Here is a 69,429-nt window from a genome sequence, read left to right on the forward strand (position 1 = left end):
AGACTTCGTGCGGCCCTCTGTTTCTCTGATTCACCGCCGGGCATTCGGCAGACGGGCGCGCCTGACCCGAAATCGGCGGACGCCCTTTGTAGCAACCTACCGCACGCGGAGAGGGACTTCCGGTGGCGCGCCGAGTGGGGCATGCTCCCCACCAAAGACAGGCTCCACTCCTGGCGCTTGGTTCCAGACTCGCGCTGCATGAACTGTGCTCAGGCTGAGGCACAAACAAATATCCTTGAAGAGTGTGTTGTGGCTAGCACACTGAGCCGTTTAGATTCACGCGCTTTTTCCATCCCTGTGTCGCGCGAAGGAAAACTAAATAGCTGTTGTTTAGCTCTGGTTAAACCTGGAGTTACGCGATAGCTACAGCTGGCCGAGTGCAACTCGCTCAGTCGAATTGCAAAGTCAGTCTTTCGCCGCTGTGTTTAGCTTGGAGTTCCTTTTCCATCTTCGTCCCTAGACATGGATTCACCCTCTCCCCCTCTCCACTCCTCCCCCACTCGCTTTCGCCGGCGCGCCACGCCGCCGGCAGCTGCCACGGCAGCCATAGCGCCGCTTGCTTGCTTGCTGTTGTTGTCAGGAAAAATGTAGAGGAAAGTGCACAGGCCTGCCCACTAGCTCTAGTTGAGCCACAATCGCTGCCACGTGCTGAAAGTAGGAGAGTTAAAGATAGGAGAGCAAAAAGTGAAAGAAAAGACGCGCGCTTTTATGCCCCAGGCCGATACCGGAGGCAATGCAATACCAGGCCAACCTGTGGCAGAGGTGATGCAAGCTTCAAGCACTCCGCCACATTTCCAAAAATGAGTTTAATATCTTGGGCCCAAATGGGACCCGTAGCAGATATTAAATCAGATATTAAATGCCAGCATAATGCTAGCTAGCAATGCTAGCATAATGTACGCGCGCGGCGCGCACACCAGCTGCGTGCTCTGTCCTCACTCCGCGCATGCGCACAACTGACGAGGCCGCCGGTGTCTGCTCTGCCGTCGGCACAGCGGCGAGCACACCAGCTGCGGGCTATGACGTCACTGCGCATGCGCACAGCTGGCAGACCAGTGGTGCCACGCTGACCTCGCGAAGTGGCTGGCGTATTGTAGCTATCGCTAAAAAACCGCGCGGGAAGTTCGAGCCTCTTGACGCGGCTCATCGGTCTGATCCTTTGGAAAAACAGGAATGCTGCCGTATAATTGCGCCAACCACGTCGGCTCATGTTCCTGATGCTAGCACGTCCATCTCTCGGTGATTTTATGGGGCTACCTAGATAGCCAACTCCTTACCCTTGGAGAGCAAAGCTTCCTCCGCAGGTGGTTGATGCCACACATCAAACTGAGGAAGGGTGCCGTGTCACTAGGGGCAAGATATTAATCTATGCATTTGCTACACTTTAGGCGAACCCTTTCTCTCAATTGCCCTGTAGGTTTTTACAGCTAATCTTGTTTGGCTTGTGAAGTCACAGGCCTGCGTCTCTCCTTGTTTATGTGAGAGCTCAAAGGACCATTGACTGCGCAGAATTCAATATGCTCTGTGGACGGGGCTCCCGCGGGAGTTTATTTCATTTTCTTTCCTTCAAAATGTATGAATGAAGTCCATAAGATCTGCTTGCACAAAGTTGTGATTTTTGATTTCGAGACTTTTTCCTCCTGTACCGCACTACCTCTGCATGCCCCGTGTCCTCTGTTTGCTCGACTCTTATTTGAATCCTTGTAAGCTACGTATTCGTGTTTTTCAATAAATTTTCTTTATCTCTTATTTTATTCCATTACGTAACCACGTCGGTTACCGCGGCAATCACTAGGTTACGATTTGCCATTATAACGCATTACCCAGGGTTACAAAACGCGAGAAGTAGTCTCACGCTCTAAAATCACGGGCATTGGTCCGGCAGATGGTGCCCAGAAAGCAACCATGGAGGCTGGTGGGCCTGGGAGGTCTCGTGACCTTACAGCGTCCTCACAGCCTGCCAACCAGATTGTTAGCAAACTGCCTACCGTGGCAGGTGGTAGTTAAATTAACTATTGGTTGCTCGGAAAGAGCAACCTATAGCGCACAAGGCTCAAGAACATGGAAGCGCCTGCCATCGTAGGGCAGTGGTGGATCGCTTAACCGCCGCACCACTGCGCCAGGAGGAGTATGAGGACTACCAGGGGTCTGTGAATGTAAAGTAGAGAATGACCGCTTGCATATATGGGAAGTAATCCATTACGCTTTCGCGTTACCTGTCTCTTCAATTTTTTGTTTTGCCGAAACAGATGGGCGCCTGGTTGCAGTTAAAGATTTGTAGCTGGCCATCAGTAACCGTCATAGATTCAGTACATGCTATGATTAACGCGACTAACTGATTGAAGCCCATGTTTATTCCACATTAGAATGCGCCGAAGGCGCTACGGTGGAAGGGGATGTTGTTAAGGAGAAGGGGTAAGGCTGCCTCCTTTTTATTAAAACTTCCTGGAGGCAGCTAAGTGGAGGCTGTGTGCCTCTCGAGAGCGTTGCGGAGCTGTTCGTCAACCAGCTACGCCTCAGAGTCATGGATGAACACGAGGAGTGCCCGCCAGAGCTCGATGGCACAATCTGGAGACGAGGTATCGGGGCAGGCCCAGGTCCAGATGGAAGAAGTCCACGGCTCCTGCTTAAACGTGGCCAGCACTCGAAGGCGAGGTGGTGTGTACAGAGGACATTCCCAGAACAGGTAGTTCATATTCGCACCGCAGTTGCACCTCGACCAGGAACCAGATACAGGTGGCATCCTGCCGTGCCAATGAAAACGGTCCACCAAGATAGGATTAAGAATGGTGCCTGTTTGAATCCGCCGCAGCAGGACCGATTCTCTTCGCGTGAATACCACCAGAGCAAGCGCAGGTATAGAGAGGGGGTTGCCCACAGCAGTGAGGAAGGCGGCGCAAAGTGGTTTCGTCACAGGCCTCTCCGCGATCAGATCTGCTACCTCAGGTGTGGTAGCGACGGAACGAGGAGTATCAGTGCGAGAGAGATCAGCGCGTGCTATACTCTATGAGCCTTCTCGTTTCCATGGATACCGAAGTGCGCGGAAAGTGCGAAGTGCGCATGTTACCGAATGGATGATTACATGCTGACCGCGTTCGCGAAGCAGGCATGCGTTATGCCTTATGTTCTGCATTATAGGGTCCATATAAAGAACGCTGGCGCATGCCCGGTAGGCAGCTTGAGAGTACGTGCACAGACGACGGTGAATGGGTTCAGTTTCCGAAGAAAGTGCGAAAGCCGACTGCAAATAGTCTGAAATGGCCATTAGTTTGGCTCAGCTACTAGACTGCGCTCCTGCCGATGTATGGAGGGGGGGGGGATCGGCCCTTATTCTCTGTTGTCTGGTCGTACCACGCAGTCGCATAGCAAGTGTGGCTGCTGCCGTCTGCAGGAAGTGCAGCGTCCGTGTACAGAACACGTTCAGTTGAGGGGAGTGAGCGCCGCGCCGCATTCGCAGATGCGCATCGATATGTAGTGGAAGTGGCTTCCCTTCAGTGAGTGGCGTGGTTTCCTGCTGTGGCGTCTTGCTCGGCAAAGTGGGAAATGTGTGTACATGGTGCCTGAGGATCCGCCTGCGTTTGTGCCGCGAAGTCGAGTTTGGTGCGTGTGGGTGCGCATGTCGAGGAGCTCTGAAGGGTCATTGAGCTTGCTGAAGCTCTTGAGCGCATCAAGGCGTGTGTACCCCGAAAGTCCTGTGACAATGTAACTGGCCTCATTAAGTAAGCGGTCAAGCGCGACACTCCGTTCAGTTAACAGGATGATATTGCAGCCCGTAGATGATGCGGCGACGAGAAAAAGTATTGTTGTGTTTAATGGCACGTAGGCAGCTATGGCCATCATGCGCCAAGCACAAGGTATAGAAAATTTTTCTGCAGAACTTTATAAAATTTGCAAAAAGTGATTGGTGGTGTAGACGGCCTAAAATGTTTGTTTTTCTACCAAGTGATGCCAAAGAAAAGACAAAGCTTTAACGAAAGTCGAGTAACCTCTGCAACTATCATTGCATGTGCAAGGACGTTGAGGCTCCCAACCAATCGAATAAAGACCACAGCCTTCTTCTCAGAAATGAGAAAACAGCTGAGGTGTGGTTAAAAAAGTCTCTTCTTATAAATTACTCAATATTATCAGATCTACAATTTGTTGAAAACTGCTGTCTTTAAAAACATAAAAATATGTGAAATGTGAGCAAGTGCATCTTCACCTAAGAGTGGAATTTCACCTAAGGGTGAAATTGCCTGTGTTCAGTGTAAAAAACTTCAAAATACATTTTCCTCAGTGTTCCAAGTTTTCTACATGAAAATAAAACATGGTTTATTGTTAGCTCATCTTCGCATAATTCACATTTGGGCTTCTCTTATTTCGTCAGTAGGAAATTATGTGTTAGATGTGTGGGTGTTATACGGACACGGCAGATAATCACTTCCTTGAAACGCTCTCAGCGGGTGCAGGACTTCCATTCTCCTAAAACTGGTTTTACAAAGTGTATATTGTAATTCGCTTCATTGTCCCAAGCGGACTGCCACTTTTTGCTTTTTTTACAATTTACCGAGTTCATGCAATCCTTAAAGAGAATATTTTCTTTTTTATTTGCTTGCCACGAGCCTTTGAAGCGCAGAGTTCGTCTCTCTCGTTGTGTCAATTCCGAGATGACTCGGCACCCAGCAAAGTTTTATATTTTTTCCTTGAGCTATGACTTTTGTTATGTTGTGTATGATGTCACCGTGCATCGGAGTGATTGCATTTGTTAGAGTGGAGAGCGGCAAGTAAACTGAGAGAGTGTGTGTAAATAATACTGTTTCTGAGGTTCTCATTCAGTATTTTTCTTGAACTATGACTTTTGTTATGTTGTGTATGATGCCACCGATCATCCTTCTCTTCATAAGCACATCATTTAATACTGTGACATTCCGTGTGTGCTACGAGGATCCACGTTCGACGGCGCGGCGTAGACGGAGACCCGTGACAGCGGCATCATCAATTACCCAGCCATGCTCTTTGAGTGACGACCAGAAAAACCGGACCCGCCGCCGCCCCGGGGAAACAGGCTTTATCCTCCCCAATTTCTGGTTACATTCCAGGACAAGGGAGCTGTCAGCGGGCCAGAGCGCGCCGTACCACAGCCGACGCTATGCGATACCGCGAAGACGACATTCTTTCCCTCCCCCCCCCCCTTTGTCGTGGGCTATCGCCGGGAAGGCACCCACAGCTTCCCAGAAGGGCCGCGACGGACACCTGTCATGGCGGACAGGCAGTACTCGCCAAGAATGTGGAAAGACAGGCGCTAGTGAATTAGCTCCGAAGAGAGAGCCTGTGTATACTCTCACTTGAGAGAGAGTGGTGGCGTTTTTGTTGTTTATTTAGTTTGTATTGTTAACAGACTCTGGGTTCGAGGCTAAGCCCAACCCAAAGGGGTGGTCCCCATCTCGCATGTTATTTTGGATTGGAGAATTGATGCTTTGGGCGGGCCACTGGAAATGACCGCCCTTAGTCCTTTGTTAATCAAGTGCTTAAAAGCACATGTAAACGGATGCAGTCGAGTCTGAGCTGGGGCTCCATGCTTAGCATGTAATGTGATGCTACTTAGGCACTAACCTGCCCGGTCGATGAGTAAAGTAGTGCAAAGTTTGTTCTTTTGTAAATTCAGTTCTGCTTTTTCCAGTTTAACTCTCTGTATATGTATGTTGTAAAATTATGCTCTGCTGTCATCATCTACAAGCTAGCCTCCTGTTCATCTTCCAAGCCGAACGACACTAGAGGAAGGGTTTGTGAACCATCCTCGAAGAAACGGACGACTATTGAAATTCTACTGCCTACACGCTGAGGACGACATCGTTCGCCAAGAGAGCCTTCAGTGCCGAAGCCCGACGGCGTGCAGCTTCTGCCAGCAACCGCTCGAGCCCAACTCTGGAGCCACTCCATCGCCCCCATGAAGTCGTCGGCACGTAAGCTCGGACGCCCCAGCCTCTGATGTATAACCTTAACCATGTGTAATTATTGAATATACCTGTTTGTTTAAACTGAGCCATACGGTGTCTCTTTGCCTCTCCGTCCCGTGTGGACCTGCGCATTATGGGGGTCATCACACTGGTGTCAGAAGTGGGGTCTCAAAAGCAAATGTCCTCTGAATGCTGTGACATTCATGACTTCAAAATTGTAATCAAAAGGGAATCACGGGACTGATTGTGGGACTTTTACCCCCATTTGAGAGGCTTGAGGCACTGGAGGGCTTGAAAAAAAAATGACTGTATCTGAGGGAGCTCCCACTCCACAGCCGTCGCTTGGAGCAAGCATGCTGGCATTAGGAAGCGTCATTCCGACGTTTACGGGAGATAAGACAGGGGTTCCAATCTGCGATTTCTTTTCCATGCTAGAAGAGATTGGGAAAATGGGGGGATGGTCCGATGCTCAAATGCTGGGAATGGCGAGGTGTAAGATGGCAGGAGCTGCTCATGATTTTGCATGGCGAGACGAAAAAGTAAAATCCACAAAATCATTTGCGGAATTTAAGAAGCTCGCGTTTGAGCATTTTGACACTGAACCACGTCACGTGCGAGTACAGAGGTTCCGTGACGCCGGACAGATGGTAGGGGAGGACGTGCGAACGTTTGCGTCGCGGCTTCAGTGCTTAGCGCGCGATACGTTAAGCAGGGAGGAGGAAGGAGACCAGCTTAAGAAGAAATACGCGGAGGATATACTTAAAGAGGAAATGACCGCTTTGTTCGTGGCTGGTCTGCAAGACCCCGTGCGCCGGTTCGTGCTCTCGCGCAAGCCGAGCAATTTCGACCAAGCCGTGGAGGCCGCATTGGATGAGGAACAAAATGAGGCGTTAACGACAGCCGCAGCGAGAGTACGCGTCATAGAGAGAGCGGTGCTCAACCCTGAGGTTGCTCTCTTGACAGAGCGGTTAGATCGCTTAGAACAGCTGCTATCTCAGCAGGTAGAATGCCAGGTTGAAGCGCGCGCTCAACAGCGCCCATTCGCTGGAAACCGGAGACCGCCACAAAGCTACAGGCGCGGTATGCGAGATTTTGAAGAAATCGTATGCTTCGCTTGCCAGGGTCGCGGACACATCGCCAGGTTCTGCCAAAACGTGCGCCGTGGGGAGCCACAAAGAGAAGCAGGCGAGTCACGCCCTAAGCAAGCCTACAGCGGGGCTCCAGATACCGAGTCAAAAAACTAGTTAGTCCTCCCCAGCCTGAGGAGCGTGGGGAGGGAGCAGTAGATGATGAGGTGGTGGTAGTTTGTGTGGCCGACGAGGCATGCCCTGTTGTGCGTTGCAAGTTAAATGGTTGTTGTATGGAATTGTTGATAGATACGGGGTCAAAGGGGACATTGCTTAAGGAGAGCAGTTTTAACACGCTTCGAAGGAAGGGGGACCGCGAGGTATTGGAAGCGTCTGGTGGTATGGCAACCACATTTGTAGGCATAACGGGGGATCCTCTTGGCATAAGTGGACTCTACCGGTTACACTTCTCTCTCGGCGGAATTGCATTGGAGCACCCCTGCTACGTATGCCCGGACACGGTGTCTCTGCCAAACGGAGTGTCAGGTATATTAGGGCAGGATTTTTTGAGAAAAGGGAAGGTAGTAGTCTCATTCTCTGAGGAAGAGGTTAATGCGGGCGGCTCAAAAGTTCCGTTTTTGAACAGGAGAGGGGCTGAGATTCGCATTACCGATATTGACACCCGTCAAACAGTGGGATCATTGGAGAAGGTATATTCGCGGGTTGCCGTCCGGCTGGTCGAGGAAGCGGTCGTCCTTCCTTGGTCGGAGCACATTTTGTACGCGTTTGTGCCTTCAGATGTAGAGAGCGGCGCCGTGGGAGTGCTTGAGCCGGTCGACTCTCTCAGCAATGGCCTGAAGGCAGCCGCGTGCCTCGTGACAGTTAATGACGCCTACAGAGTGCCCCTACGGGTGGTTAACTGTAGCCAGCAGCCACTGAGCCTTCCCAAGAACAAAACATTGGCTTTCTTCACCTCTGCGATAGAGCAACGTGAGCCCACCGATACGGTACTCGCAACTGTAGAGCATGCTAGTCCTTCGGCTGCTCCAAAGGTGTCGTTCGATCTTTCTCACGTAAAATCCAGGGAGAGGGAGGCTCTGGCTGGTTTGCTGAACGACTACTCGGAGGTATTCGCCGCGTCCAACCTGGATTTGGGCTGCTGTGGCGTTATAAAGCACAGGATAGAAACCGGCACTTCATCGCCCGTTTACCAGCGTGCGTACAGGATTCCTTACTCCCAACGTGAGGAGATGGAGCGGCAGGTGCAGGACCTGATTGATCGCGGCATTGTCGAACACTCAAAGTCACCCTGGGGAGCACCAGCACTATTGGTGGAAAAGCCAGATGGCTCGTATCGATTGGTAGTGGACTACCGCAAACTAAATGCCGTAACTCGCATCGATTCATACCCCATCCCCAATATACAGGAGACGCTTTCTCAGCTGGGCTCTGCCAGGTACTTCACGGTAGTGGACATGGCGGCGGGATTCTGGCAGATAGCAATGGATCCGGCAGATGCCGAGAAAACGGCATTCAACACGCCCTCAGGGCACTATGAATGGAAAAGAATGCCGATGGGTCTGGCCAACAGCCCTGCTGTCTGGCAGAGAACCGCTGATGTTATCCTGGCAGGTCTTCTGGGGAGGCTGTGCTTCGTGTATATGGATGACATTATCATATACAGTGGCAGTTTTGATAACCATTTGCGCGATATTGAGCAGGTTTTGGTGCGACTAAGAGCAGCGGGTCTCAAACTGAAGCCCTCTAAGTGCCAATTCCTCAAAAACGAGGTGAAATACCTCGGGCACGTTGTTTCAGCTGACGGCGTGCGACCGGACCCTGAGAAACTAAGGTGTGTCTCGGATTTTCCATCCCCGACTAGCGTCCGCCAGGTCCGGCAGTTTCTCGACCTGATCGGTTACTACCGAAGGCACATAGAGGAGTTCGCCAAGCTCGCTAAGCCGCTCACCGCCTTAACAGCCAAAAATGTCGCCTTTCGTTGGGACGAAAACGCGGAGAATGCTTTTGGGGCCCTGAAAAGGAAGCTAATGAGTGCACCGCTGTTACGCCACCCGGATTTTAGTTTGCCCTTCGTTATGGCCACAGATGCGTCAAAGTTCGCAGTTGGTGCCGTGCTATCTCAGGTTATCGAGGGCAAAGAACATCCCGTTGCTTTTGCTAGCCGACAGTTGAGCCCCACAGAGCAAAAGTACGGAGCTACGGAAAGGGAGTGCCTCGCCGTTGTCTGGGCAGTAAAGCACTTCAGATGCTACCTTTACGGCCGCAAATTCAAGCTAGTCACAGACTGCCATCCTCTGAAATGGGTGATGAGTGTCAGGGACCCTAGCTCGCGACTCGCTAGATGGAATCTACACCTGCAGGAATACTGCTTTGAAGTTGAGCACAAGTCAGGAAAGACACATCTGAATGCTGATGCACTCAGCCGCACAGCTGCCGTGGCAGCTATAGAAGAGTTTGTCCCCGTAGTCGACCCCGCCGAATTACGCACAGAGCAGTGCAAAGATCCTGACCTGAAGCGAATAATCGAAAGCTTAGAGGGCGCACCGTCTCATCCCGAACAGCTAGGTTATGTCATTGACAAAGACGGCACCCTGTGTCGGCGCACGAGGCCAACCAGGAAAGGGAGACCAGAGAAAACCGCTTGGGAGAGAGTCGTCATACCTCGGTCGTGGACAGAAAGGGTTCTTCGCGCGTTTCACGATGCGCCATGCGCCGGTCATTTTGGCGTAGCGAAGACACGCAGGCGTGTGGAGCGTTTGTACTTTTGGAGTGGCATGCGACAGGATGTTAGAGACTACTGTGCGAAGTGTCATTCCTGTCTCGAAAGAAAAACACCCAAGGGACGAAGACCAGCTCCAATTCAGCCGTTCCCTGAGGTTTCGGCTCCCTTCGAGCGGACAGGTATGGACATAATGGGCCCATTGCCCACGACCACTTCCGGAAACAAGTACATTTTAGTATTTGTAGACCACCTTTCAAAATACGCGGAAGCGGTAGCACTCCCAGATCAGAAGGCAGACACGGTTGCAAGAGCATTTGTCGAACAGATCGTGCTCCGACATGGACCCCCGAGGCAACTCTTGACAGATCGGGGAACGAACTTCGTGTCGCAGCTAATGAGGAGAGTTTGCGAGCTGCTTAAGATCGCTAAGAAGCAGACAACACCGTACCATCCGGCTTGCAACGGCGCGGTGGAGCGACTGAACCAAACCGTGGCCGGGTTCCTGTCGCATTTTGTTTCGCGCGACCAGCGGGACTGGGACTTGTGGCTCCCGTATGCAATGTTTGCCTACAATTCCGCAGCACACGAGAGCACGGGCGAATCGCCATTCTTTCTTCTCGACGGCCGAGACCCGGACCAGCCTAGTGAAGTGCCAGAGGGCCCCCGTCGTGTCCCATACGCTTCACTGGACGACTATAAGGTTGAGCTAGAATCGCGCTTGCAAGTGGCGAGGGACATCGCAAAGGAGTCCTTAAAGAAAGCGGCGAAGCGCAGGAAGGAGGTGCACGATCGCAGTGCTAGAGACGCGCCGTTTGATGTGGGGGACAGCGTGTACATTGAAAACTGCCAAAGGCAGATTGGGCTAGCTCGTAAGTTCCAGACGAAGTGGAGAGGACCGTGCGAGGTTGTCGAGAAGCTTTCTCCGGTAAACTTCAGAGTCCGAGACGTGAACCGGCGTTTGATAAGGATACACGCAAATCGCCTCAAGTCGGCACCGGTTCAGTATTCACGAAATGAGGAAAGGGAAAGCGCAGATTTTGATGGGGACAGAAGTGAAGCGGAGCGCGCAGATAGTTCGCAAGAAACGCCCTCTCCTGCATTTGTTCGGCAGGCGCCCGAGGTGACGGCCGGAATGCCACCGGATTTACTTCATGCATTGCTAGAAAAAGCGCGCGAGGTTGCCGCGCAGATAACGCCAGGAGAGGCTCCTGCCACGAGCCCTCGCGAGTCCCAAAGCAGACAAAGGGGCACAGACTTACTTAGTATGACTCATGAAGGCCGATATCCGCTGCGAAATCGGAAAGCTAAGTCGGACTAATGGCGTAAACAGAGCGGAGTTGTGAACTGGTTAGAATTGTGTAATGCCGCAGCTCATAACATTGCTATGTGCTTATGTGTTAAGTTATCGGAGTTGGTAGTTAAACCTTTCTGTCATTAAGTAACACCTTCACAGGAGAGCATGCGGAGCGCATGCAGAACCTGCCCTACTTCCTTTCGTTATCTATATTTTTGTCTGTGCCGTGATCGTGCTAGAAGTGGGAGCTCCTTTGTAACTGTGGTAAATTTATTTCGTCCAGTTTGGACTAGAAAGGAGAGGCTTGGGTGCTGAGTTTCATGTTTATCTGTAAAAGAAGATCAGTGCTGCCCCTGGAGACGCCAGTATTGACAGCGGAGGCATATGGTGTTGTGCAGTGGTGTTGAGTGCAGCGAAAAGTGTTTTGTCGGACGCACTGTGCGAGGCGATTCAGAAAGACAAGGGGAGCTGCGTGGACTCAAATGTTCGGAGAACATTCTTCTGGAGGGTGAGCGAGTGTGACATTCCGTGTGTGCTACGAGGATCCACGTTCGACGGCGCGGCGTAGACGGAGACCCGTGACTGCGGCATCATCAATTACCCAGCCATGCTCTTTGAGTGACGACCAGAAAAACCGGACCCGCCGCCGCCCCGGGGAAACAGGCTTTATCCTCCCCAATTTCCGGTTACATTCCAGGACAAGGGAGCTGTCAGCGGGCCATAGCGCGCCGTACCACAGCCGACGCTATGCGATACCGCGAAGACGACATTCTTTCCCTCCCCCCCCTTTGTCGTGGGCTATCGCCGGGAAGGCACCCACAGCTTCCCAGAAGGGCCGCGACGGACACCTGTCATGGCGGACAGGCAGTACTCGCCAAGAATGTGGAAAGACAGGCGCTAGTGAATTAGCTCCGAAGAGAGAGCCTGTGTATACTCTCACTTGAGAGAGTGGTGGCGTTTTTGTTGTTTATTTAGTTTGTATTGTTAACAGACTCTGGGTTCGAGGCTAAGCCCAACCCAAAGGGGTGGTCCCCATCTCGCATGTTATTTTGGATTGGAGAATTGATGCTTTGGGCGGGCCACTGGAAATGACCGCCCTTAGTCCTTTGTTAATCAAGTGCTTAAAAGCACATGTAAACGGATGCAGTCGAGTCTGAGCTGGGGCTCCATGCTTAGCATGTAATGTGATGCTACTTAGGCACTAACCTGCCCGGTCGATGAGTAAAGTAGTGCAAAGTTTGTTCTTTTGTAAATTCAGTTCTGCTTTTTCCAGTTTAACTCTCTGTATATGTATGTTGTAAAATTATGCTCTGCTGTCATCATCTACAAGCTCGCCTCCTGTTCATCTTCCAAGCCGAACGACACTAGAGGAAGGGTTTGTGAACCATCCTCGAAGAAACGGACGACTATTGAAATTCTACTGCATACACGCTGAGGACGACATCGTTCGCCAAGAGAGCCTTCAGTGCCGAAGCCCGACGGCGTGCAGCTTCTGCCAGCAACCGCTCGAGCCCAACTCCGGAGCCACTCCATCGCCCCCATGAAGTCGTCGGCACGTAAGCTCGGACGCCCCAGCCTCTGATGTATAACCTTAACCATGTGTAATTATTGAATATACCTGTTTGTTTAAACTGAGCCATACGGTGTCTCTTTGCCTCTCCGTCCCGTGTGGACCTGCGCATTATGGGGGTCATCACAATACTATACTTGCCAAATGTCTCATTGTTTGTACACCATGAAGTTACTTTGAATGGCACTGAGACAAAAGTAAAAAAGAAAGGAAATCAGAGCTAATGCGACAGTGCAAAGCAGACGTTCAGAAGAAAAGCCGTGCGCGTTGTTGCCCTAATTAAGGATTGGTCGGCAGCGTTCCGAAGGTCACACGTTCCCCTATGAAATGGAAACGGCCAAAAACCATATTTATATTTGGCTATGAGGCCTTAGCATGCCTGAAATGTCATCGTAACACGTAGGAATGTAAATTAACTATGCTTTATATAACCTGCTGCAATATACTGGAAATCGAAGCCATGACCCATGGGTTGCAAGTCAGATACGCTACCCCTAGGCCAAAGAGGCACTTTCGTTCTACTTGGTTAAGGAAAGAGTTCGAGTGTCTTCATGTGTTTCACGTGTTCTAGTGTGCCTGCTTAAGCATGCTAATGAGTATGTGTGATTAGAAAGAGGCGTTAATTACGAAAGATTGCAGCAAATAACCATTAACGCTGTGGCGTCATACCCTTAAGGGATAGCTTTAGCGTCACCCTATTTTTAGCACGTTGCCTACAAGGTCCATTCGGCGGTGCCAGTTTCCTAATTACTAATAATTTTGCGACGACTGAGTGTCACTGGGTCGGACGCGCCAAGGCAGAATGATAGCTTCGCCTTACGGCACTTGGACAAGACTTGTCACAGTAGCGGAAATACTGATGTCCGAAAACACAAAATCCGCACCAGCGCTGGTAGCGCCAGTTTTAGACGTGTTCGCTATGCGTGCTTCCCATTCGAAACTTCCAGCATAGAGTTCGATTAACAACACACACATATACCTGCTCAGATGTTTAGGGGAATCCACCAAGGTGGAGTATATTTGTAATAAGGGTGCATTACTCACTGGCATCCACCCATGCACAGCCATACGACTACAAAGAAAAGCTATACAGCGTTCTCAGGAACTTCGCGGTTGAAGAAAAATTCGTCCTGGTCCGGGGTACGAACCCGGGACCACATATTAAGCGGAGAGTCACTCTATTACTCCCGTTTCGAGCATGTCGAATCCCCCCGTCCCCCTCTTTCGCTACCTCTTGCTCCCGCCTCCGCTTCGGTCCTTCCCCAGTGCTTCCTACTGCACCACTACTCCTGGCTGGCAGAAGTGATGACGGAGAAACGTTTCCTCCTGCTTACAACCTTAGCAGACAGGATGCCGAGCCACCGAGTTACAGCCAGCGTCTGCAACTCAAGTCGCCGGATCTTATCGCACTCTTTTGTGGCATAAGAAGTTTTCGGAGCATACAATGCCTGGTCACATAGCATCTCCAAGCCGAGTGCCACAACTAGGCTTCCTGTAGACAAAAGCACACAAAACCAAAAAGCACGCATATAAAGAAGCATAAACGCAGCCAACTGTTCTCCAGTTTCTGTTTTGGCATGCTAGAAACACGATGCTATTCAACTACCCCACAATAACAATGATGCTTGCACTGCACGCCTGATTTTACAAATCTTACAATGATGATACAGCTCTCGACAAATCAGTCGCACGCTAACACAACTAAGGTTCTAGCAGCGATGAGAAACTATATTTAATATGATTTACCTTTTAGAACGAGTACAAACTTTCCTTTCCTTTATTGATCCATCTTTTTCGACGTTCCCATCGTAGCGCTTCTTGACGTCATCCGGGAGTTTGCGCCATGTTTCGTCCGAGAAGTATGCAGGCTTCCAGCGATAGTATTCTCCGGTGGGCACTTCTGATAACAAAATCAATAGAAACGGAAGAGCATTGATAAATGTCGCACACGAGATTAAGTGTTTCCTTACATTGCAAAAAATACGCGCGCAATGCGGCCCTGATGATAAGCCGTGCCACTGCTTCCTGGCAGCTACAGCTTCTCAGTCAACAGTGAACCTATGCTGCTGCAGTGAAGCAGGGTAGAGTCCGAGCGGGAATCTCTATTGAATATCCAACCACATGCAGCCTTTCTCGCATGCAACACTCCTGTGCGCATATATGGCTATGCATGACCCAATCCTTTAAAGGACACGAGCTCACATGACAGTTCCCGCAATGAAGACGACAGCAGCACGGTAAGGGGTTGCCTGAGGAGAAGAGGTTACGAACAGAGGAAAGCCGTTTTAATCGCGGGCACCTGCGTCTACCCTGTGGTAGTTTGACGGAGAAAAGTGTTGAAAATTGGAGCGCCACAATATCTGGGAAACTCAAAAACCATGCACACCTTAGGGCGTATGTGCTGGTAACGCTTTCACCAGTCATCTTTCAAGTGGCTGCTGTCGACACACAAAAATGTGGAGCGTAAATGGCATCAACTGGATCTAACTGCAATGATGTAAATTTCAGACATAAAGTATACCTGCTGTGCACTGTTTACAGCTAAGGAAGCTCTTTTGATGCATGAAGTGTGCATTGTTATAAATCAACAGGCCTCGTGGAGAGAATAGTAATTCTAGACCTCACTCTTCTGAAAAATCGGACTTACACAGACGCTACAAAAGCCCCTGTACGGAGATTAAAAGCAGACCCCATGTGCTCTAAAATTTGGACAAAGGCTGCACCGGTAACGGCGCCACATCGCCACCATTACTTCTCCACCTGCTTGCTCGCTTCCGCGCCGGTTTCTGCTGCAATTCATCGTTTAGATTGAATACATTTCAAACCTAGCGCTCGCCTTATTCGGCTCGAGCGCCGATGCCCTAGCCCCGCCTGTAGGAACCAAGTGTAGTCTCTCACATATCTAATGCGTGGTGCATGTCCGTAGCATTCCTTATAAGCTCATGCCGAACACAACCAAGGGAGGAGACACGGAGAGGTCAAGAGAAACAAGTGTCCCGCCTTTGCCACACGCCGCGAGCTACCGGGAGCAGCTTTTCCGGCAAGCAGACAAAGCGATGATGTCGATGATTACAATGGCTATTAATGTCAATAAATATCATGAAGATAACAGTACTGCTGGATCATGATGGCGTGTATTGATAGATGAGTGCTTGTGCAAAGGGGCTCAGAATGCGATTTCGCAGCGATAGCTCTTAGTGCCAATTCTCTCGTTTCGTGGCATGCAGATGTGTCCTCACAGCAAGACATATGAAATCATTTAAAGAGCGGCAATACTGTTAGAGGCGCGACAGGCGACATCAGGTTCGATATAAAGGCAAGCTTTAACTGCGCATCGTCTAATGTTATCGACATGCTTCCATGCTCCTCTTGTCCGAAACAATATATCGGGTAAACCGGGCAATCAATGAGTGCCAGAATAAATGTCATCGAGCTGACAGCAAGGAGCCTACAGAAGGCAAAGGCTGAACAATTTATTCATCATCATCATCAGCCTGAATACACCCACTGCAGGGCAAAGGCATCTCCCACGTCTCTCCAATTAACCCTGCCCTTTCCCAGCTTCAAGTCAAGTCAAGTCAAGTCAGTTTTATTTACATCATTATGATGTGGGCAGGCTCAGGCAAAAAGCGAACGATTTTCGCTTGAGGGAGCCCGAGCCCCCATACATGGCGTACAGCAAGGGCAAAACTTTTTTTTTTTTAAAGTACAAAATCCACACACGCTACCTAACAGAATATAATACAGGAATTTCAGAACAATCGATATAAACTCTTGGTACATGTTCATTAATACGCAATACATTGGTGTTAACATAGATGCAAAAGTCATTCGTGTCACACTTTTCACACAAAGGGAATACAGTAGCTTACAAAAAATGATTTCTTAGAGTTTGTGTACTAGATGTTTCAAGAGAAAAACGTTCAAAGATGAATTTGTTTAGTAACCTTGGAACTGCATGACGCATCATCTGTCGACCATGTTCTGTACGGCAAAAGGGAATGGTCCAACGTTCGTGTTTTCGAAACGAGTATGGCGTTGAGTTTGTTTCGAGGGATGACAATGCTGTCAAGAAATTGTCACCGTGAGAAATGGATTTTTTATATCTTATGGCTAAGAAAAATTCGTATAGCTTATGAGCGGGTATGATTTTGAATCTCTTAGACAGTTCTTCGGTATGTGCGAGGTAGTCAACATTTGCTATATAACGTACTGCTTTCTTTTGCAGCATGTATATCTTGTGCAGGTTAGTTTGAGTAGTAGAGCCCCAGACAAGGAAACAGTAGTTAACATACGACATGAATAATGTGTTGTATATTATTAATTTAATCGATACGGGTAGATAGGAGCGAAATTTCGCGAGAATTCCGACGCACTTTGATAAATTGGTTAAAGAGAAGCTAATGTGAGGGTCCCAGCTCATGTTCTTGTTAAAGAAAATTCCTAGTGTTTTTACTGTGTCAACCACCTCTATAATAGAGTTGTCTATTTTTAGCCTAAGATCTGATGTAACGGCACTCTGCCGGTAATGGAAAAGTACCGCTTTTGTTTTTTTTACTATTTATTATCAAGGAATTTGCTGCGCTCCACGATTTCAACTTTTCTAACACACTGTTTGTGTTTGAAATGAGCAATGGAATATTATTGCCACTAAATAAGAGACTGGTATCGTCTGCATACAGAACATATTTTGGAAGGTTACTGATATTTGTTATGTCGTTTATGTATACAATAAACAGTAGCGGTCCTAAAATGCTTCCTTGTGGAACTCCAGTGGTTATAGGTTGAAGAGTTGAAACATGCTGATCTATTGTTACACATTGATATCGATGCTGTAGGTAGGACTTTAGTAGACAAGCTGCAGTGCCACGGATTCCATATTTTTCTAGCTTGTTGAGTAGTATTTGATGGTTTAGACGATCAAAAGCCTTCGAGAAATCCACAAAAACACCTATGCACATCTCCCTATTTTCAAGTGCCTCCAGGATTATCTCTTTTTGCATTAGTAAGGCTGTTTCAGTAGACCTGTTTGGGCGGAAACCATGCTGTGACGGATTAATGAGGTTAAGTTTATTGCAAAAGTTCATGAGTCTTTTATGAATTACTCTTTCTAGGCCCTTAGAAAAAATCGGCAGAATAGAAATCGGTCGATAGTTGGACATATCGTTTTTATCGCCACTCTTGAAAAGTACAATCACTCTGGAGATCTGCATTAATTTGGGAAAGCAACCTGTTGATAACGCCAGATTATATATATAAGTCATTAGGGGGGCAATTACGTTCAGCACATATTTAACTGGAATAATTTGTATGCCATCAATATCACGTGATTTGCTATTTTGCAACGAGTTGTATATATTACATACCTCGCATTCATCTGTCGGATCAAAATAAATGCTGCGGCTATTCCTAGGAATTGTGCTGCTCAGAGATTGAGGGTTTTGAGAACTGCTGACAACATCTTTAAAAAATTTGTTAAATTCTTCGGCAAGTTCTCTACCATGTATGCGGCGGCCCTGAAAAATGAGATCTTTGATAACTGGCGACGATGGTGTTCTGTTTAGCAACTTGTTTAGTTTTTTCCATACGTCTGCACTATCTTTACAGGATTCCTGTTGGAACTGATGCTGCAAGAAACGCCTCTTTTCATTTCTCAGGAAGGAATTCAGCTTATTTCTATATTGCTTAAATATTTTAAATCTAAAAGTGACCTCGTTTTGACAAACTTTTTATATAATCTAGCCTTCTTTTTTATTCGTCTTAAACATTCACGGCTGATCCAGGGCTTTCGGTTGTTATGATGTGGCTTTAAAATAATTTCTCTAAAATGTTCACAGTAAATTCGCTTAAAAATGCATATGAATGTTTCATACGCCTCATCTGCAGTGTCACAGTGGAATACAACATCCCAGTTTTCATTCACAAGACTCGAGTAGAAAGATTCCAAGGTTACAGGGGTGATGTTCTGGACAATTACTGTCGTCGAAGTTTGCGCATGCGTTCTTTTATCTTCACATTCAACAAAAAGGTATATGGGAAAGTGGTCGCTCATGTCGTTACATACAACTCCTGATATTACTTTTTTTGCATCAATGTTAGTGATAAAAAGGTCTATCAAAGTTTCTGTGTACATTGTAACACGTGTTGCAGTTTTAGTAAAGATAGCATGACCATTTGCTTCTACTGTCAAAAGAAAGGTCTCCTGCGCAGGGCAAGATTTTAGCACATCAACGTTGAAATCACCCGCAAGTAATAATTCCAAATCATTTACATTCACGTAGTTGAATAGCAATTCAATGTGGGAAATGAAATTATTGAAATGACCGTTTGGTGGTCGGTAGATCACGCAGTAAATGTAGTTTCTCGATTTCAAGCATAGGCATTCAAAATCTTCAGTCAACAGAGACAGTTCAGGAATTATTTCACATTCTAGATTATTTTTGCTAAGGATTTCAATCCCCCCACCTTGTTTATTAGGTCTGTTTAGGAAGAAACTATTATATCCATCACGCCTGTAAATCTCTGTATCCGTTGAATACCACGTTTCTGTCAACATTATTACGTCGAAGTCAAAAACAAATTCATTTAGAAGGATAGTAAGCTCATCTTTATGCCTTGCTGATCTAATGTTCAGATGAAAGGAACTCAAGCCAATTTTTCTCGATGTATTAAACGTGGTGTTTATGTCGAATGGAGACTCTGCCATTTTACAGGCGAGATGCCAAATGTAAACAAGTGAAGACGCTTAAACCATTTTTTCCACGTCCTGAGCATTGCGAAGGTACAGAATCGATGACGACTCTTCCTTCCTAGCAAGAACCCTACCATTGCTTGTCCAGACAAATTTCCACCCGTTTGCTTTCTTTTGTTCAATAGCCATGCCAAGTACTCGCTTTAGCGCTGGACAAAGATGCTCGTTGATGAAAAGGGGCGAGCTCGGTGAAAAACCCAGGTCCTTAGTTGACAAGCGCATTTTACGTGCTTTTTGGAGCACTGCGTCTCGCTTGGGACGGCTTTTGAACTGCACAACGATATTCGGTACAGTGTGGGGGTTTTTTGTAGGAACGCGATGACAAATTTCAATGTCGCCTTTCGCAATAGGCTCCTTTAAAACCTCCCCTATTTTATCAAGAGCATCAGGAAGGTTTTCATCTTCAGAGAAAGGTATCCCTTTAATCTCAAGGTTCCGATTCCTTGAATACTGCTCCGAGAAAGTCACTCGATCCTCGAGCTGTAAAACTTGCGTTTTGAGCGCTTCGCAGACTTTTAATAGCTTTTCATTAGCCGCTTGGAGCTCTTTGTTTACTTTTGTGAGCTCATCACGTTCTTTCTTGCTGTCCTCGAATTCTTTGTTGAAAAATTCGAGACTTGCTTTTACTTCCCTTAGCTCTTTTCTTAGATCCCGTTCAAGTTTTGCTTGAAATTCGCGCATTTCCTTCCTAAGTTCAGTACATTCACCCATCTCAAATGCAACAAAACAGTGCACACAAGCAACGGCGTTGGCAGCAGTTTGGGCAGAAAGGACAGAAATGGAATTTCACTGTATGCAAAACGTTCTAACCTGCAATGATAGCGGACAAGATTTAGATGGTCTTGTCGGGCTGCTCTTGCTGCTACCAAGTGATTCCTCGGTGGAAACGCGACCCTTTTTGTAGCAGGCGCTTCCCTGGTGGACGTGACGTCACCGGCGTATTGTTGTCGTCACGCTGGCTGCCTTCCTTGCCGACGCTTGCTTCCAACACCGATGAAATACTGGCCACGCTCTTGATGCTGCAATGATAGCGGACAAGATTTAGATGGTCTTGTCGGGCTGCCCTTGCTGCTGCCAAGGGCACTTTGCCTGACACAAGGACACTTTGCCTGCAAAATTCTTAAACTCATCCCCCATCTAACCTTCTGCCGCCCCCTGCTACGCTTACTTTCTCTTCGAATCCACACCGTCATCCTTAAGGACCGGCGGTTATCTTGCCTGAACCGCGCCGTAAGAGAAGCGATAAAAGAGGGACTGCCAGAAAAAAAGAAGGGAGAGGTGCCGTAGTGGAGGGCTCCGGAATAATTACGACCACCTGGGATTTTTAACGGGAAAGGAGGGGCTGACAGAGGAAAGGAAGGAAAAGGTTGGTAGTGAAGGGCTCCGGAATATTTTCGACAACCTGGAATCTAACGCGCACTGACATCGCGTTTGCCCCGCCGTGATGGCTCAGGGGTTAGGGCGCTTGACTACTGATCCGGAGTTCCCAGGTCCGATCTCGACCGCGGCGGCCGCGTTTCGATGGAGGCAAGACGCAAGGCGCCCGTGTGCTGTGTGATTTCGGTGCACGAAAAGAAAGAGCACGCGTCGGTCGACTGGTTCCAACTGGGCCACTAGCACTGCTACAATAGTGCGGTCGAGCGGCTGGCAAGAAATCGAAGCAGCCACTGTGCAATACAGTTTAAGCGTCAGAGGCATCTCTGGGAGTCCAATGTGCGCTTACCATACTGCAGAGCCATAATCACCACAGGCGAAAAACAGGATACGTTTCAACTGTTTTTTGTTCGCCTTACATACCTTCCAAGCGACACGAACAGATTAGTCGAGGAACAAATTTTGTTTCAGCTGTGGATGCCTGATTTCCGGTTTCACACGGATTATTAATGCGTTACTGCAAACGGAAAGGGCGAGCGATGTCCGTCTTATAGTAAGTGGCAGGTGGCCCATCCGCCACATCGCTTAGCCCAGAAATTCTGTGCAAGCGCAGGTTTAAAGGATTGCACCTAAGCACTTTCCGCCCTGGTGGTTTAGTGGATAGAGTGCCCGGCTAATGAGCCGGATTTCCCGGGTTCGAACCAGACCGCGGTGGCCACGTTTCGATGGAGGCGGGACGCAAAGGTGCCCGTGTGCTGTGCGATTTCGGTGCACGTCAAAGATACTCAGGTGGTCGTAATTATTCTGGAGACCTCTACTACGGCACCTCTTTCTTCCTTTGTTCTTTCACTCCGACTTTTATTCCTTCCCTTACGGCGCGGTTCCGGGGTCCACCGAGATATGCGAGACAATCACTGTGCCATTTCTTTTACTGAAAGACCAATTTTCAATTTTACCCACGCACTGATCCAACGTAGCATGCATGACGCGCAGGTGGAGGCGAGCGAGGCGTTCCTCGGCGAGCTACGCTCCCGGAAGCGCGTAGCCCTGGAGTTGTCGCTGTTCGGCTACGCCTACAGGCTACGCAACACTGGGAGCTACGAGCTGCGAGCCAGCGTCCGTGGACCCGCGCCCCCGAGACCGTTCATCGACGAGCGCGGGCTTCTCGTCTATTTCGAGGTGCTTATGTCGCGTCTTTTCTACGCAGCCACCGATCCTGGTCGTCGCCTTGGCCACTGATCGCTTCTTCGCACGTTTCACAATACCACCGCAAATGGCACTTATCATCGATAGATATACAACTGAACCTCGTTTTAACGAAGTGGTTCTTCATAGCCCATATTGACCGCGCTCCCAAGGAGAATCGCCAGTGCTTAGTTGTATTCAATTTTTCGCTATAAACCGTTTCGTCATAACAAGGTTCGACTGTCACTTTCTAAAATGGCCGTAGAGGATCTGTGTCCAGGAGGGTTTCGTTTCGTCCGGTCTATAATTCGGCTAAGATGCGTGCGCAACGGTAGTTTTCCTTGCACTGTCAATTCTAGGGCTGATATAGCCTGCCTTATGGCAAAGTCACTTCTCTTCACTAGGTAGAGAGCATAGGAGAGGTGAATATGTTAAAGCGTTGTCGTTGTTAACGCCGCCATGCTTGCTTAGCCATATTATCCGTGCGGTTGGAATTACCGTAGTTAGCGTGCTTACCGTACGGCGCGGTGCTAAACACTGTATTACCAGATGCAACCATAATAAACGTGCTACAGTTACACACACTCACGGCGCTTTTGCACAATGTCTATGCACACAAGATGCCGACTGACCACGTGCATGCGGTGCACGCGTGCGCAGATCTGCCTCGAATTCAGCTCCGATTTGTCGGTGCCACTGTACAACAAGGAAGCCGACTGCAAGATCGCCATCAACCGGGACAAAGGACAGTGGATTGGCTACGACAACAATGCCACCATTCTCAACAACGTCTGTGCGCGTATCCTAGCTCGCAATGTTTCTGATTTGCGAAGCGTCGCACTCAATCTACTGCTTGCCTGTAAAACATATCCGTGAAGCACGCCTTGAAAATCAGGGCGGCGCATGCATCAGCACATTCCGGAGCGGTGGCTTGCACTCACGTCACAGGTAGTGGCCGCCGTGCTTGAGAGCACGTGTACAGCGAAAACCTACACAATTCTTCCCTTATCGTCACCTGCATTCTGTAACCTATACCCCGTGCTCTTTACCCCTGTCTTGTTATTGTAGCATCTGAAGTTCCGCAACGCAGAATTACGGCCATAAAGCTTTCGCGGACGTATGCTGGAGCAGCTGTTCAGGAGTGGAATTACCCTCACGCACTATTGCGGTATGCTTAAGCTGGGTATAGACAAAGTTAGGTTGTCACGTCGTCTCTCACATGACCAATGCATTGCTGACACGTTGATGCCACATCACATAACTGAAAGCGCAAGTCACTGTGCTGCGTTCACGGCCTGAAGGTACGTTTCTGAGTTATACGAGCTTTAAAGTCCCAAACTCTATACTATCAGCCATCAAAAGAAGGAAGCTGAGGTGGAAACACAAATAAAACCAACATATTACCTCCTGGAGAGTAAATACAAGCGAGGTTGATTAAGATTTCAGCAAAAAGTTTTCGCACCTTCGAAATTAATAACAGGAGCCAGCATTGAGCTTCCCCTGGCTAGCAGCTTCTTACAGTGCTGTTTGTGGCTCAGTTGTCTTGTTTGCGTCTCATTTCTTGCTACGAGGGACACTGCAGTGGAAGGCTCCATAAATTCAGGCACCCTGGGGTTCTTTAACGCGGCCCCCAGTCGCACAGCAGACGGTTTACAGCGAGAGCTGTCGGTAAAAAGACCACCAAAAAATGGCGTCGTGCGCCGTCCACACCGTTAACCACTGCGGAAGAAAGAGAGGCACACCACCTCCGCGCTCGAGGCGGCTGGCGAGACGCGCTTTGAAAGTTTGCGGGAGAGGAGAAACGGCGCGTCAAGAACAAGCACTTCAGAAGATAGAAGCGAGAAAGAGAGCGCTGTCGCCACTGCACGGGAGTAAAGCAGACAGGAGACATCTACAATCATTACAGTGACCGCAGTGGTGTGCTGTTCGTAGCGGAAGAACCGGTGTTAATGTGGAATGAGGTAAACGCACGGTACGATCGACAGCGCATTCAAAGCAGCTGTGGGGGTGTAAAAACACTTCATGACAAATGAAGGTCATGCACACGTTAAGTTGTACTAGTTACACACACCATTTAAAGAATTGCCGTTTACGCTGAGCTGCGAAAAATTAGACACCTAATCGTTATAAGCTGTGACAATGCGGGAACATAAGAACCTCACTGTGAGGTGCCATGCATGACTTTGCACCTGCCAGCCGTGGCATATGACAAGGTTCTTCCAACAGCGGTCATCTTGCTGACTTTCTCACCTCTCCCCAGGAAGAGGAGAGGGTGATGCTCATTTCTGCACTGCCGTCTGCCAACAGTGGCATGCCGCAGCTGTCTCTTCTATGTTCTTGGCAGGTGGCTCTAGCATATGCTAAGCTGCCAGTTTTTACCTTGCTGGTCGCAAGGTGTGACACCATTGGCGAGTGCGGGGACATGGGACTCTTATGCTATCCATAAAAACGCTAAACGCAGCGGTAGCTAAACTTTGCACATGGCCAGTAAAACCACGTGGAAGCACCACATGCGCGAAACGGGCTAACAGCTGCCACAGAGTTTAGCGTTTCTCACCTTCATTTAAATGCGGTCGACACAGCTGGATTCAAAATCGCAACCTTGGGCTCAGCAGCCGAGGCCAAAGTGAGTGAGCCGTCGGACGGGTACGCCTTCCGGGTTTGTGTTTACGCCTGCAAGGCAGTTAATGGTCGACAAATACCGCGCAGGTGCTGTTCGCCAAGCGAATGCGTATGGGCAGTATCGCCGTGGTGACCGTTGACATGGACGACTACAACGGCAACTGCGGCCAGCGCAATGTGCTGCTGGGACAGCTGCACAACGCGCTCAACGAACTGGACCGGCCCATCAAGAGGCTATCGGCGAACCTCAGCCCGTCTGAGTCAGCGTCGTCGTCAACGACCGCACCCGCCGCGGTGGCCCAGTGGTTAGGGCGCTCGACTACTGATCCGGAGTTCCCGGGTTCGAACCCGACCGCGGCGGCTGCGTTTTTATGGAGGAAAAACGCTAAGGCGCCCGTGTGCTGTGCGATGTCAGTGCACGTTAAAGATCCCCAGGTGGTCGAAATTATTCCGGAGCCCTCCACTACGGCACCTAATTCTTCCTTTCTTCTTTCACTCCCTCTCTTATCCCTCCCCTTACGGCGCGGTTCAGGTGTCCAACGATATATGAGACAGATACTGCGCCATTTCCTTTCCCCAAAAAACCAATTATTATTATTATTATCAACGACCGCCGCGTCCCAGAGGACTGCTGCTACGCCGAGCACCCAGATGATTCCGGTTAGGCCCACAGGGCACATGACAATCGCTGGGTTCAGCGACCGCGAGAAGCGTTCACACTGCACAGGGATTCATTCAACTGCATAAGGCCTCGCTTACATCGTGGGCCAAGATTGAATAAATACCATGTGGATGTAAAATATAAGTTTTACATTGAAGGCAAGATGCATGTCGGTCTTTGTAGTATGCTGGCGTGTTTGAATGTATCCAGAGACGATTCATACAGCAAAAGCTGTCTGAGCAGATGAACAAAGAGATTTTACACCCGTGCACATTGTAATAACGAGTACTTTTCTTCACTGACGGCAGACGAGAAGGGTCTGCTAGCAGATGGGGGAAGGCTACTGGCCACTGCCTTTTTATGCGCCCAAAATAGACAGTCGGTTGTGAGGCAGATGTATTGGTGTACTCCAGACTGTTTTGACCATATGGGGTTTTGCAGTGTGCACGGAAATATAAGAATACAGGTGCTTTTAACGCGATAGCTTTAGGGAGTTCATGTGGCATTCGACGTAGGCATCGGCCACAGTAAGCGAAAAATCCCCAGAGAAGCAACTTAGAAGGTGGGTGGGTCAGCTAAGTCATGTCGCCTTGTGGCGGCATCACAACATGCCCACAGGACTGTGCACAAACTGCCCACCGTGGCAATTATATTAATTATTGGTCGAGAGAGGCTGCTGAGAAGAGAAACCTGGATCGCACATGTCCCACCAGTGGCAGCATCGGCCTTCACAGGTTAGTGGCGCATTGCGTAACCGCTGCAGTACTGCGCCAGGAGTGGTATGAGTACTCCCAGGGTTCTATGAATGCTAAGTACAGGATGCCCAGTTTTGTATATATGGGGCATTGATCCATTAGCTTGCGCATTATACCTTTATGGTGAGGCTTGAGTGCCCCCCGGTTTTTGAATATATTTTTGCCTCATTTGAAATATGGTTATTGCAGCTGGGATATAACTCTCAAACATTGCCGCAGTGGTCAGATACTACAGCAACCAAAACCTATGATCATACATGAGAACCTTCAACAGTATTTATTATACTTGCAACAGAAGTTGCCATCGATACTCTGATGGCAGTATCATGTGCAGGTTGGTTTGCATCCGCCATGTTACAGCATGTTGCATCGCTTAGCATTTATGTGCACCACGCAGGAATGAACAGGAGCGCTATATGCACTGTTAACATGCGCAATGCCCAAAGTAGACAATGGACCAAGCACCATGTTCATGTTCCGAAATGAGATACCGTAAACAAGTCATTTTTCTCAAGGTTAATATTTCACACATTCAGGCAAACTCACGATACCGGAATATTTCGAGAGTGCTAAATTTTGGAAAGGATAAGTGAGAAGCTCCTTAGTGCTCCTTTTTACCACATTATTCACGGCAGCAATTTTTTGCAATGTGCTGTTTATGTGATTCTGGACAAAACGAGAAAATTAGGCATTCACAGAAATTAAAGGTGCCCAATATAAGAATCTGAACTCGTCTTTTTATCACGGGAACTCTATCTACACATCCCGGGCATTATTAGAAACTTAGATCGGATTAAGCGTCCCGGCTCCCCCCTTTTTTTGAACTGAACGCGCTAGGTAGGCGGAGTTAACCAACGCGTCGAGTGCCTTTGAGTGAGTACAGTGGCAGCTCACTTTCGCTTTTATTTAGTTTTTATGTTTTTGTGAATAAACAGTTTAAGTCACAGACAATATACCCGAAAATTAGGCCCGCGGAAATAAAGATACACGTGGACTCTGATTTACGTATCACTCCACCAATGCCAGAGAGACAAGCCGCCGCGGACTGGACGCGTTAGTTGACTCCTCCTCCCTACCGCGCTGAGTTCAAAAAAGGCGCGAGCCGGTACGTTACTTCTGATTTAATTAGGGTAATTGGAAGCACAGGACAATAAATAGAAGTTTCTAAGAATGCCCAGAACGTGTAGATAGAGTTCCCGTGGTAAAAAGCTGAGTTCAGATTCCTCTTCAGTGCAACTTTAAATCGTTTTACAACATAACAGAGGCGAATGGGGCAACTTGTCCCTAACGGTGCTAAGTAATCTCTGATCTTTATGATGATACTCATGGATAAAGCTTGACTGTGCCCACCCACTCTCTCAGCACAGACAAGAGCCAGAACTTTTGCAAAATATTTTTATTCCCAATGCATGGCGAATGGCTGAACAGGCTTAAGCAATGACAGGGGACAAACCATCCTCCACACCACCGTTATCTTTGGTCAGCGCAGATTCATAAAGGTCTCTTAGAGGAACAGCCAGACACTTAACCGAACAAACCAAAACCACTATATGAAATAAGGGGCAAATACTTTACACAACAAACGTACGTAGAAGACTGTTTCATGACTAACAAAAATATTGGTGTGCTCATAAAGTGCATAAAATATCACAAACACAACACAAAATGTTTGTATGGAGCCCATTTAGCTCATGTTCATTTCAGTGGCATGCAGCATAAGAGCAAAGCTGTCACCACTCGTGTATGTGGCATTCGTAGTTGCATGTACGCCATAAGGTACACCATCAATAAAAGCTTCATCGCTCACTCTTTCAAAACTCCTTGCAAGGCTGGAAACCTTCCTCACAACCAATACTTTCCCTGTCTCCTACTCCCAAGCCTGAGTTACCACAGCTCGGACTCCTTGTCGGCTGAAGGCACTTCGAGCACGCATGGAGAGTCCGTCAGCCTTGCTACCCGCTCCCCTTCAACCACATCCCCAATGATCCACGCTGGGTATCCCTCCTGCTGCTCACTTTCTTAGCATTATGCTTTGGCTTTCTCCTTTGGAAGGCACATCAGCAGACCACACGAGAAAGGGAAAATGCAACTCACTAATGCCATACATTTCAACGGTATAAACTGTCACTGCAACAAACGAAATAAACTTGAAATGAAATTGCCGCTGTTTTGCCGCAATTCCTCTATTGCTGCTAAATTGCTGCAATTCCTGTGTTATGATGATAAATATATTATTGCACTCCACTCCTTCTCTACCGCCACAGGGGCCTTTTAGTTATTGAAATAAATAAATAAATAAATAAACAAATAAATTCTATATCCTAATATATTGGCAAGAGGATTTGAGAAAACACCCAAAATGATGCTTTAACACGTTCATTGCATCTTGGGTGACCGGTGGGTGATCCAAGATACTGAATCGCACAATGAATCCGTCGCTATGCTCTGATTTATCAAAGAGCCTGTGGAAAGGACACACGCCACGTCGCTGTAGCCATTTATTGGCGCTTCCAGGAAGTTGTAATTGCCAAGTAAAAAAAAAGTTTGCAACAATAGCACTAAGGGCAGCGTTATCTGTGTGAAGGCAAGAAATTTTCTCTATGTGAAGCCTCAAGAAGTGCCAAAGACCTCCCTACTCTGCCCTCCACAAGAACCATGCATCCATCACCAACCCGCCTGCCTCCACACACCAGAAGCCCATGCAGCAGCAGAGCAAAAAAGCAACAGTAAAATCAAATCCAAAGACACAGTGGGAAAGTCAGCTGCCCTCCAGAAGCATCACCAACCGGCCACAGCCTCGCCATGCCCCCTAGCTAGGGGGCTGCCAACCTAGACACCTTCAAGAAAAATTCTGTTGCCGGTGCAAAGCATCAAGGCAATCACTCTAGTGTTCCACCGATGGCGTTCTTCTCCCGCTCGAACGCGAGCAAAAGCACCTCGCGGAAAGACGGGTAGACAACGATCTCCTTGAGGCGCTCCAGCGCCCAGCGGCTCCCGGTGACCATTAGCTGGAGAAACCACTCGTCCATACGGTCCGTCTTGAGGTCACACTGGATGTCCTCAACGCCGGACCAGTCCATCATGATCTTCTTGATGATGTCCTCGTAGCGGCGCAGGATTTCGAAGAATTCTTCGTCTTCCCGGTTGATGTAAATCCTGGGGACAGCCAACAGGTTGACAGACTACTATTAACGCATTTCAGGATACTGCGGTGAATACAAATATCGATGCACTGCGAGTAAGGGTGCTTTAAAAAAGCTGTAAATTCGCAGGTTGGATTTGCGAAACATGCAGTGGCTGTTTCTGTTAAATTCCTCAATAAATGGCACTGAGACGGCGTATGCCTATTTTATAGCACTTCTCCAAGCATGCAGGTAACGTACACACGTAACAAACGGCAGTCACACAGCCTGCCAATTGGGGCTCATGGCACGGTTCGTTAGCGTTTCGTTAGAAAACACCTCAAGGAAAGCTTGAAAGCAAGGCATTGAGGAGGGTAATGAATATATGACGATTATCGCCGATTGATGCAATATCTGATGAATGTGCAGTGTATTCCCAAGCAACAAGGCCTCACCAATTGGCCTACATCTTTGCTCTCCTTAGACTCCTTGTGAACTGCGTAAGCATGTAGCGGTGCGCACGGAAAAATGTTCACAGACTCACGGACGTCTTTCCTGTGTCAGTGGTGTTCTACGTTAAGTTTCCGTAGAACATGAGCACAACGTAAGCCCTCAACAAAGGTGACGCGAATGTTTAACGACCAATTCCGGGTTTGAGTCAATAGGAGAGAGGAGCATTACTGGTACAGAAATCCCAGCAGTACCCTTGCTCAAAACAGGAATCGATGCCTCGCTGCTGCCTGGAAATCTTTAGAAGCTGTCTGCTACGTATTTTGATTGTTCTCCCCTTTAAAGGGTAACAGAAAAAATTCTGTCAGTTTCTTTGCCTTGAAAGAGGTCCGCAGGCCTAGTAATCATGACAATGAGCTCGACCCACCGCTGCACAGAGACAATAATTATTTGCAAATAATTTTGTACAGGCAGTTTTAATCTCCATCTGAGGCTTAAGTGCGCCTCGATGTCAGGATTGCCTGGCCAACCCGGACATATGCATTCCTGACAATGTCGGCGACACCGGAAAGCACCAAACACTGGTTGTTCACAGGTTTCACAGGCGACTTCGGTAACGTCACAGCGTTAAGGGCAAATGCACCTTGACGTCACTGGATTCATTCAGTTCTTCAAGCGACGTCACTCCTGTTTAGAAGAAAGGTGTGAAATATACCTGATCAGCTCTGTGGAGGGGCACCCCTCGGGTGCCCTGCGCAGGTAGGCAAGGTTGCCGGACATGGAAAGTCGGTTGAGCGTGATCAGGGCCAGGTGTCCCAGCCGGTAGCGGCGCCGGCACTCCTTGGAGATCACCTCCCCGTCGCTTCCGCCCTGGAAGATCTTGAGGCACCATGCGCACGCAAAGCGCAGGCACAGGATCACCAGCTTGTGCGGTGGCATGTCCCTCGAGATGGAGCGGGACACCTGTGATGGGAGGTGAGTAGTGAGCCTCCACTGATAACTCCCACACGCTGAGGATGGCACACAATATTTAAGTGCATTTATCTACGAATACGTTTTTCTTGGTAGAGCGATGACATTCGCTTACTGTGTTACCACATAGAGTCGCCTTCACTTCATACTGGGAGCGTGCGAAATGTCTTGAAGGAGCTTGTAAATACCCTCTCAGCCTACTTAAGCTCTCGGGATTTTCACAAAATAAACCTCAATCCAGGTTACGTGCCCAATCGTGCACATTTCCCTGTTGTTTGAAAAAAAGCCGAACATAAGGCAGGAGAAATCGTCAGTGTAGAATGACTGCTCGTTATTACTCAGTTATGACAGCGGAGACGTACTATCCCAGTCGTGATCGTACCAGCCGATTGTCTAATGCAGGTGCGTCTACTTTACCGCTGGCCAAGTGCAGCTCATCCGCTACATGCGCAGTACATGGGTGCTATGTTAAAACGTTATATTCATACCACACAACACAAATTGGCGCCTATACCGAGTTACAAGGTCGTCATCATCATCCTGGTAGACCATCGACGCAGCTGTGATATCAGAACACGAAACAAAATGCCAGCACTTCGCAAGCTTCCCGTACAACAGCACATGGCGCCTCCTTTCAAAGCTGCCACATGTAGCTGTATGCTACGTTTATGTTTAAAAAACAGACTGAGTTTTGTTCAAACAGGCGAACCACATTGCTTCCTCTACCCCGCTTCTTACGGCCGTTGGATGGCGAACTCTAGCCAGCAAACGGCGATGCAGAAAAGAGCCTTATGCACGAAGCACATAAAGGAGCCAAGCCCTCTAGCTTGTAGGTCTACTCTTTGGTCTCGTAGCCCAGGAAATCCACCCAACGCAGCTTTTTTGCTGGCATCACGCACCTTAAAACAGGCCTCGCGCATGATACTCTTGTAGACGCCCAACTCCTCTGTGTTCTTGACAAAGAGAAACTCGCGACTGGAGTCGATCCAGTCGTACATGAGCCTGAGCAGGTTGGTCAGCACCTGCGTGTCGCCGTGCTGTGTGCCGTCCTGGTCGCCGCCACCAGGGTGCGGCAGGCCAAGCAGCAGCGCCCCGAGTCGTTGGCAGAAGCTGTTGCGCGATGCCGGCACAGGGAGGCAAGAGGACGTGTTGACCACGATGCGCATGAGCACATCGTACACCACCCAGGGGAAGCTCTGGATGCCACCTTCGGAGGACTGAAGCTCGTACGTCACCTGCTCCCCGACACAGCATAATACATTTACAATGTGTCTTCCACAAGGTGTTAGCCTTAAACTAGTCGCCGTAAGGTGTTCAGTATGCAGTCGCGCCGAACGAAACACGCCGAAGCAAGACCATGGACCTTTGGCAAAACATGCATCGCAGTGAAATATCTTCAAAAAACGCTGAAAATTTTGCGGAGACACTGCACCTCCACCTTTAAAGGCGTGATGTGACATCGGCTCCTTTTGCACACGCAGACACGCACACTCAACCGCAAATGAAAGTTAATTTGTAATACAGATATATCTCCTATCTTGCATTGTGACACCGCCCGCAAGCTTAACATGATTTATCGAGCGTGTCTCTTCGAGTGACATCAGCACCGTTAACGACGATAGAGACGGCAGGCCATCCTATGGCCACCCGTTATCGTCAGCCGCTGCAAACACACTGTGCAACATGGTCTCAGACATAACGGCCAACGCTCCGTGGCACTGGGGTCAGTCCTCCAAGCCACATGCTTCACCATCCGCGTTAAATCTGCGGGTGCTGGTATTCCTACCTGAGATGTTATTTCGGCCATTAAGTTCTACATATGGCTAAATAACAAAGCGAAGGACAAAGAAAGTGAAACGACTACAACACCGTTGTCAAGATTATAAAGCGGCAGCCTTTATCGTTGCGTTCATGAGCCATATCTTTTTTCGGCTCGTTTGTTCGAATGCCCAGCTTCCCTCAATATGCACTGACGATAGCACAGCTGAATACCAGATTGAAAGCGCAGTACGCCTCACCTGGTACCAGGCGGAGGCCTTAAGCTTCTCGTGAGCCTCGTCGAGCTGCTCAGAGAAAAACTCCTCGCGCGTTCGGCGCACCACATGCTCGACCTGGCTCTCGAGCACCATGGCCATGTCCGTAGGGTCGTTCTCCTTCATATATTTGCTGAGCTTGGACACAGCCCCGGAGAAAGCCTCGCTTTCGGTTTCGATCCGGTACGACTTCAGCAGTGCCCGAATCTTCTTTGCATACCTGGAGCAATGAAAAAGGATGAAGCACTGTCACTGAACTGTGATTTGTGACTGGAAACGGGGAGGAAGAAGTTTGCTTGGCTGATGTGTTTTGCTGGCAGCTGCTGTTCTCTGGTTCTCCTGGTGGTTCCGGCTTGTTCATCATTGGTGAGCCCGCACTATGTGAGGGGGTTTTGGCCAAGGTGTAGGTTAAGGCACAGTTCATGTGAATCTGACGGTGCGTTTTGCTGAAAGATGTCGTTGACCTCCCCAGATGAAAGGTTGGCAGCTTGGTTTGCCAGCTTGCCAGCCCAAAGCCTGCCGCTTGAGTCCTTCCAAAAAATGGCATTGATGCAATTCCCGTGGTTCTCGTCCCAATCGGTGAGGGTGCAAACAAAATGAAAACCCCCAAACTAAGTCAACAGGAGCTAAGACCATTGACAGTCCATTATCTGCAGATATCTGAAATGCGTCAATTTGGCCATTCAGGCATTGTGTGCAAGCCCTCAGGCGCCTATTGTGTTTCTAACTTGCTTTAGTGCAAAATTTACAGCTCATTGCCGGTGAAAGCATTCATTCATGAACAGCTTGCATGTTTCAATGGTATCGTACGTGGTGTTGACCCAGCACCGTTTCTGCACGAAATTCTAGAAGAATTTCCGGATGCAGGACTTGGGGTCCTTTCAGTCTACCGCTGTAGTAGAGAGGCAAATGGCTCACGTCTTGCTGCTGAATCTGTAATAACAACTTTTGCTGGCTCTTCCTGCCCTTCTGAACTAAAATCTGGCCAATTGTTTACCTTGTGGACCCACTAGAACCCCGCCCTCTTCAATGCATCAACTGCTCTCGGTTCGGGCATAGCGGCAAAGCATTCAAGTCGGAGACCCCTTGCCGTTTATATGGAGAAGGTCATTCTGCTGATAACTGCACCTCAGAGCAGCCTCATTGCATCTGCAGCAACATTCACTCAGCTGATGATGCCAATTGCGCAAAACGTAGTGAAGAGCGTAGCTTGTTGGACATTATCAAAGAGAACCGGTGCTCTAGAGTCGATGCCTACGCTGCTCTTAACAGGAGTCTCATACGCTAGTCGTGTGCGCGCTTCTGTTGGGGAGATTGAGTCCAACTTGACTGCCTCAACTTTGACCACAGTGTAAAAAGCCCTAAATGATGTGGTTGAGCGAATGCTGAACACATTTTCTGAGGCGGTGGCTCAGTTTGTTGTAGTTCAATCTGTGTCACCATCAACAACCGTCCTTTCAGCAACGTCTGCATCTGTTTCAGCTTGTGCAGGACCACTCAAAATCACCTCCTGATGCACCCCAGGTCCCACCTAACATCTCTGTTCCTAGCAGTGCATGTCGCACTGACACCTGCACACAGATGTCGAAATGTCGTGCCCTACGCTCAAGTGCCTTCCTTCCTCGTCACTAATTCTAGTTCTCCACAGATGAAAGCTAAAAAAGGACCACCCAAACTTCTTCCCCATGTTTACATCCTTAAAGAGACGGTTTCTACCTCTTCAATTGGTCATTAATCATGGCAGGTATTAAAGTGTTAAAATGGAATTGCCGATCCGTATTGTCTTCTCTTCCAGATCTGGAAATACTTATTCACAAACATAAACCTGATATATTGTGCTTCTACAAGAAACTTGGTTATCACCTTGTAAATCGTTTTAAATGAGGAACTTTCGAGTTTTCAGGTCAGATCGAAATGTTGGCAAGGGAGACAGATTGGTAACCATGCTATCTAAACATTTGTGTCATCAGGCATCTATCTCTAAGAAAATTCTCCCTGACTGTGACCTTCTAGCGATCAAAATTTTATTTCCGCATTGCGTCGATATTACAATTGCTAACCTCTATTTTCCTTTAGGTGCACAGAGGACAGACTCTTTAGACAGCTTGGTGACAGGCACAAGCAGTGCAGCCATCGCAGGGGATTTTAACTCTCACCACGGTGACTGGGAAGTCGTACTGATTCCTGTGGCAAGCTTCTCTGGTCGTGGCTGTCTGCAAATTCTGTACGCTGCTGCAATTCTAGAGAAATAACCTTTATGCGAGGGGTTTCTCGCTCTACCATTGACTTAACGGTATCAGCAGGTAGGCTAGAGGTGACTGACTGGTCGACAGAGGATTCGGGTACATCTAGTGATCACCTTCCTATAACATTCACTATCCGGTTATCTCCGCTCAAAGCTAGTTGTGTAACCCATAAAATTGTCAACCACCATATCTATAAAAATCTGACGTCTTCCTCATTTAACTCTATAGTACAAGCTGGGAAGACAGAGCTCAGCAGACGGTTTCATTTTTGTAAAATGCAGTAGACCTCTCAATATTCGCTGTACCCACAGCAGTCTCTAATAAACAGCCGTCTCCTTGGTGGACAGAAGAAAGTGAGAAGGCCTATCGTCGCAGAAAAGGGGCCTGGCACCGGCTATTCTGCAACCAGAGTCCAGCTAACCGGTTTAGTTACAAATTCTTCTCAGCATCTTTCAAAAGAACTGCAAAAGCCAAGAAGGAACATAACCAAAATTTAAACACATAACTTTCAAATCCTCGCAATCGGAAGGCCCTGTATAGATTCATGGCGCATAACAAGAGTTCAGCAGTCTCTCTCCTCACTAGTTCAACAGTGTTATCACCACAAAGGCTCAGGAAACCGTGGAGCGTATTGCTCAGGGATTGCCATTACGCTTCCAGATGCAGAGAAACGTCCCTTTGTGCACAATCTCACCATCTTCGAATTATACCGAGGTTGATGCATCAGAGCTCCTCTCAGTCCTGGCAATGTTGCATCCTGCAGGTCCTTGACCAGATGGTGTCACTGTTGGTACGATTAAAATTTTACCCCAAGATTTTACAAGCGACCTCTTAGATATGGTCAATGCTTCGTTGGAAAATGCATCGATTCCAAACATTTCGAAGACAGCGGAAATGATTTTATTCATGAAACATGCAGGAAAAGGATACGTCTTAGATAATGTTTGGCCAATTGAGCTGACTTCAAACTTAGTCAAATTATTAGAAGGAACAGTGCACAGTCACTTCACAAAACATATTCATGACGTCAATGGTCTCAGCTCAGCCCAGATTGGCTTTCGCCGCGGATGCTCTATATGGTCCGCACATGTGGATCTAGAGAGCAGAATTCGGCTTTCGCTACACAGAAGGGAAGTTTCAGCTTTGGGCACTCTTGATGTAGCACAGGTCTATGACAGCGTAGAACATACTTTTTTGCTTAACAGACTTGCTCAGTAACAACCTCCAACCTGCATTTATGCGTGCATATCTGAATTTCTCAAGGACATATACCCTTATTGCACTGAGTGAACCCTATGTTCTAATACATATTATCAATGAAGAGGTTTTCCGCAAAGATCGGTGCTATGCCCGCTGCTTTTTAATATTTTGCTCAGTGGTATCAACATTCGTACTGATATAATTCGTCCATTCGTCCTGATCTGTGATGTATGCAGATCACATAGCTTTTTTCGCCTCGTCCAGGGATATTCATTTGCTTTACCAGATTCTGCAGGGATATTTGGATGCTCTTAGAGTATGGTTGCAGGGTAATAATTTAACCCTGAATGTAGACAAATGCAGCGTTTTGGTATTTCCTCCAGACACGCCTTTGCGCATTTCATTAGTCCATCACTCTAACCTGATTCCACAAGTGGAATCCGTAAAATATCTAGGTGTTACTGATCACCCTGCATTAGATTGGAGCCTTCTTAAAGGAGAACGCGCTCCAGGCCGGCTGACAAGAATCGCCAATAAAAAGTTTGGGATGCGCCGCGAAACATTATTGTTACTATACAAAGCCTATGTAAGACCTATACTTGAATTTGGTTGCATTCTGTTCTCTGGTAGCGCAAACTACAATATTCAATCCTTAATATTACTAGAAAGGCGAGCTCTACGTCTCTGCCTTGGCCTCCCAAAATAATTTTCAAACACCCTGCTTTATCTGGAAGCTCATATCCCTGATCTAAATTCCCGCTTTCAAATATTCACGGTGCGAGCCTTCCTCAAGTCGATGGACCCGGTGACTAATGTCAGCACTCCTATTTTTGTGTCTCAGCCGGCCGTATTGTTTTCTCATCATTGGCCACGGTATCAAATGCCACAAATTATGTTAGTACAGAACTTTTTAACACCGATTGCTGTTGATCGCAGTTCTTTCCAGTGGGTTGACGACACGCCGGCAGCTGTGGAATTCCATTTTGACCACATCGTCCCATCTCATGCAAAACACATGCCAGCAAACATTTTAAATGGTCTTCTCTCTGATCACATAGAGGAATACCCCTATCATACGGTGCTTTCTACCGACGCCTCCGTCAACTGCCAAAAAGCTGCAGTTGCCATCTTTTCACAGCTTCTGGCATGGAACTATTCTGCCCGCATCCCAGATTATATTCCTATATTCTTTGTGGAATTTTTGGCTCTTGGAATGAGCCTGCACAAAATTCCATGTCATGTGTCTGACGTTAATATCCTCGCTGATTGTTTGTCAGTTTGTCTCCCTTGAAACTTCAAAAAAGATTTTTTGAGCCGTTTCCTGCGATTTTTGTCCCATGCACGTTGAAGGATGTCCGTTTTGTCTGGGTCCTTGGCCATACAGGTATTCATTCAAATGAGGTGGCTGATTACGTAGCAAGGTCGGCTCCTGACGGCTCATTGACACTTATATGCCCCGAATGTCAGCCTGCTGGCGATTTCCAGGTTTCAGTGGTTCCAACACATATCAGCCAGGTTACGTGATCCCCTACTAAATAACACTAATTATCAGCACTTAGCATATAATTGGAAAGTCCGTTCATGTAAAACCAGGCTGTGTAAGTAAATATGACGCGGTTGCGGTGCAGGATTCCCAATTTGAATTTATATCTATGCAGGTGTGGGTTGACACCAAAAAACCCATGTGACTAATGCGGGGAGGTTGAATCTGTTTAGACCATTTTCTCCTCTACTGTACAAAGTTCGCACTTCAGAGAAAGATTTACCTGGAGGTCCCTCTCTCCAGGTTAGGGCTCCCATTATCTCTGCCAATTTTATTATCGTTTGGTGCGAGCGCCAAAAGATTTGCATTGGGTTCAATTTTTGGGATTCTCCATGAATAGATAATTGCAACTGGTAGGTTGATTTGCTAATTCTTTTAATATTATTCGAGCTCTTCTTTTTCTCACCAAAATACTGTGTTATTTAACTTTAAATATTCTTCCGTCAATTTGATTGATACATTTTTCAAAATACATGCTTGGTGCTAAAATTTTGTCGTAATCTCCCGTGGAAATTTCTTTGTTTATGCCACTACACCTTGGCCAATCCCCCCCCCCCCCCCGCGTGGGTATGTGCCATGTTTACTGAGGTAAAGAAGAACTGTGAAGGTGAAGCAGGCCACTAAAAAGGATGAGGTACTATCACTGAACTATGAAGCTGACACAAACGGAATAGGATGGTGTACTGTCAATGAACTGTGCAGGTGGTGCAAGTAATGGAAAATGCAAGCAACCGAAAACGATAAGGTACTGTCACTTAACTGTACAAGTGATGCGAGCAAGCACGGGAATTTTTAACAAACGGTCCTAGTTCGGACGGCTGCAACCATGTGGAGATAAAAAATAAAAATGAGCAAGGAAATTTTGGTCGTTCGGTGCATCCCATTATTTTTCTACGGCTGTCGGAAATAGTTGGCATGAGCGCAGGAAGCATTTTTGCAGGTCAGAGTTTGCAGCCAGAAGAAAGAGTCGGCCACGATAATAACTATGTTCGAGCAGAATCTCTCAGGACTCTCCAGTTTTCACAATATTACAAGCTTAATATATTCCCATTGAGTTACGCCGTGTTTCCTGCCGGGGGATAAAAGAAGGCGCTAATTGTTGAATGCCTAAGACCTTCAACATGTTGCAAGAAGCTGTGTACTCTCCATGGTATATAAAGTTGTCATTATGAAAATATTCAGCACCCTTCGTTGAAGCAGTTGTGGTAAGGTCAGTATGAAGCTGCTGGTGCCTGCTATTGTAGAGACTTGGCATTACCGTAGAGACTGTTAAATATAACAAAACCTTGTCAATGAAATAGAACTGTGAGCACTAAATTGGGGTAATATTTCCCCACGTGCTATTTTAATTCCTTACAGGCCTCGCCAGTGCAAAAACAGATTATTCACAACCCACGGCTCCGAAGCAGTCTGTGCTTCAACTAACTGAGAGAGGCCTAATACGACAAGTGATTTCCATGGTTTTATGACCGCATTTTTACCCCACAGTAGTCAGAGCACATTGGCCTAATAAGATAAAGGGTGCAATTTCAGCCATCTCCTTTAGTGCAACACACTTCGTATAGTGTAATGTTCAGAGGCATTAAAGCGTACCGCTTATAGGCGGACGTGGCTTCTTTCAGGAACTGTTCTCTTCCCTCGAGCAGCAGTCGGGGGTCCGGAAGGCTCTCTTCCACCACTTCAAGGCACTCGGTGCTCAGTTCAACCTGTTCATCGGAACCACACAAGGATGACACAACAGTGTGTTGCGCGCATTCAGCACATCAGGACTAAACAATGCAAACAGCATCAGTGAACGTACAATCGGGGACAAAAATTAACTGGCCTCCTTTTTCAAGTTCACCACCATGCCACATTGCATGCGAGCGCGCATGACTGCGCACTGGTGGTGTCGATCCTCGGCGCGAGGGACAGGCCAGTTACTTTGGTCCCCGATAGTCGAGGAGCACTGGTCCTGAGACCTCATAACTACTGCTAGATGCGACAAGTGACAAGATTTTCCCCGTGATAATACTGAACGGTAGTCGGTAGAGAGCAACCGAGGGCAGGTTAAACAAGTCAAAACGCTTCTACCTAGCAACACTGGCATGTAGTATAGAAGCTCATTAATTGCACCCTGATGATTGGTGCTCCAGCAATGACACACAGAACGAAAAACCCAAACAGGCCGCCAGAGTTCAACGGACTTCTTGAGCATCTCGAATACAAACAAACGCTACAGTTCTACTCGTCACTGTCGATGAACAAAATGTACAAAGTACATCGCCAGAAGCAGCCATGGGGTATATCTCATACTATGTGCTATGTACATAGAGCAACGTATTCAGTTCCGACCATCAAATATATTGCTAAATATCATGTAAAAAGCACGGCCGCAACAAATTAGTTGCTTATGCAATGATCGACATGCGATCATTCATGAAAACATATAACCTTCATGTCAGAAGCTTCACGGCTCTGTCATAGTTGATGATGTTATAAATTGAACCTGCGTAAAGACCGACAGGTTCATGCAAGAGCTCCAGTGGCCCTAAGCTACAGGTTGATGCAACGTTGCTCAAGTGTTTTCAAACTGGGATCTTGCAGATTCCAGCTTTGAAGCAAACATCGACACTTTCAGAAGTCCTGTCGCTCATTTGAAAACGAGAAACCTAAACATCTTGGAACAGTCACAGATGAGGCCCTGAGATCTAAAACCTGAGTGAGTAGTCAGGGAGTAAAGGCAGCGCCAAACAACACAAGCCAGGAGCAAGCACGAGTTTCGGAAGAGACGTGTGCATTATGAACTGCACTATCCTCGCAAGCAGAGTTTTTTGTTTAATTCCGCCGTTTTCGCCATAAGAGTAACTGCAGTCGCCTGAGCCACAAGTTGGCAAACGCGGAAGTATACCTTTTTGCAATTTCGGTAGAGCTGCCCGAGAACCTTGCGCGAACAGTAGGTGTTCTTCGTGTCCAGCTTCTCCATGAAGTCCGGGTACATGGGTGGCTGCTCAGAGTTCTGAAAGCCCTTGAGGTCACCGCACTTGGCGAAGTCAAGATTGACGGCACATTTGCGTGCCAGTTCGCGGCAGCGGTGCGAGTTGATGCCGCTGTCCAGTATATCAGCCCAGACGAGGTGCGCGTTGGCAATCAGGCCGATCTTGTCACCCTTGATGTACTGGCAAAAGAAGTCCACCATGTCCTGGACCTGTGGCCACCGTAAACGAATGGCAAGTTCTCTCGTGAGACGGAGGATAAACAGATTTCATGCCCCGTCCATTTACATTCGTCTGAAAACTGAAGGTCAGGGTCTTTACACGTGTGCAAAATATTTGGTGGCACCTTTAAGGGAACGAGCACAAGCGGGAACCTTTTAGGCCTGTGCTGCTCACTTTACTTTTGAGCCGGCGAGAAATGTAGACTTTTAGCAGCCGTCCCCTCCCAGTCAACTACGTATATACTAGCAAAGCCGCGGCAATGCGTTACATGTGCTTGTTTTCTTACACAAAGGTGTCATTATTTAAAGTGAGCCATGCTGCACACTCTCTTGACGTCTTCACTCACATCTCGCCGGAACTCAGACAAGTTTGTTCATAAGAAAGTTTTGGATGATTTCCTTAGCGAATAATCATCTGCTTGGATAGGTTTGGTTGTGTCGACTTAGCTGCGCACAGTCATATTGGTTAACAACCAGGACACACATATTAGTAAACCTCAATACTCAACAAGACACACATACTGGTTAACCAACATGATACAATTAGCCCGACAGCTCGTCTTATTCAACTATGGACACAGTCCGATGGTCAAGCCACCGCTCTCAATCTAAAATGGTCAAGAAGACGCAAGGTTTGCAAGGTAATGTCACCATTGAGCAAAGAGCATTGCCTCTTGCGAGCGAAAAATGAGCTGCCAGGAGTCCTTTATTTCTGCTTTCTACACGGAAGTAAAATTTCGGAACGTAGACAATAGGTTCACCGCTGTTACAGTCTATTGTACAATGGAACCAAAACTCGACTACAGCCTCTTTTCGAACCAAAAGGCCGCATCTAGCAAATTAATACTCCATTACAACACATTTGTGATCAATGTTAAAAATACAGCGACAATCCAGATTTCGTCGTATTCCACCGCTGACCGTTGATGTAGCTGAAAAATTTCGAATATATTTCATTATAGACAACACTGCAGTCAGTACAACTGGACTAATAGCACCTAAAATAGTTTATCCAGAATTATGTAGCCCTTCCCCAACCCCACCCCCCAGACTAAGACTAAGCAGACTGAGAGACCACAAAATAAGCAATATTGCTCACCCCAATGGACGCCTTTCGTTCCTTTGGCGGGTCGCTGTGGTAGTGCATAGGATTGCAGTTGTTATTGAAGATGAGGTCCTCGTACCACAGCACTGAGTACTCGTCACCATCCAGGTCAGAACCTAAGCACAGGTAGAGACCACATTAAGGGGTACCATTGGAAACAAGCTGCGTCCGGCCGTCTGTCAAAGCAGTGATGGCGAAGGTCCTTGCTTAATGACCCAATTAAACGGAGATCAGTGAGTGGAGGAATAGTTGCGATGCCGAAATGAGAAACTGAGAAATATTTTATACCTCAGGTAATGGAACCTCACAGTACGTTTTTTCTCACGCTGTGACTGTGCTCACAACATACATCAGTCAAAGCCCGCAGAGTCCTGGCCTTGGCAGAGCCCTGACCTAACGCGCACGTAAACTAAGGCACGCTATCCGTCACAAGCACAGAGAGCGACGGTTACATCCGTCTCCGCATAGCACAGTGTCAACAGGGAGCGCGCCAGGAAGGGTGCGTACCGGCCATCTCGTCGGGGTGTGGCCGCTCCCCCTTTTGAGGGAAGACAATGCAGTCGCGCACGTGATGCAACTGCGGCACATTCACCGCCTCCAGCTTCCGGATGTCGCCCGGGTTCATGCACGGGTTCTTGGTCACGATCACGTCGCCTGCGTATCCCACCGTGCATGGAATACTCAGTGACTTTAATGCAAAGTGCGGCTGAAAATTCAGGTGAAAAAAAAAACAATCTCATGCGTCAACCTTTCGGCTCCTCTGTGCGATGTAACGAAAATAGAATAGTCCTTTCATTCCAAGCCAATGAATAAAATGGATATACTCGCGGACAGCTTTTTGTGGCTATGCAGTGAAGCTACGAGGGCGACGCGCAAGGCTTTCCCATGCGCAGTCTTACCGCGCTCTCACGAGAGAGAGAGATAGGCATTTAAGCTGGCGGCGAGTATAGTATGCTGTTTCGGCTCCAGATGCCGGTTCCTCAAGATAACCGCGATTAGCTGCGCACAATGCACGGGTACCTCACCACTTTATATATCTATTGCGTATCCGGTGCTGCCAACATAGAAGCATCGATCCGTGCAAACCACGGATATCTCACAAGATATATCCGGGACATTTCTTGGACAACTGAGCATTAGTAAGTCCTAGCTTCGGCTTCAGATATGAGAATGCCGTAACCAGAGAAGGAGCTCGTAAGCGAGGCCAAAACAAGATAATTTCGGTCAGAATCAGCACACGAGAAAACTAGACGTGCGTTCATGTATACAGACTACAATAACGTGGTAGCACCGTCGGAGAATTCTACTTTTAGATCCGACTACAAGAATCTATATTTCTGCGACAACAGCCCTCGAACACGCAGCACGTTTGCATATGCCTTCGAAGCATGTACTCGGGCACTTTATTCCCCTACCATTACAACCACGTTCACATTAATGGATCCTTTCGAATAAAATACTAAAGGTGCTGCCTAAACGCACCGAGACAATGCTGCGCTATGCTTGCTAGCACGAAAATAGGTTGCTGTGATACCTTCGAGGATGGTCGCAGGGTCGTTGACCTTGTACCGCAGCATGTCGTTCGAGTACTGGACAAACACCTGTCCGTACTCGAGCGTGCCGGTCTCGTCCAGCACGCCGAACATGGTGCGCCCGTAGTTCGGAGGAACCAGAATACGAGCCTTGGTCCTCAGTTCCTCTGCAAAAGGTGTATACATTATCCGGCGTGAAGAGGCAAGGGTTCGTCGTTCACACATGCTGTTGTAGAGAAGTTCAGACAAGCTCCCTGAGGGCCATTCAATGCCTTACGAGCTGAAGTTCTTTGCCTCAGGAAACATTGATCTTTATGGGCAATCTTTGACTTGACCATAATCTTTGTCGTCAATTCGCTGAATGTTAAGCCCGTCATTTCGCTGCCGTATATGCGTTTGTGGGCTATTACAAGGCTCGTACGCGGGTGCAAAACATCTCTGCTGTTCACTGTGACACTGATTGAAGGCATTTAAGACCAGATACTACCTTCCAGAAATGTGTGGTTATGCTAGATGCAAAGGGAACGACTGTAACGATTACCACAATAGGCTGGTTAATGCAAGCGACAGGTTCTCGATGGTGTCACCTATAGCATTTAATCTATTTTCCGTAACATTAACATTAGCCTCATAATAAGAACCTTATTTTTGCGCTAAACATCGCACAAAACTGACAAGGAGGATCCGGTGAAGAAATTTGAAATTTGAGATAACTTTGAAAGATCCCGGAAATTTGCGTAATTAATCGGCAAAAGGACGAAGTCAGGGCCAGGGTGCTGCTTCTCTACACTTCTTCCCCGACGACAAAATGAACAAAAGCGGTTAAGTTCATGTGTTTCACTCACTCAGGACCTTCTTGTTGACGGCGCGAACTAGAGCCCGAAAGAAAGGCTCGACTGTCAGGTCGATGCCCACGCCGGCCAGCTCCTTGTACGGGAGACGCAAGGCGCAGTAGGAACGGAGAACCTGCACAATTAGTAAGGCGCACAGTTTCGTTATCAGTTTACAAGCACCTTCCCACTTCATAGGTCGTTGACCCTGTCTCCAAAACCCTGAATCCATCCTTCAATGCGACTAAAATGGGATCGGATGTCGAACATGGGTTTCAGTAATTCGACTAAAATAAGATCAGCTGTCGTATATAGGGTTCAGTTATTCGTCTAGTATGGGATCGGCTGTCGTACATGAGCTTCAGTTATACGTAGAACAGTGCACTGACACCACACATGGCACAAAAGCTGCGAAGATGAAAAAAATTTCTCACATGCGCGGCCTCATGGGGATCCATCATGCTGTCGATGAAGGAATCGAGGATTTTGTTCTGCAGCATCAGGAACACCTCGGCCTTTATGCCGCTCTGCTCCAAGATGGTGATCATGGGTCGGTTCAGGTAAAGAACGCCTGTGAGGAGCACGGTAAATCATCACGGGCGTAAATATACTGTCGCGGCCGCACGCTCAAAATGTAACTCTGTTGCAGTAATCTATTCCTACAATTTGCAATGCATGTCACGGATTATCCTCACTAATGAATCAGCGACGTCCACCGCAGAAGGAAGGCGTGCCCTTTCACGCTTTGTAACATACTGTGGCTCAATGACTATGCCTTCTGTCTACTTGTGGTAGCGAGGAGCCAAGTACAGAACAGTGCACAAATGCCAAAATTTCAAGCTCTAAGTCCGCTGTGTAACTGCAACACTCAGAGGCAAATGTACATTTAAATTTTCGCACAAATAAGCAGTCTTTCGTCGCTATTCATTCATTTGGTATTCATTCCAGTGGGTAGAAAATAAGTACCCCTCCCGTATTCTGGCCTTTCAGTTATCAGGTTTATCTGACCCAGAGGAAAATTTCGTCTACAATCCTGCTTCACGTAAACTTTTCTCGATGACTGTTCGTGGCCACGTGAAAAAACGGCACTACACTTCAACAGAAATTGTGGGATACTCTGCACGACAATTCATTGTAAGCGTGGAACAGCACCCCGAACTATGGATCCCTGAAAATTCGCTAAGATGCTCATAAGGAGCCCAGCGCAAGCCCACTAGGACACAGCGTAACTGCAGTCGGATACAATTGAAGAACGAAGCGGCTTTCTCCCATAAAAGGACCCACTTCCAGCCAATGGCATCAGCAGATTTCCATGACTCTGCTAGCGTGACATGCGGGAAGCGCCAGATGAAAAGAGATTGTCCATCCCTCTTTGGTCGGGGACAGTCCCCTCCCTGCATTGTCACGCCGCTCCTTGCGTTGTCTAGCTAGCAGGGTCATGAGAGCCGGCCGTCGCCAATGGCTGGAAGGGAGTCCTTTAACTGACAGGAAAAAGTCGATTCGCTCTTCAGTTGCATCCGACTATAGTGGACTGCGGGAGAGAGCACGGGAGAATTATGTGTCTCTGTGTCCAACTGCTTCTCTAAGCGCTTTCTGTCGATGGTCGCGGTCATAGGACATGAAGACAACGCACGCGGCTTGCTCGTCTTCAGCACGTATAGGTCGGAGTGGTCCGAGTGGAACTTGCGCATGCTCTCGCGGAAGACGATGCGGCAGCCGCTCAGCGTCGGGTCCAGCAACAGCATTCCCTTGCAGCCACCGTAGCGGATTTGTACAGCGCACGGCTCCTCACCCTCCTCTAGCTCCAAGGCGTGGTGGACCTGCGGAAGGGCGGACAATGAAGGCTTCTACGAACGGCTATGTACTTAGGTCACTCCATACATTATATTTTAACAAAAATAGGAAAAACCGCCAGGACCTTGTCTTATGCGGGAGCTGCGGGATTACAAGATAACCAGTTCCGTACCGGTACAAGCTTTCTCCTGGCGTTGTGCTCGTGTTTCACGTAATTAGGGTCACAATGGCCAGATCCGCTGGGTCATCATAACCACAAAGGACACATTGCCGAGAGCACCGTCCCTGGACTTTCTAAACGGCAAAGAGGCGAGTTTTAGTCAGGACATAGTAGTCACCACCGATGGCGACACTGCCTGCCGCAGAGGAAGTCTCGTATACAGATATCGCTGCAAAAATACCGTCCTATGCATCACAGGTTTCTGTAGTTAATGGAGCAGAAACGTATCTGATGTATGGTGGATGACTAGACATTGGACTTGGGCAGCATTTGGACATTGATGACACGTCCACTGCTCACAATAGACAGGGTTCATGCTGGTGTATATGAAAAAATTCCAGGGTTTTCAAGGACTTTCGAAGCCCTCTGCGTGATTTTCAAGGACCACATTCGCAGTTAGAAATCCAAATAAGACAGATGTTCAGCGGTAGAAAGAGGTGTGAAATGATGAGAATTCACTGAAAAAGGGGATTGTCATTGGAGCCAATATTTTAACAAAGAAACTTGTCTTCGGATAAAACGATGGCAACAGCATATTTCCTTTTTCAACCACTTCTCATCATTGTTTGTTACACGGATGACCACTTTCAGTTTGTTAGATGATGCAAACATTTATTCGCTAATGAAGCAAAGCAAACACTCAATCAGTCCTTAGGTGGCCCCAATTCGCTTCTCCTCAATTTTTATGTCTATGTCCAAGACCTCCTACTGCTTGCTCTTGGCAGTCTTCCTTAGGATGTCCGACTTCATGATGCAAGTCAGGCCACTGGTTGCCTCTGCTTTTTCTGCATACAATTCTGCTGAAACTGTCAATCCTGCAACTACGGCTTCTAGTTTCTTTTTCCTCCTTCTGAGAGTTTCAATCTCTTCATCAATGCACCGTTTTTTCCGCTGTTTCGCATCTTCGCGCTCCTGCTTTTTATGTGTTTTCTAAAAGGCACGGTATTGGCTCTTTGGAGAAGTCACAGATGCTCTCAATTCCTTAGTGATGGGAACATTGAAAATGCCACCTGCTACGTGTACAGCATCACAGCTAATCCGCTGTGAAATGCCCTGCGTCCATCACAAGTCCATGCTTCTTGCACGCATCCATCAAGTTTGACGACTGCGATGGCGCTGTCTGTGGTTCATTAGCTTGACATTCAGATATCGTCACGAAGCTCCTTACCATACAGCTACTCCCGGCGGCTTGCATGTGCTCTCTATGCTTTGCACTTTTTAGATGGCTTTCTAGTGCCGACTCCCCCATGGCAGTGATGTCGAAACACTTACAGCAAACTTTGCATTTTGCCTTGTGCGGATTTGACATGTCCGACGCAAGCCACTCTCGTTAGTCGTCGTTGTGCAGCCATGACCTCTGAAATTTGCATTTTCCGGGTATTGTTTCCACGCACGTTGACTGGCACACACTACGCTGCAGATGCACAAAATGTCACGATACCGCCGCACACGCACACCCAAGCACTACACGGGCAATAAATCTCGCGATACAACCGCGCATACACATATCAGCGCTACGCGCGCAGAAAATGTTACGATGGAACAGCACACGCGCGCATAAGCGTTACACGTGCTCAAGACGTGACGATACAACCGCACACGCAAGCGCTAAACGCGCACAAAATGTAACGCTTCGACCGCGCAACCACACACACAATGGCGGCCATTTATCTACTCAACTGGAAAGTGGATTAGATTATATTGGATCTTGGGGCTTCTAACCGGAGGACCTTACACTGAAGTCCTAGCCAACTTTTTTGGGACGCTACGACAGAGTCTGCCCCGCCGTGTCGTCACCACCACCCATCACTTGAGCCTATTCCAATTTTCAAGGCGGCGTTTAGTTGTTTCGACCGCTCTGGCCTTGGAAAAGGCTTCTTGCTCATTCACCTCGCTGTCGGTCGTTCCGCCCTCTGTCGGCTGACCTGAGTCGAAACCTAGCGCCTGCAGAAGGGTACATGTATTCGGTTGGCAGGGGTGGAGTGATCTACACAACAGAATAACATGCTCTATCGAATCCTCATCCTGCCCACACATTGTGCACATAATGTCCGCATTGATCTGGCCGGATACCGGGCTTGCCACTTCTTCGTGCGCAGCACCCCCGCTCGAGCCCCGAAGAGTAGTGCACTCCTAAGGTACCACTGCCAAGGGAGTTGTCGTAGAAGCGCTCAAAAAGGCTGCGTTCCAATACTCCCAAGTAGACGGCTACTTAGACGTCTAGCCGGACAGCCGCCATCTTGGGACGCGTTCCATTTCTCGGCGAAGCAGTCTCATAAGACTGCTTCGCCGAAGTCCACATCGATGCAGGCTAACTTGCTGTCTAAAGATGGCGGAGTTGATGTACGCGGATGAGCGAGTCGTGCTCTTGCGGGCGTCGGACTGTACACGGAGTATAGGAAAGGAAAAATGCGAGTCATTCTATTATGTTATTTGGTACGCAAACTAGTGGCTAATTAATCTTCGTGGACGTGCGATTCCTAGAAGTGAATCACGCAGGAGAAAATCGTGCAGTTGAGAGCTTTGCTACAGCAGCGGACGCTGTAGGTCTGTTTACGTGATCCGGCATCTGACGATGCCGGATCTTAATTAGCACCTTTATTTTAGAGAATACTGGTCGCTGTCGTTGGTTTCCTCGACGGGCGTTAAGACGGCTGGCGTGACGGTTAACAAATGTGTTCTTCTGTTGCTGTATTAGTTGCATCAACTCTTTCGCGTGCATTCTTTTTTATCTCTACACTCTCAGAACAAATACACCGGCATGTTGCGAATTGATTTTAGTCTTTGCAGGATTAAAGATCGCTGCTGTATTTAGGTCTCTCGCTGTCTCCGAGTGCCACGTAGGGCAGACAGCAGGTTTAATGTCACGTATGTGTTTTCCTTTTGCAGTGTACATTAGCCGTATCGCATTTCGCGCATATTGATTACAGTCTTTCGTATTCTTTCTTATGTTTACAGGACCGTCTGAACGAGCACGTTCGAGGAGCATGTACAGTTGAGCATCAATAATAAAAGAATAATCGCATATCTCTTTAGCGTCGTCTTCGGAGAGCGGCCCCGTCTGCTACAAGTAGACTGACCGATAGGCACATCCATCAGTCCGGTTTACGCGCAAAGTCATTGCAGAAGAAATGTGTAAACTTGTTGAAAACACGTTTTTAATTATCGTTATTGCTCACTTTGTGAAAAATAGTGAAAAAACTGTTCATAAGCTTTAGTTACATTATTATGCCGCGAGGCGGCGTGAGCAGTAGACAAGTTCCAATACATGGACATGTAGACTGCTTCCTAGACGTCACACTAGACGTCTTGTTAGACGTCTAGAGTATTGGAACGCAGCCAAAAAGTACGCAGGAAATGGTTGAGAGGAAACGGTAAACAAGCCAGCGTCACTGTGGCTAGACGTTCACGAGCGTCCGCTAGGCACGCGCTTACTTGACTGTACGAAACTTACACTCTATTTTTAACAAAATCGCAGCGGGATTTCAGGTGGGTTGATATTTTATTATATACAATCACTTAATGTTTATTAAAAATAAAAATGTTTTAAATTCAAGGGTTTTCAAGCATCTTCAAAACTTCCATGACCTTCAAGGCCTTGAAAACAGTCCTATCAAATTCCAGGGTTTTCAGGGGTTTCAAGGACCCGCACGAAATTATTTAGACATGCGATGGCCCCTCCTGTCCAAAAGAAGCGAAGCATTATCATGGGCGGCAGAGTTTTGGGATATTGTTCCTGTCAAGAAGTTGGATCGGATGAGATGGCTGTGGGAGGCGCGAGGCATGAAAAAAGGCTTCTGCTATTAACAAAAAAAAAACTCGCAGGACTGTGCCCCCCCCCCCCCCCGTTAAGTGCAAAGTGAAACCATCGGTCAAGCTCTGTCTGCTTCCGTGACCTTCGGGATCCCGGCCGACGGACAGACACACTGCGGAGGATGACTACTTTGAAGTGCGGATTTGACTCGAGGTAATGTTTTCTCTCGCTCCCTATCTCTGTCACACAGGACAGTTACCGGGTGTCCAAAGCGAATGTATGAGCGTTGGCAGCGGTGTGACAACAATGAATTTTTCAGAAAGCCCTGCCGCTACTTGGCATGCTGCCAATTTCTCTAGTCGATTCATGCCGAGGCATAGTAATTGCGCGGGAGCGTCTTGGCACCAGCGAATTTCGTCGCTACCCGCGCGGGAGCAACTGAATTGGCGCGCGGGCAAAATCACCGCCGGCACAGTCACGCTTGTCTTGGTGACCTGAGCGACACATTAGCAAAGGTTGTAAGTTTAGACTGGTTGTCGATAAGGACGATAATATACATACCTTGCGCAGCAGGCCGTGCGATATTCGCCCTATGCCGTCGCTGAAGATGTACTCGCGATGGGAAGCATCGCTGCTGCGGCCAGGGGCTGCGTGGCGGATGTCCGGTTCCACAGACGTGTTTTGGCTCGGGACCGTTAACAGACCCAACGACTGCGAAAAAGCCTGCATGCAGGAAAAGAGGTCTCCCGAATGGGCCATTTTGCCATAGCTGGCTGGCTATAATAATGGTGATACAGAATTCATGTTTGTGCAGCTGGGAGTTGTGAAATTTGTGAAACCTTTCGCAAATATAGAGAACATTAAAGAGTGGCTTCTCAGCAGTAGAAAGTGTGTAATGGAAACAACACCTCCATAATAGGCATTGGTACTCCGAAAGGAGGCTGATTTGCCTGGTTAGATCTCCGGACACAGTCCGTGCAGTGTCGTAATTATTTATGAACGCTAGTCTTACTTTCCATTCCCCCTCTGGAGCATTTTAACACTCCCACATTCGATTCGAAAACGCGCAAGGATAACTTATGATGTGGATAATTTCACAGTCAGATATGAGTCACTGCACATGGCGCCTGATCCCTGCGGACCGCTGATCAATGAAGGGCTCACATAGCTACAATGCGATCCAAACATATATGGATTAACGCAATGCACCTGGCCATGAAAGTGTGATGAATGATGGTGAATGGCAGAGACACTTGGCTCAACCTTCTTGAAAACAAAAGCTCCGTTACTAAACGTGAAGAAGAGATTCCCTCACATACTTTCGTGCGATTTAGTCGCTTTTCCCGTCACCTCTCTCAACAAGAACGTGACTGGCCTCTGACCTGTCCAAGCCGTGCCATGAACTTGGGCACGCTGACGATGGTAGAGAGGTCGCCGATACCATCGCGTATCTGCTCCGCGGTGCGGCCCTGATTGTCGTGCGCGTAGAACCAGACGCCGTGGCTGCGTAATTGGCTCGTCGAGCAACCCAGGAACATGAACCGGCGGCCACCAATCTTCAGGCCGGACGACAGCGGAGGCTTGATCACCTACAGAAAACAAGCCCAAGGTAAAAGAGAGGAACTAAATGGACGGTTTAAATTGTCATTTCAAGGATCCCATCAAATGCATCATTTTCCTCAGTGTTCCTATCAAATATCTTCATGCAGTTATGTGCCCTCCTCTGCACTTCAGCTACATGAATCCATACAGCAGCGGAACGAAAAAGCGACGGTGAAATCAAATTAAAATAGGCAAATAGAAGCTCATCAATGTGAGACTGAAATGTAGCACTACTGCCAATATAGATTTGTCGCATGGCATTCTAATTCCCTGTGCCCTTCAGTGCGAAAGGAAGTAGCCGCAATCCTCGGGTATCAGCGGTGTCTGTGCGTGTGAAGCCTTTCAGTAGCAAGTGTATTACCGGCTCACTAGGTGAGTGGACACGCCAGTCGCACTGTGAATAGGCGGCGCTGTTCACCTACAATTTGAGGCAGTTACATGCCTTTCCTTCTCTCAAAACCGGTGGCATGTTTAGAATGCCAATTTTGACTAAAGGGAGGAACATAACTGGATCCCCGAGTAAGAGGGCACCTCAACAGCGCTCTGAGCTACGTGGCGGTGGTGTACATGTGAAAAAAACAGTGCTTTCGCACAGTCTTTTGTGCTTAGCAATGCTAAACCGCCAGCCATTTTTTTTTCCTTGAGACTTCAGATACTGCATTTTTCCAGAAATTAAGCACGCTACAGCTACTTGTTCACAGGGCGATCATGAACCCCCCAACAGCGTACCGCGCTGAGAAAGTCGTCCTTGCAGGCACCCAGCGAAAAGGAGATGAGCTTGCAATCGTCGTCCCGCACGACGATGCGCAGGGCGTAATCTGGGTCGCAGTGCTGAAGCAGGCGGCTCTTGCACACAAGTTGAGGGGGCATGTAGACGCGCCGAGTGGGCGTCAGGATCACCTTGCGCACCTTGACCATGTGGGATGGTAGCTCCTGGGCGATCACCGAGCCTGTGAAAACGTCGATGCGCTGCCGGTGCGCCCGATACCGGAAGTACAGGTGCTCCAGGGCACTGCGGAACCAGAACACCTGCGCGGTACCGCGCCACAAGGACACTGTTCTTGATATGCTGGATATATAGAAGCGTTGCACAAAGATCGGTAGGAAAAAGAGGCAATAGTGTTGATGTACATAAAGCATTGAAAAGAACTGTAGTCCGAGAAGAAATGAAAAAAAATTAAAAACACGATTATGTTCAGGGTTCACCGGCACTTCTTATGTGTAAAGTGAATTTTTTTCCTCACTTTCCGCTTAAAATGACACCTTGAGATCAAGCTCCACAAAATTGCTAAGCTACACACCGTTCACTTATTTGTGTGCCCCTATTATCACACAGTTAGCATACTGCATTTCTGCATGCATTCTTTAACTGGTCACATGTGTTAATACCGAGTTCCTTGTGTATCAAACTGAGCTCCTCGTTCAGTTCTGTAATATCGCGCACTTGTAGCCACCTTAAAGCAGCGCAGTCTACACCATGTCATGAAGCTCTGCACGAACATCAGAGGTCTCCCAGGCGCCCGCGTGGTGTTAGGCTTAGACCTTTTGAATAAGCGCTCCCTGAACGTCCGTATGCACCGTACGCTAGCACAGTGAAAGAGATAGCACGACCTATCCCCTCATTTGTTCGCAACCGTTCAAAGAGCAGCTATATTAATATCAGCGTGCACACATTCCTATGCTATTTATCCGACGATCAGGCACACAATAAAAAATTTCCGACAACGGTGGCTCCCATGCATGAAAGCAAGCGTTATCCACATTTTTTGCGATATGCTGGGAAGACACAGGAAACCAGACTTTGAATTTTCTAACGAAAATTCTCGTGAGCAAGCTTGGTCACGGCATGCAAAGTGCCGACAATAATGCAGACACAACATCTTTGGAAGGCTCAAGTGAAACTTTGCTAAGAAAGCAGCATGCCACTTTTCGATGCAGTCTCTGGTAGTCCCCACTTCCGCTACCATTGCCCTATATAGCCTGCAAGCCGCCGTGAAGGAATGAGGCGGAATGCTGATGCCAACAGTGCACTACACTTGTAACAACTTCATCGGGAAAGAAGCAGGTGCCTCTCAGGTGTTCATCTTGCGGAAACTCGAGGAGGAGTTCAGGAGAACAACCTGCCGGGCTATTTGTTTATGCATGTGGTTTACTGGGAAGCGCAAAAAACGGACGAGGGACGGAATAGGGGACACAAGCGCTCGTGAACGTGTTTCTGTGTCGCCTAATCCATCCCTAGTCCGTTTTTTGTGCTTCCCAGTAAACCGCATGGTGGAGGAGGTCCATCGCTTCTGGTCGGTCGCGCGTTCCCAAGAAAGAGGATATTGCACCGCATGGTGGAGGAGGTCCATCGCTTCTGGTCGGTCGCGCGTTCCCAAGAAAGAGGATATTGCAAACTTGAATGTAATTTCTTTCAATTTAATTTTATATTTCGTTACACTGGCTTCCTAACGTTGCCACTGGCCTAATTTTACCGTCACTATAAAAAAAACAGGTTCCACTACTGCACACGAGCGCGTATAGTGTTGTCATGGGCACGAACTGAACATGCTCTGCTACATAAAACACATCTGTAGTTACACTCTTCAATTTAAAAAAAAAGCTAACAGAGGTTTAGCGCTTGTTTAACCTAGTGATACGAGCGAAAGAAATTGTTAAGCAAGGGTACATATGGTTTGGCCCTGGAGTCGGTCTGGTGCGCGTTATCCATGGCAAGACAGAGACCAAGCGCCAGCGAAGCAACTGTTTTTTGCAACATTTTGCTAGACACGTGGCAGAGCAGCGAAGAGGCCCGGAGCGAGCGCAGCTGTGGCGAATCCACAGCGAGTTACGTATTATGACGTTCCTTGCTACGCCTTCGTTCCGCCGGTTCGAGGTGAAACGCGCAGTAAACTTGACCTTGCGAGTTGTGGGAAGAGTCGAGCTTTCGCTCTAAGAAAACCGCTGTTCTGCTGCTGCCTTCAGTACAGAATTCTGCAATAAAAGCTTACTTAACATAGTTCAGAAAACAAATCTTACTGAACGCCAGGCCAGGTGCGAGGCGAGCGGGCTGCGGACGTAAAGAGGGCCCTTAAGCTTTTGTTGTTAAAGCCAGCCTGAAAAACCGGGCTCTCACCTTTCCCTGGCTAAGCGAGAAATAGATCTCGAAGAGGGCTTCTTCCAGGGCACGGGGACACTCCTCGGCGCGCGCAGACAACTCGAGGAGCGTTTCCCGGCAGCTCTGAGCGTCCATCGCCAGCTCATCGGTGACCTGCAAAGGCGGTAATCCAGGTGTTGCTCGTCCGCGTTCGACAGTGCAGTTTTCAAGCGCCGTTCGAGTCGTACGCCCGCTTAATTCTACTTCGCTTCGGGAAGCTCCCTATTGAAACCCAAAATGACACCGTAGGTCCGCAAAAATGCGCGCATTGAATAGTGACGCAGTTTTATATTTACGCCAGGTCATGGCACAGCGCGATATGCCAAAACCGCCAACGCAGCAAATCCCCGAACGAAGGCCATCTTCATCCGTCAATAGCGTAGATCCGACCCATCGGAGTAACCCTTACTTTGGAAGCAATATGCATTCACTCGTGATAATCCTTATTGATTCTGCATTTAAAATGGTATAGTGTGGTGTGGGGGGAACGTCCCGAAGCGACTTAGCCTATCAGGGACGTTGAAGTAGGCGACTCCAGAGTAATTCCGACCACCTGGGGATCTTTAACGACCAACGACAGCGCACACCGCACGGGCGCTTTTGCGTTTCGCCCCCACTAAAGCGTGGCAGCCGCGACCGGAATTGGAACCCGGGTCCTCCGGGTCAGTAGCCGAGCACCGTAACCACTGAGCACATGCGGCAGCTACGTTTAGAACGTACTTGACATTAATCTTGGAGGTCCTGTACATGGAAATTATGTGATGTACTTGATCCAATTCCAACGTATAGAGACACGCAAAGGGTGTCTTGTACTGTCTGTTTTGTATGTCTTTTAACTTATTCTACAGAAAACGAGAAGTTTGAAAGTGACAAGAACAAGAAATGTTCAAGAGGATCGAAGGTTTCACGCCTACGTCCTGGAACATTTCTAATTCGTCAGCTTTTGACCTTTGTTCTTGGGGTAGAGCTTACAAGAAATCCACGCAATGAGTTAAATCCCTACCTGAAAGCTCTCGGACCAGACGCTGAGCAAGGCGTACACGACGCCGAAGTCCTGCACGCTGGGCCTGGCCACTGCCTTGAACTCGCGCGCATGCAGCTCGCGCACCGGCGCGTAAAAAACCTGCGCGTTTTTGCGCGTGCGCAGGATCAGGTTGCAGAGAGGTGCCCAGTGGCGTGGTCCACTGAGCGTCAGGCGCATCATGCGACTTCTGCCCAGAACGTCGGCACCGCACTTGAAGGGTCCTTCACCGAACTCGACGGCCCGGTCCCACGGGGTGGTGTCGGACAGGTCGAACTGCGACAGGAAAGGTGGTGGGTGAGCAAGCTGTAGTGCGGCTTATTTTGAGGCTGACACGAATCAATTTATTATTATTTCATGGATCAAGGAACAAACTCAGGTTACTGATGTTCTTGTTGAAATCAAGAAATCAAGAATAGCATTGCAGTCCATTGGCAGAGCACGTAATGCGAATGCACGATGACGGATGGTCACTTAAGGTAACAGAGTGGATTCTAAGAGAAGGCAAGTGTAGCAGTGCGAGGCAGAGACTAATATGGGCGGATGAAATTAGGGAGTTTGCAGAGATAAGGTGATCGCAGCTGCAATGGACAGGGTTAATTTGGGATAAGAGCAAAATCCTCTGTCCTATGCTGTCACAGTTACACTACTGCTGCTGCTGATGATGATGAGTGACCTAAGTTCAGCGCCCATCATCTACACTAATGGCTGTATTAAGAAGGAGCTTCTAGAGCCACCACTGTCATAACTTTCAATGTTTGTGTAGCAAAAAACAGTGAGGTCACGACTGTACTGCCACACTATCACTATGCCCTGTGAATGGGATAAGGATATATGGGCTCTTGCCCCGTCAAATTAAACTATTGGCATACCGGCGTAGTCGTTTTGGAATTTTTGTGTGGATTCCCATTCCCCGATGTCTGTTACTGCCTCTCGAGAAAGAAGGGGAGCGGGACATGGTTGAAAAAAAAAATTCAGATACCAGTAACTGGAAAACAAAGGCTAGGCGGTTAGAGTGAAAGTACACAAGGAGCAGAGGACGCAGAAGCGAAAGGATGTATGTCCACTCTTGGTAGTGGTCGTGAAGCTTTACACCGCGCTCTTTTAAGCAGCAGAAGTCCGGTGACGCCTAAAATACGTTTTACGCCCATTAACATCCCCTTCACCACAGCAGTCAGTGGTCCAGTTTTCTATACAGCTTTCCTTGCAGTCCTGCAATTTTGCGTGTTGCCCCACGGCTGCCCTTCTACGCAGTGATGTAGAACTCTACGACTAAAGGAAACTGTAGCGGAAGGGGAAACCGTAAGAGTACAGGAGTGTGTTTGTCGGCAGGTTTTTTCTTTTAGTCCATTGGAAGCAATTAACGATATAGCGCTGCTCACCTGTGGCAGGTAGTCGCCCTCGCGGTTGCACTGGCTGGTGGCGCTGTTGCCAGCGCACACCTTGTAAAGCAGCGGCGGGTGCAACAGCTGCAGGTAGACAATAGTGGATGTCGGCGACGTCTTGCGCAGAATGATGCGGCAGATGGTCGAGTACCGCACCAGCAGCCGGAACAGCGTGGAGCTACGCTTGCGGACATCCACGAAGTACAGGTACAACCCATTGGAACAGTGCTCAAAGTGCGCATTGCACTGCGTCACCTGGTGGAAGAGAAGGCATTCAGAAGAAGGGCCTAAACCGAATTATTCCGCTCCGACTGCGAAACTGCCGTACTTTTTAAGTATGCCTATCCATGTTGGTACAGTTTTGCACTTGCCAATTCATGCAGCGTGGCTAATACGTTCCAGGCCCTTGAAGAGCTTTATGTACTGTAAGCACAGTATATCAAACCCCTTCAGAGTCCTCTTTTAAGACTGAGGATACATTTCCTCATCATTTGCGATGTCATGCAACCTAGCCGCGTCACCCCAAATCGCTGCACCGTAAGAAAAATTGGACGACGAATTGCAGGTCATTGATACAGAAAGGAGTACATAAAATTGGTTGTTTGAAATCATCCACGCAGTGTAAAGCACTCTCCCTTCACCTCTCACTAGTGTTTCTAAATCTTTCTGGATCCGCTCTCCACAGAATTCAATCCCCACAACAATTTAGGCTGCGCGCCAAGCAAGCAAACTAGACATGTAAGGAACCAGATGAATGGATAAGGGGCCCATGTGCCAAAGTGCGTGACCACCAGGCCCGAAGCTCTGCTTTGCCATCACGTACCCAAAACCTGTCCAGAAAAAAAGGGTTAGATTTAATGTGCCTATGAGCTGCCACTGCCTTCCAGAAAAATGATGCATTGACAAGTCCTGACTACCCTTCTCATATCCCTCTTGCGACTGGGGCTCTCAGCATCATCGAAACTATTTGCCCAGCAGAAAAACACGCTGCTTTTAGGATACGACACTTTATGTCCTCACAGACTGCAATGCAGTTTATTCCCATGACCTTCCACCATGCAACCACCACTGCCATAACTCAAACTTCTGGACGGACGCCGTCAGAAAACACCCTACAGGAACATCATCTCACCTTAAAGCCTTCAGATGAGGTCAGCTCACTGTTGGGACAAGGCGTCTTCGCAGATGAGCTTGTTCCATCTGAAGGGGAGCTAGACTTGACCGCTCTTCCCTTCTTTCCCCGCTTCACAGACATTGATTTGCCGGAGAGGGAGGACGAAGACTTGGCAGACGAGAGTGGCGATGGAGGAGGCGGCATGGTGTAGGTGCTGTCAAAGTGCGCCACAAAAGTGTTGTACCCGAGGAAGCAGCCGAGGGCGAACGCGTTTACGGGTACGTCCTTGTGCTCCGTGGCTATCTGGGTGCTGTACGGGTCGCAGAACTCCTCGAGCTCCTCGGATGCGAGCCACCATTCTGGCGGGCCGGACTTGCCCGCAGCCGCGCCGTTATTAGAGGCGTTCTGGCATTGGTCGCACCTGCGGAAGTGAATGTAAAATTGACGCGCGGAACCAAGAGCTGGTACAAGCTTAAGAAGCCATATGTTCGAACACAAATGGCGGTACTCTCACCACCCTAGCCACCTCAATATGGCGGCTATGAGCCCGCAGAAACCGATAGTTCATTAATTGCACCAGGCAAGAAATTTTGAATTGAAATGTCTGCATAAACACGCCCCCCCCCCCTAATTTCTGAGACTGAATAGACGGAGATGCCGATAATAATTTGCGCAGTAAGTTGTTTATGAAGCTCTACAACCTCTTCCTCTCGATCACCATATTCTGAGCAGTGCTTCACAATTCATCTGCATTGCTCAAATGGCACTGCAGTCACCTTAGTTCCAGTGCGCACAAATCTGCTAACCTCCGACTTTTGGACCCATGTCAGCGCATATGAGGAGTTTCTCAACTTACGCGACAGTAGAGGCCTAACAATATGATTGTTGAGGCCGACCGAAGACTGGCTAAGGGGAAAGCCAGAAGTACTTGTCGCGCACTCACCACTTAAGTACGATATGCATGAACGAGTCCCTGGGTGACCGCTCCAGTTGCAGCGTCACGTTTGCCGTCCAAGTGGGGCTCTCGTAGACTGCGACCTCGCCACAGTCTCCGGCCACCACTTGGCCCACGGCGCACTGCAGACCGAGAAGCCGCCGAAGCTGAGACGCTGTCGGCGTGCCCCAGCCGGAGTCCAGACAATGGACGCGCAGCGCCATCTCCCGGCAGTTGTCCTCCCGGTCGCGAGCGCAAAACGCGGTCGTCGGTGCCATCGGCCCCGGAAGAAACGGCTTTGCAGGAGGCTCCATAGTGGCAGGTGACTATTGTGCCATTTCAAACTCGCCGACTGGCTTCAGAGTTGAGTTCAACTATGTCTTCTGCTTGAGCGGTCACACCAGAAGACGGACGGGTGGACCTGAAGCTCCTCGCTGTCTTGGCCTTTGGTGCGAGCTGCGAAGAGGCTTTGCATAAGTAATTAGGGCTGAATACAGCAGCTGCATTATGGGCATGAGTGACAGCATCCCTGATGTTGGGCACCACGACTTCATTCTTGCATAAAAACTGTGATTGCAGTTAACACACACCCGCCGCTGTGGCTCAGTGGTTAGCGCACTCGGCTACTGATCCGGAGTTCCTGGGTTCGAACCCGACCGCGGCGGCTGCGTTTTTGTGGAGGCAAAACGCTAAGGCGCCCGTCTGCTGTGCGATGTCAGTGCACGTTAAAAATAATAATAATAATTGGTTTTGGGGGGAAAGGAAATGGCGCAGTATCTGCCTCATATATCGTTGGACACCTGAACCGCGCCGTAAGGGAAGGGATAAAGGAGGGAGTGAAAGAAGAAAGGAAGAAGAGGTGCCGTAGTGGAGGGCTCCGGAATAATTTCGACCACCTGGGGATCTTTAACGTGCACTGCCGCCGCTGCGTTTTTATGGAGGAAAAACGCTAACGCGCCCGTGTGCTGTGCGATGTCAGTGCACGTTAAAGATCCCCAGGTGGCGGCGGCTGCGTTTTTATAGAGGAAAAACGCTAACGCGCCCATGTGCTGTGCGATGTCAGTGCACGTTCAAGATCCCCAGGTGGTCGAAATTATTCCGGAGCCCTCCACTACGGCACCTCTTTCCTGTTTTCTTATTTCACTCCCTCCTTTATCCCTTCCCTTACGGCGCGGTTCAGGTGTCGAACGATATATGAGACATACTGCGCCATTTCCTTTCCTCAAAGACCGATTATTATATGGTTAACACACCGATACCACATACTGACACATTAAGCACCGCATCCTTCTAGTCTTGTTCGGAATCGCAGAGGGGTCTAGCCAATTGACGAACAACGAACATCTCGCAAAACGCCCTATATGACTTCTGCAAAAACCAGAGGGTATCGGGATTCTTGCACCAGAAAGTTGGGCAATCGGCGCGTCGGATGAGGGTTCTTTTCTTCCAAGTAGTGTCCATCGATCAGGGAGGTGACCTACCAAGGTCTAAGGCCTACGTAGACTGCGAAACGGCATCGGAGCGTAGTGCTTCGGATGAACGACTGCCACGTGGGGCACTGCTATGTCCAGGTGGCCTAAGCAAGGCACCGTAGCGGAACGCTTCCGAAGGATGACGAACACGCGAGGCAGCATGTTTAGGTGGTATAGGTCGATTACAGGCCGGCACCTTAGCGGAGTGCTTTCAATGAAAGATTACCGTACAGGGCAACATCATGCCTAGGTCGATTACGGGCCTGCACCGCAGCGAAGTGCTTTGGGTGAATAACGAACACATGGGCACCTCGGCATCGCATCGGTATGCTTAGAATGAATTGAAAACACGAGCAGCCCCACTCGCCAATGGTTGCCCAGGGCCGACAACGGCGCCACACCGCCGCGGAAAGCTTCGGATGAATGAAAAGCTTGTAGGCCAGAAATACGTCAAGGGGCAATAGGTCTATTATGGGCCAGCACCGTCCTTCCGATGAAGGACGAGCGCGTTGAGAATCGCAAGGACTTAGTTGATTACGGCTCTTCATCGCAATGGAGTGGTTCGGAACAACAGCTACGTAGCGCATAGTCAGTGAGCGCCGAAATCATAGCTTGAGACCATTTTCCCACTTTCGTCTGCATTGGCATGAGCCCGAGCAACGAACCGGAGATCTTGTCATCGAGCAGGGCGCCGCTAAATTCTAACAAGCCTTGCGGTTCGACTACTTCTCCTGCCTGGCGCTGCTTCCATTGCTATAGTTTCAAAAGGGCAAGGATTCATGAAGGCTCAGATTAGCATTTGTTCACACTCTTTGCAGCACAAAAAATTTGGCCGAGGATTTGCTTAGCTAATCCAGGATATACAAAGCTGTTCATTAGCGTTGCCACTGACATCGAAGTCTACGTTGATTTTGAGGAAAGGAAAGGCGCATAGCTGGCTCTATGGGTCAGTGGACACCTCATTCGCGCTTTGAGGTACGCGGCGGTGGTTAGAGAGATGTGGACTGCAATAATTAGCGCTGACAACGTTGTGGCAGACACGCGGCACTGCAGCAATAGGCCGCAGCGTTCATTGGCTGAACAACCTCCCGCGATCAACCAATAACTGCCACCTGGCAGGGTGGGCCATGCCAACGTACATTCCAATAAATAAAATTGTAGAGCTATGCTTACGGGTTTCAGCGGAAGCCGACTGCCCCTCCCCCACCCCCGGCATACGAATTCTTTCAACACTCTCTTTCTTCCGATAGATATGGCCGCGTGGTCGACCAACGCGCCGGCATATCGGTCGAAGTAGTTCAGTAGTTCCGTCTTCGCCACCGCTAACGGTGTGTTCTTGTTCAGCTCGATATCACGATGCTTTCGACTTTCCCGTCGGAATGTAAATATTCACTTCTGCCGGCATGGCGAATATCCGAGCACCCCACAGCACACACCTTTCGCAATATCCGACGTGGACTACCACACACCTCATTAACGCGGCATTCGAATGCGGGCACGTGCGCACGGCTGCGTATTTTGAGGAAAGTGCACAGTAACTTTCTCGTATTGCTGTGCAGGACTTAGCAGCAGCCCTAGCTGGAATTGCGAGGAGGACAAGGAGGAAAGGAAAGACGCAGTATGGAGCCGCATGGGCGTGCGTAGGCAGGAATGTGAAATTGAATGAAGAAAGATAAAAAGACATGCCACGGCTTGCCGAGCTTGCTGGCGGAGCCCTCCGCTACGCCACCTTTTTCTCAGTTACTTGTTTCACTCACTCCTTTATCGATGCCTGACTGACACATGTTCTGAGCACTGCAAGCATAGGTTGTTCTCCATATATACGTTTTGCCAATGTCAGTATTACAAGTGGCAATTTATACTGCACGTTAAAGTACCCCGCGAGGTCTGAATTATCAGGAGCCCTCTGCTAAGGCACCTCTCTCTCTTCTTTCACTCTCTACTTTCTCCCTTTCCCCATTGCAGGGTTGAGGTGTTCACCGATATGTCAGAGATTTAACCTACCTTTCCTTCCCCCCGCAATTTTTCTTTCTTTCCATCCCGCGTCCTAGAACTCAGCAGCGGCACACTGTAACCACTATGAAAATGAAAATTGCTTTTGGGGAAAGGAAATGGCGCAGTATACGTCTCACATACCGGTGGACACCTGAACTGCGCCCTAAGGGAAGAGATAAAGGAGAGAGTGAAAGAAGAAAGGAAGAAAGAGGTGCAGTAGTGGAAGGCTGCGGTATAATTTCGACCACCTGGGGATCTTAAACGTGCACTGACATCGCAAAGCTCACGGGCGCCTAAGCGTTTCGATGGAGGCGAAACGCTAAGGCGATGTCAGTGCACTATCCCTGCCCCGGATCAGGGGCGTAAGGTTTAATAGTTTTCTTCATAACCAATAAGCCACAGCAGCAGATGGGTTTTGATATCACGTGCGCAGCTGCACCAGCATCAAAGTACAGGCAACAGCATCGAAGAAAATCTCTGGACAGCTCGTTTGGGAGCACGTTGCTAGAGCACACCGCAGGGTAAACGGACGGGAGGCCGCCCGCGTCCAGTACCTTTTAACCCTTTATGGGATAACGGGACACATGGGTCCCGCTTTTTACTCTCACGAAAAACCCCCGTACGCGGCAGCGGGTGAATTTCTGGGCAACTAGGGAGCCTACATACATGCCGCCTGCCGGAGGGGGCGCGACATGTAGGCTCCCTATGGGCAACAGTCTTGTCGCGCCATCTATCTCGAGTCTTTGACAACGCTTGTGCGACTAAGTTTTAGGATTTCCTGTAGATGGCACCACCAGCATTCACAGCTGAACTTTTTCCTTTGTGAAGATTCGTGCCGGTAAAAATTGCTCCCGCTTGTTCGCGCCCAAAAAGATTTCGAGATGAATGGTAAGTTTTTCCTTTTCTGTCCTTCAAGGGAAATACTTGGTGCATGCCCTAAACGATTTATTAGGTAGTCAGAATCGCAGAGTGCCCGAAAAAGAGGTCTCTATGGGCGCCAGAGCCGGATTGACGCGATCGAAAACACTAAGAGAACGTGAAGGGTGCGCTCCAGGGGGCATAATTTTTGCACACAGTATGCTGAAAGTATGCTACGACTAACAAAGTAAGCTGTCGATGTTGATAATTCTAAGTTTCGTTTCGTTTACGAATTCGCAGGGGGCTCGCTTACGCGGGATGAAGCGCTGGCGCTCTGCTTCAGTTTGCCTGACGAGTCTGAGACTAGTGAAGACGAGGCCCAAAGCAGCGAGGACGACTTTGTCCCTGAGCTAGCGCCGTCGGATTTGAGCTTTGAAGACGACGAAATCGAAGCTGGTCCATCAAAGAGCAAGCGCCAACGGCGGTCTACTCCTTCAAAAAAAGGTTTCAGGAGGAAACGGAATGCGCTCCTGCTGGATCAAGGTGGAGAGAGTGCGCCAGAAGAGGAGGAGGTCGGCAGTGCATGGACTACAAATGAACCGCTAAGTACAGTTCAAAGCCCAAAGACATGGGATTCAACCTCCCAAAAGGCGCCAGCACGCGCAGTTGATGCATTCACGCTCTATTTTGATGATGAGATGATTGAATTCATAGTTGAGCAGACCAACCTCTTCGGTGCAAAGAAGTACCCAAGGAAGTGGCAAATTTTGACAAAGGAAGAGTTACGAGCGTATTTTGGTGTACTGCTGTTGATGAGCGTGTGCCCAAGGCACCACCTGTATCAGTATTGGAGCCGTGACCCTCTCTTTCATTGTGAAGAAATTTCAAAGCTGATGTCCTTCAAACGATTTCAGCAAATTATGAACTCGCTTCGTGTGAATGACACAACGAAAGAAAAAAAGAGAGGAGAAGAGAGATATGACCGTCTGGCCAAGGTGCGCCCTCTTATTACAAAGCTGAACCAAAAGTTTCAAGAAGAATACACTCCTTCCTGTCATCAATCAATTGATGAAAGCATGATCGCTTTCAAAGGAAGGTCAAGCATGAAGCAGTACCTTCCTTTGAAACCGATCAAACGTGGGTACAAAGTGTTGTGCAGGGCAGGCGCACAGACTGGTTACCTGCTCCAGTTCCAGGTATACGAGGGAAAAAATGAGCAGCGGCCCGCAGGCCAAAGCTTAGGCGAGTATGTCGTCCTTTCCCTTTCTGAAAGCGTAGAGCCTAGCACACAGCTCTACTTCGATAACTATTTCACGTCTACACCGCTCATGCAAACGCTTGCCCAGAAGGGTATCTTGGCCGCGGGTACCGTCCGTGTCAACAGGAAGGACCTTCCTGACGATCTAAAGAAAAACAACAAGATTCAGAAGGGAGAGTACCTGTGGCGCAGCAAAGGCAATGTCTCAGCATACCAATGGCATGATTCAAAGAACGTTCATGTCCTATCTAATTTTCACGACCCGAACGAAACTGAAGAAGTCCAGAGAAAACTTTCTAATGGTTCATCAGTGGGTGTGGTCTGCCCCAAAGCGGTCGCTGACTACAACCGTTGGATGGGAGCCGTAGACAAGTTCGACCAGAAAAGAAACTCCTATGCGGCTGACAGGCGATCGAAAAAGTCGTGGTATCGCATATTTTATTTTCTTTTTGACTCATCAGTTGTAAACAGCTTCATTCAGCATAGTGGCAACAGCGACATGAGCTACATGTGGTTTCGGCTCGTTCTGGGACGGCAGCTGATCAACGGGCAAACATTCCGACACTACAGGTCTGTTGGGCCGTTCCGCAAGAACAAAGGTGGCACTAAGAGCGGCCAAAAAATGGTCGGAATTGCAGACGAAGTAAGGTTTGCAGGTACTGGTCACAACCCACGGAAAGTGCCAAACAGGCGTAGATGTAGGTGGTGTTCCACCTCCGGGAGTGAAACGCGCACGAAGTTTGTGTGTGGTGTGTGTAATGTACCCCTGTGTGCAACCTGCTTCGGCCCCTTCCACCAACAATGACAGAACTAACCACAGCTTGGTGCTCGCGTGAGTCAATGGGACAGTGTTGTCCCACTTTTTCAAAAGGACATGTGCCAATGGGACACATGCGTCCCACTTTTTTTCATTAAACTATTGCTGCTATTGTTCTGAAATTTCTTCCATATCATTTCTGAAGATGCCTAGACCCGAAAAATGTGTAGTTTTTTCTCTATGTTACGGAAATTATAGGTGAACCCACAAAGGGTTAAAGCTCTAGCTTTTAAAGCGAAGAGTCATGGACCTAACCGACGATCGCGCGACCACTCCTTGCCCATAGCCGGCGACTCGCGCTAGCTTGGTCCTAATCACTCGGGGCAACAAAAGAAGTCACAAAAAGGGCTATAAACAACGACAAATGCGTCCCATAATGATAATTGGTATTTTGGGGAAAAGAAATGGCGCAGTATCTGTCTCATATATCGGCGGACACCTGAACTGAGGGAAGGGATAAAGGAGGGAGTGAAATAAGAGGTGCCGTAGTGGAGGGCTCCGGAATAATTTCGACCACCTGGGGATCTTTAACGTGCACTGACATCGCACAGCACACGGGCGCCTTAGCGTTTTTCCTCCATAAAAACGCAGCCGCCACGGTCTGGTTCGAACACGGGAACTCCGGATCAGTAGCCGAGCGCTCTAACCACTGAGCCACCACACCGGGTACAAACGCGTCCCAAGATAACCTGCTGTGACTGGACGACGCAGCGTTCTGCGTTCCTGTGCAGTACCAACCGCAGCAGTAATGATAGAGCTACCACAGGCGAAGTGGCACATAAGACTCGTTGTGGAAGGGTCATAGATGCAGCCGAGGCAGAGCGACATGCTCGGAACGCTGCACGTAAGTGGGAAACGGGAGCCACAAACGTGCTGCGTGTCTAACAGAAGACGAACGCTGTCGGGACGCTGCAATGCATCTCGAAGTCCTACTGGCCTCACGTTTTCTGGTGGCATATTTTAAAGAAAACTGTGCGGTCATTGCAGCTGGCGCGAGCAGTCTTCCACGCAAGGCTAAATAGGCATTCGCGATAAAGGGCGCCGCTGTCGCGGAGCAAAAATTACTCACCTTAGGCAAAACAAAGATCCCTCGTTGAACTCAAGCTTCTTTAAGAGCAAAATAACGCAAGGCTGGCCACCCGGCGCCGGTCGTGACAGGGCCTTAGCGCAGCCAGGAAGGCTTGAGCACAGGACCATCCAGAGAACAAGCGATAGGCCTAGCGGCCGCAATCCGCCAGCTGCCGTGACACAACGTGCGAGCGTTCTTGGCAGCAGCCGTTCTACGTGTGTATGAAAATGTTGATGATGATGATTATGATGTCATACGAGTTTATATGTCATTGTTGTTAGCCTATCAAAGTATAGCACATGCCCACACTGGGGGATCGGCCAAGAATCGGGTGGCTGTTCGCCTGCACTCAGTTATTAAAAACGAAAAACACGCGGCAATGCAACACCGGTGGATTCTACCTCATGAGCAGAGAAAGGACAAGAGTTTTGATTTCGAAATAAATAAATAATAATACTAATAATAATAATGTGGGGATCAAAAAGAATTATTAAGTCAAAATGTAATGATTTGTAGCAAAGAAAATTTTGTTACACATAGCAAGGCATACGGTCCTTGCCGATGGTACGTGGTCCTGAACCGAGCCATAAGGGAAGGAATAAAGGAGGGAGAGCAGCGATGAAGCCACTCACTCCTTCACGGTTGCCATGGTAACGGCGCATGAGCACAATTGGCCTCTCCCATGTAACATGGTATCGGCGCATACGCACAACTTTCCCCTCGCGTGTACCACGAAATGCTCGACTGGTAGCCTAGTGTAGCTCCCGCTACAAAACATTTAGGACACACAGGTCCTTGAGCCCCTGCACGGCCTCACTGCACTCAAACGTTCATGTCCCGTATAACAAGTGGCAATTTATAGTGCACATTAAAGTACCCCGCCAGGTCTGAATTATCAGGCAGCCTCTGCTACGGCACCTCTCTCTTCCTTCTTTCACTCTTTATATACTTTCTGCCGTTCCCCACGGCAGGGTTGAGGTGTTCACCACAGGGTTGAGGTGTTCACCGAGATGGTACTGGTACGCTATCCTTTCAAAAAACAAAATTTTCTTTTCATCCCCCATCCTAAAGCTTAGCAGCGGAACACCCCTAACCACTATGAAAATGAAATTGGTTTTTGGGGAAAAGAAATGGTGCAGTATCTGTCTCACATATTGGCAGACACCTGAACCACACCTTCAGAGAAGGGATAAAGGAGGGAGTGAAAGAAGAAAGGAAGAAAGAGGTTTCCTGATAGCCATGCACTGTGACACCTGCATCAAAGTACAAGCAGCAGGCATCGAAGAGTCTCGGGAGCTCATTGCTGCAGCATGCCATGGGGCAAACGGAAGGAAGGCCACGCCGCGTCCAAAACGTTTGAAAGTGCTAGCTGTTAAACAGAGCCATGGACTTCACCTATGATCACGCGACCACTCCTTGCACGTAGCCGGCGCCTTGCGCTAGCTTCGTCACAATCACTTGGGGCGTGCAGTGGCAACAAGACAGCGCTAAAGACAACGCCACATGCTACAGCAACCAAAGCCCATGATCAGATATGGGAACCTTCAAGTGTTTAATGCACTTGCAACCGAAGTTCCCATTGTTACTCTCACTGATGGCAGCATCATGTGCAGTTTGGTTTGAATCTGTTTTGTTACAGCATGCTGCATTGCCTAACATTTACGTCCACCACGCAGTAATGTGCAGGAGCGCTATATGCACTGTTGACATGTGCAGAACCCAAAGTAGACACTGGACCAAGCACAATGTTCATGTTCCGAAATGAGATGCTGTAAACAAGTAATTTTCCTCAAGCTTAATATTTCACAAAATCAGGTAAAGTCCTGAGGAATAAATTTTGGAAAGGATAAGTGACAAGCTCCTTAGCGCTCTTTTTAACCACATTATTCAGGGGAGCAATTTCTTGCAATGTGCTGTTTATATGAGTCGTGACAAAACGAGCAAATTAGGTCTTCACAAAAATTCAATTCAAAAGTCGTTTCACATAAAATTGGATGAAGCAACCTGTATCTAATGGTGCTAAGTAATGTCTGCTCTTAATGATACTGATGGGTAAAGCTTCAGTGTGCCCACACACACTCTCAGCAAAGACAAGAGCCAGAATTTTTGCAAAATATTTTTATTCCCAATGCATGGCAAATGGCTGAGGCTTAGCAATGAGAGGCTGTGAGAGATGCCCACGGGAGACAAACCATCCTCCACACCACCGTAATATTCAGTCAGCACAGATTCATGAAGGTCTCTTCAAGGAACAGCCAGTCTCTTAACTGAACAAACCATCAAAACCACTACTATATGATAAAAGGGGAAAATATTTTACATAACGAATGCTTGTAGAAGACTATCTTTCATGACTAACAAAAATATTGGTGTGCTCATAAAGCGCATAAAATATCACTAACACAACACAAAATGTTTGTTTGGAGTCCATTTAGCTAATGTTCATGTCAGTGGCATGCAGCATAAGACCAAAGCTGTCGCCACTCGTGTATGTGGCATTCGTAGTTGCATATGACAGCCATAAGGTACCCCATCAGTAAAAACATCACAGCTCACTCTTTCAAAACTCCTTGCAAGGCTGGAAACCTTCCTCACAACCAATTCTTTCCCTGTCCCCTATTCACAAGCCTGTGTTACCAAAGCTAGGACTCCTTGTCGGCTGAAGGCACTTCGAGCACGCGTAGAGAGTCCGTCAGCCTTGCTACCCGCTCCCCTTCAACAACATCCTCTATGATCCACGCTGGGTATCCCTCCTGCTGCTCAATTTCTTTGCACGATCCTTCGGCATTCTCCTTTGGAAGGCACATCAGCAC

At 48.4% G+C, this 69,429-nt stretch overlaps 3 protein-coding genes and 2 pseudogenes across 3 annotated transcripts; 1 reads left to right on the top strand and 4 right to left on the bottom strand.

Moving 5' to 3' along the window:
* Positions 1-708: 708 nt before the first annotated feature.
* On the bottom strand, positions 709-885 carry LOC144116637 (U2 spliceosomal RNA; annotated as a pseudogene).
* A 1,570-nt stretch (positions 886-2,455) lies between these two features.
* LOC144132829 (uncharacterized) lies at positions 2,456-15,034 on the bottom strand (annotated as a pseudogene).
* Positions 15,035-21,713: 6,679 nt separating this feature from the next.
* Positions 21,714-26,386, top strand: LOC144132905 (chitinase-3-like protein 1). Its single transcript, XM_077665671.1, has 4 exons — positions 21,714-21,914; positions 22,581-22,709; positions 24,630-24,847; positions 26,356-26,386. The coding sequence occupies exons 1-4, from the start codon at positions 21,714-21,716 to the stop codon at positions 26,384-26,386; spliced, it is 579 nt and encodes a 192-aa protein (XP_077521797.1).
* Positions 26,387-28,770: 2,384 nt separating this feature from the next.
* LOC144132629 (uncharacterized) lies at positions 28,771-54,801 on the bottom strand. Its single transcript, XM_077665165.1, has 16 exons — positions 54,673-54,801; positions 52,287-52,586; positions 51,338-51,544; positions 50,517-50,678; positions 45,821-46,007; positions 44,622-44,758; positions 44,203-44,323; positions 43,360-43,524; positions 42,333-42,479; positions 41,820-41,941; positions 40,415-40,711; positions 39,118-39,230; positions 32,521-32,755; positions 31,402-31,737; positions 30,246-30,493; positions 28,771-29,114 (listed from the first exon to the last, which is right to left on the bottom strand). The coding sequence occupies exons 1-16, from the start codon at positions 54,787-54,789 to the stop codon at positions 28,838-28,840; spliced, it is 3,171 nt and encodes a 1,056-aa protein (XP_077521291.1). The 5' UTR covers positions 54,790-54,801; the 3' UTR covers positions 28,771-28,837.
* Positions 54,802-55,684: 883 nt separating this feature from the next.
* LOC144132979 (uncharacterized) lies at positions 55,685-59,425 on the bottom strand. Its single transcript, XM_077665791.1, has 4 exons — positions 59,157-59,425; positions 58,232-58,634; positions 57,097-57,354; positions 55,685-55,990 (listed from the first exon to the last, which is right to left on the bottom strand). The coding sequence occupies exons 1-4, from the start codon at positions 59,423-59,425 to the stop codon at positions 55,685-55,687; spliced, it is 1,236 nt and encodes a 411-aa protein (XP_077521917.1).
* Between the last annotated feature and the right edge of the window lie 10,004 nt (positions 59,426-69,429).

This window comes from Amblyomma americanum, chromosome 1, assembly GCF_052857255.1.
Source record: "Amblyomma americanum isolate KBUSLIRL-KWMA chromosome 1, ASM5285725v1, whole genome shotgun sequence".
Lineage (NCBI taxonomy): Eukaryota > Metazoa > Arthropoda > Arachnida > Ixodida > Ixodidae > Amblyomma > Amblyomma americanum.

Excerpts from the sequence above, each read along its gene's own strand:
- LOC144132905 (XM_077665671.1), top strand. The coding sequence starts at position 21,714 with ATGCATGACGCGCAGGTGGAGGCGAGCGAGGCGTTCCTCGGCGAGCTA. Across the intron at positions 21,915-22,580 it reads GGCTTCTCGTCTATTTCGAG|ATCTGCCTCGAATTCAGCTC; the intron begins GTGCTTATGTCG and ends ACGCGTGCGCAG. Across the intron at positions 24,848-26,355 it reads CCCGCCGCGGTGGCCCAGTG|GAATGAACAGGAGCGCTATA; the intron begins GTTAGGGCGCTC and ends TGCACCACGCAG.
- LOC144132629 (XM_077665165.1), bottom strand. The coding sequence starts at position 54,789 with ATGGACGCTCAGAGCTGCCGGGAAACGCTCCTCGAGTTGTCTGCGCGC. Across the intron at positions 52,587-54,672 it reads TCTCGCTTAGCCAGGGAAAG|GTGTTCTGGTTCCGCAGTGC; the intron begins GTGAGAGCCCGG and ends GGTACCGCGCAG. Across the intron at positions 29,115-30,245 it reads CCCTCCACAGAGCTGATCAG|GATTTACATCAACCGGGAAG; the intron begins GTATATTTCACA and ends GGCTGTCCCCAG.
- LOC144132979 (XM_077665791.1), bottom strand. The coding sequence starts at position 59,425 with ATGGCACCGACGACCGCGTTTTGCGCTCGCGACCGGGAGGACAACTGC. Across the intron at positions 57,355-58,231 it reads CCTCATCTGAAGGCTTTAAG|GTGACGCAGTGCAATGCGCA; the intron begins GTGAGATGATGT and ends CTCTTCCACCAG. Across the intron at positions 55,991-57,096 it reads AGGGCGACTACCTGCCACAG|TTCGACCTGTCCGACACCAC; the intron begins GTGAGCAGCGCT and ends TTCCTGTCGCAG.